General features: G+C 51.8%; 1 protein-coding gene across 2 annotated transcripts; it reads left to right on the top strand.

Annotated features, from left to right (window-relative positions):
* Positions 1-220: 220 nt before the first annotated feature.
* On the top strand, positions 221-55811 carry FERMT2 (FERM domain containing kindlin 2). Of its 2 annotated transcripts, XM_075712026.1 has the most exons (15): positions 221-377; positions 20724-20957; positions 34540-34674; positions 39334-39559; positions 39707-39809; positions 40152-40259; positions 42181-42315; positions 44391-44440; positions 48009-48133; positions 49405-49511; positions 49859-50080; positions 52343-52363; positions 52883-53007; positions 53235-53376; positions 55614-55811. In XM_075712026.1, the coding sequence occupies exons 1-15, from the start codon at positions 221-223 to the stop codon at positions 55785-55787; spliced, it is 2064 nt and encodes a 687-aa protein (XP_075568141.1). In that variant the 3' UTR covers positions 55788-55811. The 2 variants fall into 2 exon arrangements, with proteins under 2 accessions (XP_075568141.1, XP_075568140.1); XM_075712025.1 differs by lacking the exon at positions 52343-52363.
* The last annotated feature ends 14256 nt before the right edge of the window (positions 55812-70067 follow it).

A 70067-nucleotide genomic window follows, 5' to 3' on the forward strand; every position in this document is an offset into this window, starting at 1 on the left:
CCGCGGCGGCCCCGCAGGCAGCGGCTCGGGGGCTGCGGGGCAGCGCTGCACCCCTCGATCCCGCCCCACCGCGCCCCCATCCCACCCCCCGGGGCGCGGAGGCGGGCCGAGCCGAGCCGAGCCGTGCCGTACCGAGCCCAGCCGAGCCGTACCGAGCCGTACCGAGCCGTGCCGGCGGGCGGGCGGTGAGGCGCGGCTGGCGGCGCAGGAGGCCGGGGCCATGGCGCTGGACGGGATCCGCATGCCGGACGGCTGCTACGCCGACGGGACGTGGGAGCTGAGCGTCCATGTCACCGACCTGGGCCGCGACGTCACCCTGCGGGTCACCGGCGAGATCCACATCGGCGGCGTCATGCTGCGCCTCGTCGAGAAGCTCGGTGAGTCCGCCGGCACCCCCCCGGCCAGCCCAGCGCCCTGCCCCTGCCCCCTGCCCCAGCACCCTGCCCCAGTGCTGTGCTTCAGCACCCAGCACCCAGCACCCTGCCCCCTGCCCCAGCACCCAGCACCCTGCCCCAGTGCTGTGCTTCAGCACCCAGCACCCAGCACTCTGCCCCGGCATCCTCCCAGCACCCGGCACCCTCCCCAGCACCCGGCACCCTGCCCCAGTGCTGTGCTTCAGCACCCAGCACCCTGCCCCGGCATCCTCCCAGCACCCTGCCCCAGCACCCTGCCCCAGCACCCAGCACCCTGCCCCAGTGCTGTGCTTTAGCTCCCAGCACCCTGCACCCTGCCCCCTGCCCCAGCACCCAGCACCCGGCCCCAGTGCTGTGCTTCAGCACCCAGCACCCTGCCCCGGCATCCTCCCAGCACCCGGCACCCTCCCCAGCACCCGGCACCCTGCCCCAGTGCTGTGCTTCAGCACCCAGCACCCTGCCCCGGCATCCTCCCAGCACCCTGCCCCAGCACCCTGCCCCAGCACCCAGCACCCTGCCCCAGTGCTGTGCTTTAGCTCCCAGCACCCTGCACCCTGCCCCCTGCCCCAGCACCCAGCACCCGGCCCCAGTGCTGTGCTTCAGCACCCAGCACCCTGCCCCGGCATCCTCCCAGCACCCGGCACCCTCCCCAGCACCCGGCACCCTGCCCCAGTGCTGTGCTTCAGCACCCAGCACCCTGCCCCAGTGCTGTGCTTTAGCTCCCAGCACCCTGCACCCTGCCCCAGCACCCAGCACCCGCCCCTAGTGCTGTGCTTCAGCACCCAGCACCCTGCCCCAGCACCCAGCACCCTGCCCCAGTGCTGGGCTTCAGCACCCAGCACCCTACCCCGGTGCTCTGTTTCAGCACCCTGCCCCAGCACCCTGCCACAGTGCTCTGCTTCAGCACCCTGTCCCAGCACCCAGCGAGCGCCCTGCCGCAGTGCTGTGCTTGAGCACCCAGCACCCTGCCCCAGCTCCCAGCACCCTGCCCCAGTGCTCTGCTTTAGCTCCCCGCACCCTGCCCCAGCTCCCAGCACCCTGCCCCAGTGCTCTGCTTTAGCACCCAGCACCCTGCCCCAGTGCTCTGCTTTAGCACCCAGCACCCTGCCCCAGTGCTCTGCTTTAGCACCCAGCACCCTGCCCCAGTGCTGTGCTTTAGCTCCCAGCACCCTGCCCCAGTGCTCTGCTTTAGCTCCCAGCACCCTGCCCCAGTGCTGTGCTTTAGCTCCCAGCATCCTGCCCTAGGACCCTGCCCTAGCACCCTGCCCCAGCGCTCAGCACCCTGCCTGCCCTAGGACCCTGCCCCAGCACCCTGCCCCAGCACTCAGCACCCTGCCTGCCCCAGCACCCTGCCCCAGGTCCCAGCACCCTTCCTGCCCTAGCACCCTGCCTTAGCAGCCCAGCCCAGCCCCGGGCTGCCCCTCTCGCCCGTGCACCCTTCGGCGCTCCAGCCAGCAGCCCCCGCTCCCCGGCAGCACCCATGCTCCCAGCCCGCCGCCCGGCCAGCCCCCTGCGCTGCCGCCTCCTGACCGCCTCGGGCCAAACCCAGCCAAACTCTTGCCCCCCGGCGCTGGTTCGCCCGCGGCGGGGCCTCAGCCCACCGCCGCCGGCTGCTGTGCGCGCCGGATTTTACGCAGAGCCGGGAAACGTCTTCATTTATGGGGCGGTGGGTGGGGGGGTGGGTGATGGGTGCTCTCCGGTTGACAGAACCATTTTCGTTCTGAAGCTGTAGCCGGCTCCGCGCCGCTTTGGAGGAGGACGGCGCCTCCGAGGGCCCTTTGCGAGCGCGGGGTGATCGGCGGGGCGGCGTGGGCGAGGCGGGGGGTTTGGGCTTGGCACCGGGGCCGCCGCCGCGTCCGGCGGCTTCGGGCGCGTACCTGGACAAGGAGCCCGTCCGGCTGCGACGCGTGGCAACGCGCGGCCGAAGCCGCCGGGACGCCTTGGCGGCCGAGGGAGCCAGCTTGGGCGCGCTCCCCGCCGAAAGCGGGGAGCTTTGCCCCGCCGAACCTCCTCCCTCTTGTCTTTTTATCAGCGCTTCGTGGCTCGGGCGGGTTTACTCAACGGTACAGGCCGGGCTGACGACTGTAATTGCGCAAATAAAATCTTAATTGCGAGGTCCCCGCGCGTGCCTGCGGCTGGGGGAGTAGCGGAGCTGTCAGCTGCGCCTGCAGGTCCCGGTTCAACGCAAAGCCCTCGCGCGGCTTTAAAAATACCATCTTCTGCCATGCTTCGGTTTTGATTTATTAATTATCTGAAGGTAAAGGAAGGAAGGGACGGATATAAATACGCTTGTTTCAAAAGGAAGCAAGCGCTCGCATCAAAGGGTCTCGTGCTGGAGATAGCCTTGACTCTCCAAAAACAACTTTTTTTTTTTTTTTATGTTGTTATTTTTATGCTGGAGCTGCAGAAAGATTTGCTGAAGTTGAGCGCTCGGTGGCTAGGGAGAAAAAAGAACAGCTTTCTGGAAATGGTAAAAAAAAAAAAAAAAAAAAAAAATCATCCCGTTGATCGCGAATGAATAAGCGACGCTCCCCTCGGATGCTCCCCTTGGGTGCCGGGGCTGGGAGATGCCGAAGCGGAGCCGGGGCCGAGTCGTGTGCCGAAAGCCGGGCGCGTGCACGGGGACGAAGCCCAGCGAGGACCTAAATTAGCGCCTGACGTAACGCATCCCCCCCCCGCTTAAACGTCTTTGCCCGGATCCTCTCCCCTTGTTAAATTAGGGATTGTATTAGAGGGAAGGAATGCGGCGGCCGCAGCGCCGGCGGCGGGGCCGGCGTTCCCTGGGGGTTCAGCCCCAATGCCCCCCTCCCCGGGACGGTCAAGACCCGCAGATTTCTCCGGCTGCTGCCTTCCCTTTCCCCTCGGCTTCTGTCTCCGAGCCAAGCGATACGTATTTAGTTCCTTTTAATCTCCCTGCGTGCCAGCTCTTCCAGCCCTCTCATTATTTTTATGGCTCTTCTCTGAGCTCCTGCCAGTTTATCAGGGAAGGGTTTAGCAGAGCGGGGTGGGACGGGGCTCGTTCCTCGCCCTCAATGCCCTCCTTCATCCAGCCTCCGCCGCTGCTTCGTCTCCAGATAGGTTAATTTTGCGATTTTTCCGCGTTGAAACCCTTTCCCTGCGTTTTTAACCTGTCCCTCCCCGGCGTTCCTCTGTCCCTGCCGGCGTTCGTTCCCCTTTTTTAACAACTCCCGGCATTATCGAAGAAAAATTGGGGGAAAATGCAAAAAACCAATGAAGAAAAAACCAAAATACTCCTCTTCCGCAAAGCCGCTTTTTGCTGGGAGTTTGAAGGAGACCTCTTAAAAATAAAGTTTCCCTGCAGCTCTGGGGTCCCCTGCGGACGGCTCCGCTTGCGTGTCATGGGGGGAGGCGGGAAGGGGGGGCTGTGCCTTGGGCTTTGCCGGCTCCGTCCTTTGGGACTAAACCTCCCGTAGGCTTCGCGCTGCCGGCGGGCAGGGAAAGCAGATTTTTGTGGCCTGCCCAGAATTTCACTGCAGTTCAGGGCATCGCTGTGAATTTGCAGCGGACCGGCCCCGCTCCGGTTGTGGGATGCTGGTAGGAGCTCTTCAAGCGTTAGCGAGCAGAGGGGGGAAAAAACGCCTTCCCTCCTCCCAGCAGCGAGGGGAGCTCGGGAAAGGGGAAAAAAAATCTGGATGTACATTAGTATTTTCTGATGTTTGTAGGAGAAAACGACGGCAGCGAATGGCCCTTTGCCCTGGAGAGGGCTGGGGTGCACGGGGGACGCGTGTTGGGGTGCCCTGCTCCGAGCAGGAGCGCGGGAAAGCCTCTCCTCCCTCATCTGCTGCGGGTATCGGTAAATCCCGTCGACTCGGTCCTTGCCTGCGCCGAGCGGCTGCGGTCGGACTATTTGGGAATAGGCAATTAAAATCTGTCACTAATGCAGGCAGGGATTGGAAGAAACCCAAGCGGCTGATAGGGATTCTGGTTACTCAAGTGAATTGCAATGACCTGTTCGCTCCCCTGTTATTTATCACCCGGCTGGATTAAGCCACTTCGTTAATTGAGCCGTGCCCTGTGCTTGGCAGAGTCATCTCTGAAATATAGGCAAAAAAAAAAAAAACCAACCCTGCTGAGGTTTTTCATAGCAGTCGTATTTAGTTGGTCTGTGCGGGTTGGGGTCTGTGCTGGAAACTCCTGGTGCTCACCCAGGGGTTTTTAGGAATTCTGCCACTATTGACTTGTAAACAAACAAAAAAAAAAAAACCCGAGGCTTAAAATCACTGGGAGGAGAGGAAGGAAGGAAGTGAACGCAAGTTATTGTTGTTGTCAACTTAAGGCTGTTTTAAAGACATGCAAGGGAAAAAAAAAAAAACCTGCTTTTTTGAAATGCAACACATGCAAGGGAAAAAAAACCCTGCTTTTTTGAAATGCACTTGGGAGGAGCTTTGGGGATATACGTTAAACGCAGGATTGCGGTTGGGGGATGCTCTGTCCGGTAGCGGGAATAAAAGAAGAGCTGACAGAAACAGGGAAGCGGGGACAAATAGTGGCTGGCAGACGAATGGCTCAAGACAGATGACCTAAATGTGCGCTGAGCGGGTTCAGAAAGTCCATGGGTAGAAGTTTTGCAGTGGAACCGCAGGTTTCTCTCTAGGTTTCTTTTACAGGGTGCGTGGCAGCCGGCTCCAGCCACGGGGGCTCGCTGGGAGCACTGGGGCAGGGCTGAGCGCCTTTAGGGGTTTGTCCCTGGAGAAAATAGTTAAATAAATGGGGGGGAAAAAAAAAAAAAAAAAAAGAAAACCCAGCTGGGTTTGGGATGACGATAGTCCTTCTGGACCGAAAGGCGTTATCGCGTGCCGCATCGCCCGGCCGAGGCGGGAGGGCGGCTCGAGGTGCTGCCCCGCGGCGCGGTGCCCACCCCCATTTTCTGGAGCCGGGGTGGGCGCGCGGGCTGAACGCCAAAGCCAGCCCCCTGCCCGCGCCCGGAGCGGCTGGTAGTGGCAGGCGCTGATGACATCTTCTAAGGCCTTGGGTTTTTTTTTTTTGTGAATCGCATTCTTCGATAAGGGTTTGGGCAGCTGATTGGAACTCCATTGTCCCCGTCCGCTATCTCCTGTCCGTCCCTTGGGAGAGGGTGGGATGTCACCTGGGGACTGGCACAGGAGTTGTCACGTGCGAGGTGTTTTGGTTGAGGTGAGGTAGCACATCCAGCTGGCTCTTTTCGCTGGTTTTCGCCTGCAGATGCGTCTGGGCTTCACCCGAGGGGCTCTGTTCGTCGTTGAATGCACTCTGCCCGTGTTATCTTGCCAGCTCCAGCTGTACTCTTTACAAGATCAATTGAAAATATTAGTGTTCTCCCTGTAAAGTCTTCTTCTTGATGGACCCCTCGAAGGGTTATGAATAAAACACCAAGAAAAGTGCGGCGTCATTGATTTCCTCAGGTTGGTGTTTGAGGTTTTGCAGTGCCTCTGAGTGCTTCGAGCCGTCCTCAGACTTGCTGGGGAAATGCTTTGCCTTGAAACTGGAGTGAACGGTTTGAGGCAGGCTAAGGCTGTGTAAAAGAAATGCAGAGTCCTTGCGCCAGCCCGTTGCTAGCGCAAATGCAAGGCAGGATGTCTGCAGTGCTGTCTTGCAGGCGACCGGCTCCTTTTGCCTTGGACTTCTCCAAGGAGACTTGGGTAGGGGAGACTTGGCTGGGTGACTGCGTGTGCTTTGCTGTTAGAGGAGGCAAGAGAAACGGCTGGAGGCTAAAGAGAAATAAAGGAAGGGGTTTTATTGTAGCCACGCTTTCCAAAAATCTGAGCATCAGCGCTTGGTGCCTGGAGTATGGTCGGAGCATTTCTCCGGTCCACGCCGCCGGGGCGACAGCGGAGCGCCTTCATTTGCAAGATCTGCAGATGCTCATCGGCCGTCAGTTGTCGGTCGAGACGAGAAGGATGTTTTGCCTCAAAATCAGCGCTCGGTCACTCCTCAGTATTGCTTTTCAAGTACGTGGCATTCACGAGAGGACTCCGAGTGCCATTTAATACGGCGGGAGGCTCGCGAGAAGCTGTTCGTATTCCCTGCGAGGCGGGGTGGTGAGCGGTTGTCTCAAATAACGGGATAAATGGTGGCGGTGTTTGCTGCTGAGGGCAGCTGGGGCTGCTGCGGTGTGGGCAGGCGGGGCTCCGCCGATGCTCCGCGCTGACCCCGCTCCCAATTTCCCCGGGAAGCCTCATCCCAGGCTTTTAAACAGCAAAACTTGCACGGCCAGCGGGAGGTGGGATGGTGAGCGCAGAGGCTGGGGGCGGATCTGGGGTGCTGCCGAGCACAAAAGTCTTCCTGCTGCAGAAAGGGGCAGGATTTGGGGCCATTTGGAGGTGGAATTGGTACCCTGGAAGCTGCCGGACGCTGCCGAGCAGGGATGCTCCCAGCGGAGATGCTCCCGCTTCAGCAGCACCTTCCAGGAGACCGACGGAGCTGCTAACGCACCCTGCTTTTGCCAATTACCGCCCGATTCATATCTCTGCCAGCGACCTGTGCTGAGTCCTTCTCCCCCAAATAACACGTTTTTAATGACATTTAAGTGAAAATACGCAAGAGCCTGTTAACGCAGATGCTCTCTGGCCACGCACGTTGATCTGTGTGGGGCTGGCTCTTTACATCCAGCTTTCGACTCCGGGAAGCTTCCACGTAGGCCCACACTAAAGTACGGGATCGTGGCTCAAATAATGTCCTCTTTGTTAGCCTAAGTGGAATATTCATCTGAACTGCCAATGACCAGAGGAATTTGGGGCGGGGGTAGGTAAAAGCTGTACGCAGGCAGCTCTGAGCTGCGGTCACGGCAATTAATATTTCAGCCCAGAGTGGCGATGACTCTTTGGGAGGAAAAAAAAAAAAAAATTAAAATTTTCAAATTGACTTTAATTTTTTTTTTTAATTTTATTTTTAATTTTTTCACTGCGAGCCATCCGCTTTGGCTTGAAAGAGCCCGGCCGATGCCACAGATCCCGGTCGGAGGGGGAAGAGAGCGGGGCGGGAGGCGGCAGCGGCGTTCCCGCGAATACCAGAGCCGGGGTTTGTCGTACCACAGACAGGAAATTGTTGGGTTTGCTGCTCCCACCCAGCCCAAATCAGTAGTTTCCTCTTCCAGCTCCCTCAGGTTTCGATTTGACGTAAGGCGCGCGGGGAAGCCGGCGTGGGGAGCTGCGCGCGCCACGTTCGTGTCACTCTGAGGGAGCTAAAATGATAGAAATCATCATATTTGCACACTTTCCCCCCTTTTTTTTTTTCCTTTCTTCCCCCCGCCCCCTAGCCATCCTTTCCTTTTCCCCACCCATCTCCATCAGGGCTTGCATTTTGCCCAGGCATCTGGCTGAGTCTCTCAACCGTATAAAAACCCAAACAAATTGTACTCAAAATAGTTTAATATTTCTATATGGAAGCCAAATGTGTGCCTGGCAGGAATTTCTGAACCCTCTTTCTGCGCTGTTACATGTCCGATGGTTGCATTCGTAGCAGGCACCATCCTCCTCTGGGTACCGGGGCAAAATCATGCCCCGCTTTGGATTTTTGGTTTAGAAAATTGGCATTTGGTAGGCGTCAGCCTGCAGCTTGCAGACCGCTGCGGGTTTATGAGCAACTTCTTGCAAACCCGCTATGAGACATCATAAAAAAGCAAACGAGGAACCTGGATTTTAACCCTTGGTCTCTGATGATGGGAGGGGGGGAAGAATTGTGGATAACTGCACGAAATTGTGGATGTGGGGAGTGTTTACCGAGTTGGGAAAGAGCAGAGGGAGTATTTGCACTGCAAACTTGAGTCGTTTCAACGTCATCCGTGGCACCGCCACTGTGAGCTCCTGGTTTGGGTGTTTTGGGGGATTTTTTCTTTTTTTTTTTTTTCTTTTTTTTTTTAGTGGTTTTTCTTACAGGCAAGGGGAAGGAAGGAGATTTACAGTGCTCGTGGAGCTCGTGGCATGCCGACTTCAGCCCGGCATCCAGCCCTGGGCGTGCTTGGGGGAAAAAGCCTCGTACTGTTAAAACATCCTGAAGAAGACGCATTGCTTCGCTCTCGTTCTGAAATGTGAATTCACTGATAGTTTAGAAAGGGGCAGAGAAACAAAACCTGCGCGTAACTTCTCAGCTGGTGCGGTTTGGTTCTGAACGTTCTTGGTGGCTTGCAGGGTTTTTCAGGTGTTATAATTTGGAAGAATACTGAGAACCCCAAATTCCAGCTGGCTGGAGAAACGAGTTTCAGCAGCGTTGCAGTGACTTAGTTTTCTTGGCCAGGTTTGCTTTTTGCATGTTGCTCCGGTTTCGGTTGTCCAGGCTGGAGCTTCCGCTGGGTAGAACTGATGGGGCAGGAGAAGAAAAGTGCTCAGCAAACCAGAGGAAAGCTTTTTGATTTTCTTTCGTATTTTTGAAGAACTGTGCTCTTCGGCTTTTCTTGCGCTCGCCTGTTTTCCGTTGAGTTTGCAGCAGCTCTGGGCGCAGCTCGCATCCAAATATGAACCTCGGTCAGGAGCTGTGTGCACGGCATGTCCATGAGCCAGCGTTGGTCCCGCTCCTGCAGACTGGGCGGGATCTTGGAGACCTCCAATTTTCGGTAAAACGTGGCTGAATTTGGACAACAGGTTGAGAACAGCGTTGGGAGCGGGGGAGTGCGGGCAAACAGGCGCACCAGCAGTTGCATAAACCTTCCCCTTTATAACCTCGGGTGGTTTTTAGCTTGCAAAACAGCTAGACAGCAATCAAAAATTCATCCTGCCAATTATTACATTTTGAATCTCTTACCAGCTGATTATACATGTTTGTTTGGTGGTGGTTTTCTTTTTTTTTTTTTTTTTTTCCCCCGCTTCCTCCCTGCAGGCATATGTACTTTTGGAAGAGTTAATTGCCAAAACTCCAAATTCAATTAGAAAGTCTGTATTTGATGAAATTGCCTGGAAAGAGCTATAGCGCTGTCTTGCTGAGCTTCCCTTCCTCGCTGATAATACACAGAGCTTTGCTTGACATGACGTCCGGCTCGAGAGCCGTCTGCAGCAGAAATTGTCTTCTCCGCCACCCCACGTGTCCCTCAGCTGGGTTGTGGCACGGGTGAGGTGGACCCAAGCTCAAGGTTAGAGGACTTCAAGCCCTTTAAAAGTGCGTTGAGCGCGTCAATGGGCTTGGGCTAACGTACACAGGAATAAATAAGAATAACGGGAGGGTTTCATCTCCTCCCCATGGCATCTCCCCACAGCTCTGCGAAGGACCTCGGGCAGCGGCTTCGCCCCAAACCTCGCGTCGCCCCAGGAGCTCGTTCCGCGACCCGCGCGAGGCTGCTGTCGCTGCCGGGGAAGGATGAGGCTCCTTCCCCGTGGCTTACGCTCCGCCCCAGGGGATGCATTTTGGGTGCCACCTGGAAGGTTTGGTGTCCCTCTCTTGCAGACCGGGATCCCACCTGGTTCTGCGGGAAAGGGACCGACGCTGGCTCACAGGTTTGCTGGGGGGTGAGGCTGCCCCGGGCATCGCGACGGTTGCAAACCTGGCTTTCCAGAGGGCTCAGTGTTTATCGGGGAATAATGCATCATTAAGGTGCGCTTGGGGAATTGCCTGGCGAGAGCGAAGCTTCGGATGAGAAGTTGGGAATTCAGGTCGCGCGTTCGGTCCTCCTTTATCCGCCGTACGCCTCTGTCCCGCCAAACGTCCTCTGGCTCCATTGTTGGGCATGATGCCTTTTTGGCAGGGACCGGCTCCCTTATGCCTCGCACGTTCGTTGGGGATGAGTCAGGATTGCAGAGCGCTGGCACGGTCACCCTGGGGCACTTTTCCTTTTTGGTGAGGGAAGGGAAGTGTGAGACATGGCTGGAGGGCGAGGGAGCGCCCGGGCTGGTAGTCAAGGCAGTTGAGTGCTCCCCGGAGAAGTGGTTTTCCTTCCTTCCTTCCTTCCTCTGCTGCTGGGTTTCTGTCCGATCCTTCCTATTTTGTGCTGGATGAATCATGGAAACCGCGCTCCGTAATTGAGTTTTCTGGCATGTCTCGTGATTCCATGGGAGGTGGGGAGCAGCCAGTGAAAGCCTCCTCTGGAGGGGTGCTTGATGAGTGTGGAGGGGGAACGCTTAGCAAAATCAGGTTGTAAAGGTCCTGGTTTTATAAAAAATATTAATTAATACTACTAATAAACCACCTTTGCTTTCCTTTATTCCCTCCTGCAGAAAAATGAGCAAGCCAAATTGCTCTGGGGTGCTGGTGCAAGGATTTAAGGCAAGTCTGCGCAGCGCTTGCAAAGACCGTCCTGAGCCCATGGGTGCTTGGTAGCGTGGGGGTGCTGGGGAGCCGAGGTGGCCCCGGCTTTCGGCTCCTCCGGAGGGTTTCCTGACGTTTCAGCTGGGTTCAGCATCGCTGCAAAACTGCTCCCCCTGCTCAGGGCTTTAAACAGGGTTGGGTATGGCTGCACGGAGCAGGTGAGCAGCTCGGAGAAACCCACAGACCTCCTGCTGCGATAGATGCCGAGAAATAAAATCGATTTTATTTTATGTTTTCATATATATATTTAAAAAAACCCAAAAAGCATGCATTTGTACATAAAAGTACGTAGGTACCTCTAGGGCAAACACCATATGCTCGGTTTGCAGCTTGCAGTACAGCTCACCCCTGCCTTTTGCGTTTGTGGGGTAGCGTCAGAGGTGTAAAGCAAATTTCAAGGGGGTTTTGCTGGTCTTCCCACGGGTTGGTGGTGTCCGTTCAGGGCAAAGGTGCTTGGCGGTGTGGCTGGCACGAGATAAATCATTTCAGCCCTAGGAGGAAGGGGGTATTTGCGTTTCAGTACTAGCGGTGCAAGGAGATGCTGCTTGAGGCATCTTAATGAATTAAATTTCCAAGTGCTGGTTGAGTAATCCTATTAACACTGAAAAGAGCTTCCTTCCTAGAGCTGACTTTAGGAAAAAAAAAGTAACTTTCAGGCTTGTCGGGATTTGCTCATCTCCTCAAAGCCTGCGTGCGGACCTGGCTCCGGCGGAGATGCCCGAAGGCTCAGCATCCCGCGGGTGCAGCGGCTCAAGCGTGGAGGAGCAAAGCCCCGCGCTGCCGGGAGCAGCGTTTCGGGGGCACTTGGCTCCCACGTCCCCGCCTTGCGCTTTTGCAAAGACGCTCGTCGACGGCGCCGGCTCGTACGGCGTCCCCGCTCCGCTCGCGGGTTGTGGGACAGTAGCGATGGTCGAGGAACCGAGCGGCGAAATTTCATGGGGGCTTTTGCCGCGCCCCGTCGCTGCCGACACGGTGGGCTCTGCAGCTTTTGAGCGACACAAAGGTTGACCGCTGCGGGTTTTTGTCACCTCTTGCTTCAGTTACCGTCCCTGCCCTGTCGAGACGTGGGCTTGCCCTTCTACACCTCGCTTATAAACCAAATACAAGGACACTTCTTTTGCCAGCAGCGCAGCAGCACGTTCCCTCATTAGCAGAAGACGCTCCACAATTTTTCTAAGCGAGGACACATTCCATCTGCACTGAGAGTTGTGTCCTGATGTGCTCAGTGTCCTCCATGGTTGGGTTTTTTTTCTTTTTTTTTTTTTTTTTCCCCTCCTCCTTTTTTTAATTGCCCTCAAATAGCTCTCTGCGACTACGCGGCGTGCTTTGACGTCAGGGTTTTGCAGCGGTGAACCATGCGTGTCCCCTGGCACGCCGGGGCGAGGGGGAGGTCTCCTGCGCTGGGTCGCATTCATGGGAATCACAGCGTTGGGAACAAGGCTGCTTTTGTCCATAATTTTTTTTTTTTTTTTTAATAAGTAAGACTATTTTTCATGCAAGAAATGTTCTTAGATTGAAACTCCAGCACAGGTCCGCCCTGTTTTGGACACCTCCATGGGTGTGTGTAGATGTTCTTCTGAACATTTGCTCTCCTGAAGGTGAAGTAGGATAAAACAGTGGCGATAGTTGCCCGTGGTGGTAGGTACAGGAAAATTCAAGGTACTGCTTTGCATTCACCAGCAAGTGAAAGCCCTTCCACCGGAGGTTGCTGCTGATGTACAGCGTGTTTTTCATAGCCTGTGTCAAACGCGTAGAGGGCACGTGGTTAAAACCCTCTGTTAAATCTTAGTAGTACCAAGAGCATCAGATTGTCGTGGCTACAGCTTTCTTCCAGCAGTCTGATAACAATTTCATAGGATATTTATCTCTGTGTCTCAAAGTATAATTTTTCAAGTGTCGTGACCGGAGGCTGGAAGCATTTTTGTTCTATTTTGAACTTTGCTCTTCAATTCAATCCCCGTTGAGGGGTGGAGGGGAGGTCTGCTCCAGTGCACACCATACCGCCAAAGGCTCAAATCCGCGCTAAAAAACAGATTCTGCCCCAAGACAGCGACCGTGTCACCCAGCAAAACGCATCAGCGTTTCTGTTGGACTCAAGATAAATGAAAACAGGTCTGGTTTTAATTTTTTTTTTTCTGTAATTGTCCTGGAAGGAGTGGCTTTGGCATGTTTGAAGGAATCTGGGTTTAAAGAGGTCGGCGCAAGCGGCGAGGCGGCAGCGTCCCATCCCTCCCCGTAGGGAGCAACGGGTTCAGATCTATACATATATATGTATGTGTATATACGTACCCATAAAATATGGGTACGGCTTTGTGCGTGTATGTGTGCACACACAAAGCTGTACCCGTATTTATATAGATAAAAATAAATAAATATATAGAAAAAGATATTTGTGTCTATATTTTAAAAAATTCTGACTTAGGGGTTTTTTGGGGTTTTTTTGCCTTACTGTTGACTGTGACGATGTTAAGCTTAAAATGAGCGGGTCAGCTCTGGCGTTGCAGGGTGGCAGGGGGTCCGGGAGCCAGCGTTGCAGCCCGGGCGCGTCTATCCCGTGAAATCCCGTGGGAAGACTTTTCAAAAAGCAAGCGATGATCTTGCAGCCGTCCCCAGCAAACCGCGTGGGTCCGGATCTGATCCACTGAGACGCAGAAGGCGATCCTTGCCCCAGCGTCCCGCCGGTGGGGGAAGGAAACGCAGCGGTATTCAAGGGTTGTAGCGGTAGTTTCTGAAAAGTAAATAATATTAACGACCACGAGAGCAGGCGCTGGCTGGAGCGGGACCTTCAGCAGCGCTCTTGGCGGTAAAACGCTTCTTTATTCTTGCTCCAGGCCTTACCGCAGCGCCTCTGTCCTGCTCCATGCACCGGATTAGCCGTTTTTTGGTAGTTCTGAATGTTTCCGGAACGTTTGCAACATTCCCTGATTTTTTTTTTTTTTTTAGTGATGTGAAGACATGCTTTCAGACCTCATTGACACACACCGTACGTGGAAAAGGAAAACCCACCAAAGGAAAACCCACCAAAGCAACCACACGAGGTTATGTCCAACAATTTTTGGTGGTGGTGGTTCTTTTTTTTTTTTCCCCCCCTCTTTTTTAAGTCTTAAATTGCTCTCCTTTTCAAGTTTTTAGATACTTCTGCCTTGCTTTCCATGCACGGTGGCCACGCGCTGCATCCCGAGGGGACGGGAGGGCGGAAGGGAGGGTGCATCCCCTCCCAGCGAGCTCGCCCAGGACACACGAGGCACACCCCAGTTATTTATTTCTGGAGGTCTCTTTTTTTCCTTTGAAGGAGTTTTTCTTCCCCGCCGCCTTCCCGAGAGGGGTGTGTAACCAGCCAACACCCAGCCTCGGGCTTGGAGAGCCCCTGGCCGCTCCTTGGGGCTTGCGAGCGCTGGATTAACGTGTTATCAGCAGGTATTTGAGCTTAAAGGTGCTTTAATCTCCCAGCCGCCTCTCGAGCTGCCTGCAGTCAGGGTTTTAAATGTGCTGCCCACATCTGTAATTTTTTTTTTTTTTCAATCAAATGTATATTGCATATTAATTTAAAAAAAAGAAATGCAACCCAGTTGTTTTTTTTTTTTTTTTTTTCTTCCATCCTTATAAAAACCCTCGACCAATTTCAACCCGTCCGCCCCAAACTCATTGGAAAGCTGGGAAGTTTGGTGGTTTTTTTTTTTTTTTTTCCTTCTTCTCAGTAGATTACCAAGTACAAACCCCACTTTTTGCAAGAAGAAATGCTTGGCTTATGAGCTGGTTGCAGCCCTTGCACCGTATCTTGTGTATATAGCATTCATATATATATGTGTGTGTCTGTATAAATGTGTGTGTGTATATATGACATATGTGTGTATATTTTATATATGCATATATTTAATATGCATATGTATTATATATGCATGTATTTTATGTGTGTGTGTACATATGATGTAAGTGTGTACATATGTACCTTTATATGCATAATTTTTATATATGTATATGGAGCAATATATATATATATGGAGCAATTTTGAGGGTATTGTGTGCATAATGGAGAAGCATTTTGCTACCTCGACTTCCCAAGCGTGGCTGGACCGGAGCAGAATAATCATGGTTAAAGACACCCCTGGTGCACGCTCACCGCTGGGGAAGAGCCGGGAGCGGGGAGGGTGGGCTGCTGTGCTCATTCTGCTCCGGTGGAAAAACAGCCCGTGGGGTGGATGGGCTTTGGTTCTGCCGTGTTTTGTACCAGAGGGGGATGGTCCTTCCGTATTGCTCCCCCGGGAGGGCTGAAAGCTTGAATCCGTTGCTCTAAAAGCCATCGCTTGTAATTAAGAAATGATCTGAACCCTCTGCTTTGGCTGCATCCGCCGCCCCTCCTAAGGTGGAGAGCGTCGCAGGGAAACCGGCTTCAGCCGCAAATCCTCGTGTCCAAAAATGAAACAAAACCCATGATGCAAACCAGGCAGGCTTGCGGAAGTTCCCTACGTACCTGCTCACGCTTATGCAGGAGCTGTCTAATAATCTGCCTCCGACGTTCAGGTGATGGAGGCGTTCGTCGGCTCTTTGCCGTCGGGCGGATTTAGCCAGGGATGTGTGCGGGTGCCGTGGCTCATTCCCAGGCAGCGGCTCAGCACCGCGCAGCCATCGCTCACTGCCCCTGCCCCGCTGGGGTGGGGGAGAATCGGGGGAGTGAGAGTGAGAAACACTCCTGGGCTGAGATGAGAACAGTTTAAGAATTGAAATAAAGTAAAATAATAATAATAACAATATAGTAATAATAGTAATAATAATATACAAAGCAAGTGCTGCCCAATGCAATTGCTCACCGCCCGCCGACCGATGCCCAGCCAGTTCCCAGCAGCGATCGCTGCTCCCCGGCCAACCCCCCCAGTTTCCATACTGCCCATGACACCGTATGGTATGGAATGGCCCTTGGGGCAGTTGGGATCAACTCTTCTGGCTGTGCCCCCTCCCAGCTTCTTGTGCCCCTGGCAGAGCAGGGGAAGCTGAAAAGCCCTTGACTGGCATAAGCAGCACTGAGCAACAACTAAACATCAGTGTGTTATCAGCATTCTTCTACTAAATCCAAAACAGCACTGTGCCTGCTACTGGGAAGAAAATTAACTCTATCCCAGCCGAAACCAGGACAGTGTGTGAAAGGGGAGCGGGTGCTACCCCGCGGGAGCCTTTCCCAGAGGTGGAGACCACCGCTGCCGGAGATTCCTGCTCTCCAAATACCAACCTGGTGGGGTTTAACCGTGTGCAAGGGAGGGGGAGGAGAAAAAAAAAAAAAAAAAGAAAGAAAAAAAAGAGGTTTATTCATTTACTCGGTCGTATTGGGGCTCTTTTGTTCTGAGCGGTGCGCGGAAGGAGGGCCCATCTGCAATAAGGGATATCCCGAAATAACAAGGCAAATACAGCGTTTATGTAACGCCGGAGACTTGTATGGGGTTGCTGGTAAGTCATAAGCTCGCACAGAGAGCCTGCCAAGTGACGGTAACGCTTCTGAAGAAGGGAGGTTCAACAGCTGCTGCAGAAGCAGAGCAGAAAAGGGCCATTTTTTATAAATCCCCAGATCGGCAGAGGGAGAGCGTTTGGAGCAGCCGGCTCCTGGGGTGAATGGGATAAGCGGGCCATCGGGCAGAGCGGATGGGGCTGCCTCCGTCGTCTTTGCACTTCACCAAAATTGGGCTTTGTTGCTTAAATGGTAGTGGCGTACGTGTGTGTCTGCGCGGTAGCAAGCCCAGAATTAAACCACACTTCGTATGCATCGCGATTAAGACTTATTTTCTGTTACTTGAATTCTAGATGTGAATTTAGCCATAGCTGTGGGAATAACAATCTGCAGTTGCAATTATGCTGGACAAGCTGGTGCGATGTGACTGCGGCGAGGCACCGGCATGACATGAAAGCTAAGGATGCTTAAGGTTTAAACCACTTTATTGAGCAGCTCTTCATCGCTTCTCGTAATGTTCTGTCCTCACAGAGGTCTCTGCAGCCGTCTGGGTGATTTAAGATGCCTCTTGCATTTGCAGGACTGTCTGAACAGCTTTTCAAGGCGGACAGCGAGTTTGCTCCGTGGGTTTTGCTGTACCAAGCGTCCTCAGCGTCACCCGTGCCGCGTCTCTTCCTCTTGGCATGGTCTTGGGAGGCAAATGGAAAATCAGGTTCTTCCTCAAAAAAAATCACAGCCGGGTCCCCCAGCCCTCCCGGGCTCCCAGCAGCCAAGGTTTCGGTTCCGGCTGCGCGGGGAGGTGGAGGAAGCAGGGAGCGGGGATTATTTTTGATGCTGGGAAGGAAGCGCCGTGCTTCCCTTTCCCGCTGCTGCTGGGGTTGGGCTCTTGGAGCTCCTTGTCCCCAACCCGTGCTCCAGCTGATGCCAACAGCTCCAGCCTCCGCATCATAGAATCATAGAATTGTTTAGGTTGGAAAAGACCTTTAAGATCATCCAGTCCAAACATTAACCTAACATGACCAACTTCACCACTAAACCAATTAAGGGTAGAATAATAATTAATTTCATGTTTCCTGGCTTGGTGGCTGGATTATTCTTTAATGCAGGTAAAACTAGAATCGTTAGGGCAACGGAGCTGGGGCAGGGTCTGGAGCACAGGGCTGGTGGGGAGCGGCTGAGGGAGCTGGGGGTGTTCAGCCTGGAGAAGAGGAGGCTGAGGGGAGACCTCATCGCTCTGCAGCTCCTGGCAGGAGGGGGCAGGGAGGGGGGGTCGGGCTCTTCTCCCAAGTGACAAGCGATAGGTCCAGTGGAAATGGGCTCAAGCTGCATCAGGGGAGGTTTAGATTGGATATTAGGAGGAATTTCTTCATGGAAAGAGTGGTCAAGCATTGGACCAGGCTGCCCAGAGAGGTGGTGGGGTCCCCATCCCTGGAGGGGTTCAAAAAACGGGCAGAGGTGGCACTTTGGGACATGGTTTAGTGGGCATGGGGGTGTTGGGTTGATGGTTGGACTGATGATCTTAGAGATCCTTTCCAACCTTAGTGATTCCTAGTTTTTACTTTCATTAAAAAATAATGCAGCCACCAAGCCAGGAAACATGAAATTAATTATTTCTGTCCCCTTAATTGGTTTAGTGTGGACTTGGCAATGTTAGGTTAATGGTTGGACTGGATGATCTTAAAGGTCTTTTCCAACCTAAACCATTCTATGATTCCATGATTCTGTGATCTCCGCAGCCTTCACCTGGCAGGTTCCTTGCCTGGAAGGGGAGCGTCGGCGGCAAGGATTTGCTGTGACCCTAGCAAATGTGTGCAGCTCATTGCCAGGGATCCCTCTGTGCTCTCCTTGCCCAAGATGACCGTGGGAGGATGTTTTTTTTTATTGCCCTGAGGACTCCTAAATCCTGGTGGCTCTGGTGTTCCTCTCCCCCTGCCATGCCGTAAGCAGGGAGCAGCCTGATTTAGACCAATATGGGTGGATTTTCCCATCCCACTGAGCAAGCCTGTTTCTCTTCCTATTTGCTTTGATGGAGACGCTGATGAACGCTTGCCGGCTCTGACCATTTCTGCTTCTTTGCGTGACAGCGTCGCCGTAAGGCTGGTATACGTTTTGTGGCTGGAAATAGCAGCTCGGGGATGTGCAGGTAGCATTTAGCAGCTCAGAGGAGCTTCTGGCTCTGCAAACACCCCCGCCAAGATTTGCAGCAGGGTTTTGGACCTGTAGTAACCTTTTGAATTTAAGGTCTGGGATCTCTAAAACGAGTTTGCAGCGCTCGGAGACTTACCCAGGCTCTCAGCTTGCTTTCCATAAATACAAAGGGTCCGATCCTGCGACTGACAGCGGTAAATGGGAAAAGACTGAGCTGAAATAATAAGCCTTATCGTAAAGCTGTAACCCCGACAAATCAGTAACTCGTGAATTGGGACCCTGGTGAAGATTTATAAACCTTTGATCAGATTTAACCAGGCGGTTGGCATTCCCCGGTGTGCGAGGATTGCTCCGAGCCCTGGGTCACGCCAGCTGCCTTGCAAAGCACCGAAGTTTTCTTGTCAGCGTGTTAAACTCAACGCAAGTCAGCTGCTAAACATTTGCCAAGCTCTTTTATATATAACTACCCCGTGGGGCAGCCACAGACCTTTACCTTTCTGGCCGTAGCCAACATCTCACTGTTAATTCAAAGCGTTAATTGCTCTCAGGCCGAAAGACGATGCGGTGCATATTTGTGCCATGGCCAGAAAGGTTAATCTGCAGCGTAAACCCAAATCCCCTTCTGTTAGGCATAAATGTAGCGTTTCAAAATGCCTTTTTTTTTTTTTTTTTTTTTTTTGTCCTCCCCCTGGACTTTCAGTGCCAATTTGTTCAGCTTTCAGTAGGGCAGAAGTTGGACTTCATTACCAAAGTCCATTGTAATGATTTCTCAGATTTTTTTGAGAATAGCCAAGGCTTGTGCAAGTTTGCATGCTTTTCTATATTTGGTTTTGTTTAATTTGATTGTACAAAGCTGTTGAAAAGGCTAGCTGAACATTTCCACTTTCTGGCTGCATGATTATGCCATTATACCAGGAGTTCAAAGAAAAAAAAAAACAAAAAAAAACTCCTGCTGGCTTTTCTCAGTAACTCTGAGATCGAGATCCCATTTTCAGATAGGGACAGAAAAAAGTTCGTTTGTCGCAGTGTTCTCATCTTGATGAAGTTCAGACGTGGCTCGTGGGGATAATCTTTGTGATGTCTTTCCTGGAGCGTGCCCCTCGGTACCTTCAGCCTGTTTGGTGGTGTCTGCTGAGGCTTCGCCCCGGCTCGCTGCTGGGTTTGCCCCGGCTTTCTGGCTCCTGCCCCACCGTGCACGAGCATCGAGGACGGAGGAAGGAGCTGTTGCAATAAACGTCAGCTGGCAGTTTTAATTGGGGTTAAACTCATGTTTCATGTTGGGAATCCAGGATCTGAGGAGGATCTGGAGCTGAAAACTGAATTATTTACGACCTGTGCCTTAACCTGGAAAGTGCCTTGCTTTCCAGGTGGGTTTTTTTTATTATGAAAATTAAAATAATCCTCATACAAAGTCCATAAGCTCAAAACTTACTGGTGACTCTGTCATTACAAGTGTCCCTGTAACTTGTCCTGCAGCCTCTTGAAGTTCTCATGTGCTTGCCCAGATGACACCCTGCGGAAACATTTGGTTTTTCCTTTGAAATGAAAGCTTTGGCTGTCGCCGTCGATGCTGACACGCCGCCTGGTCAGTAGTTGTGGAGATGGAGGGTTTAGGCTAATCGGAGCTTTGCAAAATGCAGCTGCAGTGCCTGGATCGTTCCCTCCCCCTCTCCTCCCCTTTCTCCTGCGTGGTGGGGGGACATTGCACCGTTAACGCCGGTCGGTGGTTGTCGGACTGGAAGATGCTCTGCAGGAATGGCAGGGGGCTGCGAGGAGAACAGGGCGAAAAGTATTCCAGGTGTTAGGGAAAATATTGCACAGTGGCTGTCTTTTGGAGTTATCACCATGCTTTGGTTCCCCAAATGCTTTCCAACTTGGACGTCACCTTCAAAACCCCCATGGTTACGTCCCTGCCGGAAGGAGACATGGCTGTAGGGTTTTGCGCTGTTGTTCCTTTGGGAAGTAACTTTTAGTTTCGTTTGGGAATTTTCCAGTTTTGTTTCTAGAAACCGAAAGATCTGGAGAAGACACGGTGTTGAATTCTTCTTGCAGACCTCCTCCTAGTTCTGCTTTCCGTGTTTGCCCAGGTGGCGGGACTCACCTTCCAGTAGCGCAGGTGTCCTACGTGGTGGGGATGGGGAAACCCAAGAATTGATAGTTAAGCTAAAAAGCTGTGCAAAATCCCTCCCGGGGAAGGTGACAGGTCGTTCATGAGCCCCTTGGCTTCATGCTCCACCCTCATCGCTGCCGGGCTTTGTGATCCATGGACACGTTGTGTCTCACCCTTATTCCTCTTGGGTTCTTTCCTACTTTCATCTCCAAGGTGGCTTCTAGATGCTATTGAGTACAAGCAATTATTTGTATCTGAAAAGGGCTGCCGGCGTTTTTGGATCGATAGTCGTTTCTCGGTTGAACGCATTTAAACTTTTGCTTTTGTCTTTTGAAGGCTAATTCTGGTCCCGGTTTTAACTGGTAAAATGGTTTCTTTGTTGTAGATGTCAAGAAAGACTGGTCGGATCATGCGCTGTGGTGGGAAAAGAAGAAAACTTGGCTCCTTAAAACGCACTGGACGTTGGACAAATACGGGATACAGGCCGATGCCAAGCTCCAGTTCACACCTCAGCACAAGCTGCTTCGCCTTCAGCTGCCCAACATGAAGTACGTCAAGGTGAAAGTCAACTTCTCGGACAGGGTCTTCAAGGCCGTTTCTGACATCTGCAAAACGTTCAGTAAGTAACGAGTGCCGAAAGCCACCAGTTCCCAGCCGCCGGTGGGGAGGTCGTCATTTGGTTTGGCTCCTGCCTGTCCTTCGGCATGCGTGTTCATCTCATAAACTTATTAAATTAATGTTATTTTCCAGCTTCAAACACCCAACCGTCACCTGGGCACCAAGCAGCCGGGGGATCCACTGCTTTTCCCTTGCAAATCTAACCTTTTGTGTGTAAATACTTAAATAACGGGACCGATCGTACCGCAAACGTAAGAAGAAATACGGTTTTTGTACTGAATTCTGTTTCGTAGCAAGGCTGTTCTCGGTTTTGTCTTAGGCGAGGCGAAGCTGCTGGTGTTGGGTCGTAATTTTTTTTTTTTCTGAACATTTATGTGCTAGATGAAAAACAAACCCTGAAATAGGAAACCTGCCAGCTCCGTGGGTTCTCTTCCAGTGGAAAATCATATTAGAGATTAAGTGATGATGCTTTACTGTAAAATTGTCTGGTGGAGGGAAGGAACTGAGTCTCCCACTCTCCTCCCCAGCTCCTCTTCACGCTCCTTTCCCTTGTTGAGAAGAAGCCCCAGAAGAAAGGGTGGATCGTTTCCTACCGGGCGCACAGGGCTTGTCCCCCGCTGCTGCTTTTGTGCATCGCTTTTTACCCATCTTCACAAATTTCTTATCCCAGAAGCCGGCGCTTCTTTCTCCCCCGCAAAAAAAAAAAAAACCCTAGGAGATGGTAACTCTGCTCCGAGGAACTCAAACGCTCGGTGTGGGCTCCGTACCAGTGTCCTTCCCGGTTGCTCCCCTCCGAAAGGAGCCTGCAACCCGACCTCGGCCGTAGTAAATCTATTTCTGCTCTCAAAAAGCAGCTAGGGTTACTCTTGGCTGACCCAGTTATTTCATGAGGCAGGAAGAGCTCAGCCGTACGTGCGGTGTTACGGCACGGCCTCCGGCGCATCTGTGGTTAGGTCAGTATATATAGCTGATTATGAATCTTTGCTATTTCTTTCCTGGGCGGGTTTTTTTTTTTTTTTTAAAAATATAAATATTGGGCAATTCCTCCTTAAAATAGAAAAGGCTTAGCCAGCATCATTTCCCAGTCGATTTTGCTTCCCCCCTGTCTCCCATTGCCGTTTTTAGTGCCATGCTAGACAGAAGATCACAGGCGTCTGCTCGGTTGCTGGTGAATCTTTCTAGCAGTGAGTCACGTCAGGAAATTCTGATACAGTTAATCACGTAACGGGATCTTTCACTGACGCCGCCGAGCAGTCAGACCCTTACATGGGCCTGAAGCAACTATTTATTCAACCCCGGGCCTCTCAGCGTATTTATGAACAAGCCAGCGGAATAATGTTAATATTTAAAGATGGGGAAGGGGAAAAAGCCACTCGGATAGCTGCAGGCCAGCTGTGGTAGGAGTTCTCTGCAGCAGGCAGGGGTGACACATCTGTCGAGGGTGGTTCCCATCTCGCGAATCCGACGTGTGAAATAAATGTTCCCCATCTGGGGGAAAGCAGGATTTTTTTGCTGGAACCTTCGCTCTCCTTTTAGTGACTCTTACCAGCCTGCGCTGTTTGAGGACGGACGGAAACTACGAGGCTGAACACAGCCACTGAATTTTGTTCAGCCCTTGCCTTTGCGGCGAGCCGGAGCTGCGGGGAAGACGGCCACGTCGCCTCAACGTCGGCTCGAGGGAAGGCGGGACTGGGATGCAGGGAGGTGCCGAGGCTGGAGCTGGAGGGGCTGGGAAGCTCTTCCCTGGACCGCAGAGGTATTTGGACACCTTTGTGATATGGATAGCATAGGTGTATTTGGACACCTATTATATATAGGTGTATTTGGACACCTATTATACCTAGGTGTATGTATAATAGGTGTATTTGGACACCTATTATATATAGGTGTATTTGGACACCTATTATACCTAGGTGTATGTATAATAGGTGTATTTGGACACCTATTATATATAGGTGTATTTGGACACCTACTATATATAGGTGTATTTGGACACCTATTATACCTAGGTGTATGTATAATAGGTGTATTTGGACACCTATTATATATAGGTGTATTTGGACACCTATTATACCTAGGTGTATGTATAATAGGTATATTTGGACACCTACTATATATAGGTGTATTTGGACACCTACTATATATAGGTGTATTTGGACACCTATTATACCTAGGTGTATGTATAATAGGTGTATTTGGACACCTATTATATATAGGTGTATTTGGACACCTATTATACCTAGGTGTATGTATAATAGGTATATTTGGACACCTACTATATATAGGTGTATTTGGACACCTACTATATATAGGTGTATTTGGACACCTATTATACCTAGGTGTATGTATAATAGGTATATTTGGACACCTACTATATATAGGTGTATTTGGACACCTACTATATATAGGTGTATTTGGACACCTATTATACCTAGGTGTATGTATAATAGGTATATTTGGACACCTCTAAAATATATAGCTATAATAGCTGTATTTGGACACCTATTGTATATAAATCTATATATAATAAGTGTCCAAATACAGCTATTATAGCTGTATATAATAGGTGTCCAAATACCTTGTGGTCCAGGGAAGAGCTTCGCAGTAGCGTGACTTTTTTTTTAATTATTATTATTTATATATGTATTTTTTATATATATATATATATGAGACATAGGAACTAAGAGCTATCTGGGGCAAACACCAAACCACTCCATGCAAATCCCGGTCACCGCCTGTCCTTTCTTCCTCTGCGTGCGTGACCTTGGTGCCGTGCCGTGGGTCAGACGCGTCCTCAAGCGCAGGGTCCCGGAGCCGAGCGCCGACGGAGGCAGGAGCTAATCTCGGCCGGGAGGTCACGCGCTCGCCGGCCGAGAGGGACCGCTGCTTTCTGGCGTACAAAATCATCCTGGGGTGTCACGCTGAATTCGCACGGGGTGTTTTTGTTCCTGGAAGGCGTGGGGGATATCTGCCCGCACCTCGGTGCCCGCCGCGGCTTGCCAAAAATTAGAGGGGCTGTAGGGTGGTGGGGTCGTCCCGGCTCCCTGTGGCAGCCCGGGGAGCTTGCATTTTCCATTTCTTCCAACGCAACCCTCTCTCGGGGTCTCGCAGACCATGCTATAACACTTTCCCAACCCGTTTCCCTCATTATTTTTTTTCCCCCCAGGTTGGTGTTTAAGCTGCCTCATTTTTCTCCATTACCTTTTCCTGCCCTTCGCGGCATCTCTGCGCACGTCGGCTGCAGAGAGCTCTCATACCCCGTATTAATCACGCTAATTGTCTCCCCAGGGAAAACTGAGTAGGTATTTCAAGGTAGAAGGGGAAAGAAGCAGTCCCTGCTGTAACAGCGTAGCTCTTGTCTCTGCAAATCCCTTGGTTTCTAAAGTTAGGGTCCAGCGTGGCCTGGACCAATGTCCAGCCGACAGAACTGTGCTTGTGAGTTGCTCATATTTGGGCTGTAACTGTTTGCTGTCTTTGCCCCCGGAGCATTTAATTACACACTTCAGTAATTTCAGCATACGGCATGATTAATGAGTAATTTAAGTAATTCCTCGTGTTGCCGGGACTCTGGCTGGTTGCATGTATAAAATCCTCTATACGCAAGCAGGAACACACTTGGGTGAATTATTTAGGGTTGTGCCTTTTCTTATATTCCCTTTACATTGTACCCAGAGGTGTCACCGCTGCAGCGTGCGGTTGCTTTTTAAAGAAAAATCTCTGTTCTTCTGCAGAGTGAAGCTATTGCAAAGGGCAGCTGCCGCCGCCGGCCGGGCTGCGGCTCCCCGGGGGCAGCCCGGAGGTGGCTGTGGGAAGATGCTGGAGCCGCTCGCGCATCCCTCGCTTTCTCGGAGGTCGTGCGAAGGCGGGGAAAAAAAAAAAAAAACCCATCTCATTCCCAGTCGCCAGCTTGCAGCCCCTCCATTCCCACAGCAACCGGTCGGGAGGGGTTAACGGCACGGATTGACCCTGCCTGCGGCAGGAGCAGCAGGAGGAGAGGAGCAGTGGATGGCCTGGAAGGGTGGCCTGGAAGCCTGCCCAGGAGCAGCTGCTGGCAGGCAGCGCCGGCCTGAAGGGCCAGCTTTGATCTGCAATTAAAGACCAGAGAAAGAGAAAGTAAAACTTCGCTTTTTTTTTTTTTTTTGGAGAGGCAGGGGTTTGTGCTGCCCGGCCTGACGGGCAGCGGGGCGCGGAGGTTGGGATGGGGTGCTGCCTGCGGAGCTCCCGCGTGCCCCCCTCCGCTCGGCATCCCGCTGGGGAGGTATTTCTGCCCAGCAGACGACCCGTGGAATACACAAATGCAATTTGCTGTGGCCGCAATCAACACTTTAGTGGTGCGGGTGGGAATAGCCTCACTGGAAAGGGGGATTTGGGGAGCTAGGAGATGTGGCTGCCTTGCAAAGCTCCCGCTACCCCATCGTCCTACGTAACAGCAAGCAGAAAAATCCTCTTTTCCTCCACAACGGTTGCATTGCAGAGCTCCCATCGTCCTACGAGCGGAAAAATCCTCTTTTCCTCCACAACGGCTTCATTTGATTCCAGGACAGCGGACGCCTTGCATCTGCTCATGCCCTTAAGCTGCTGCTTTACAGCATCCCCTTTCTCCTGCTGCTGCCTCTATTTTTTTTCCCCGTGTCCTGGGAGCAGTAAGGGACTCCAGGCAGGAGCCGCCGCTGCTGTGTGGGCACGTGGGAGAGGAAAAGCAAACAGCGAGATGCAAGGGTGAAGGTTTTTTCCCATACCTCAGCATTTCCTGCCCCGCCGATGCTGCTTCTCCGGCGGGAAACGGAGCCCGCTGCAGAGCCGCAGGGCCAGGGGAGATGTTGTGATGGGGTAAAAGCTTGCGTCCTTCTCCTCTGCTTCTGGCTGTGAAGATTTGGGGTCTGCGCTGCCCCGGGCAGAGGAGCAGAGATCGTCGCGGTCGGTGCTGCTGGGAGCACCGGGAGGAGGACGTGGTGCCGGAGCTGGGAGGAAGCAGCTCTGGGAGGAAGCGCTCCAAAATTCATGCCTGCTCCCTCCCTTACCCACCCTGAGGCTGTGCAAGATGAAGAAATTCCCTTCAGGTCTTTTTTTTTTTTTTTTTCTTTTCCCTCAGAGGCTGGTAGGACATCACACCCAGCTCCTGCCTCGTAACCCTGGAAAAGCTTCGCATGAATTAATCACCTGTTTTGGAAAACGAAGTCTGCGGAGCATCCTGTGCCGAGCAGCGGCGCTTTCCATGCCCGCATCCTGTCTCGCTCCGGTCCCCAGCTCCCCGGGGGCGAGGGATGCCGGGAAATGGGGACCCCTCTTGCATAGGGTAAGGGTGGTCCCATCCCGGGGAGCTGGTGGGACCGGGGCAGGAGGGATGGGATGCGGAGAGTCCCGCAAAGGTGACGGGCTGCTTTCCCTGTCCCTAAATCAGAAGGTGCCCGCGGCTGTGTGACGGATGGGACGGCGATAGCCAGTCTTCCTCGCGTCCTCCAGCCACCGAATGCAACCCGAGACGAGGTGACGGTGGCGTTCGGGGGCGGCGTGATGCAAGCCCAGCCCGAGCCAGGCAGCACCGTCCAGCAGTCTAGACGCCGAATATGACCCTACCTTTTTTTTTTTTTTCTTTATAAATGGTCTCCGCTCCAGTACAGAACGTCCTCTGACTTCTGAAGTATTTGTAATATTTCCACACCCTCAGTTGCCAAAAAAACTTCTATTAAAAGCTGCTGGGTTGTTTCTTTTTTTTTTTTTTTTTTTTTTTTTTTTTTTTTGGTGCAAAACTGAAACCCTTTGGTACTGCAAGATGCGCAGCGTTCCCAGGGCTCTGCCTGTGCCCGTTAGCACGTGGAGCCCGGCCCCGGCACGGTTGCTTTCCAGCAGGCAAAGCTGTCTGGAGTTCCTCCTCCCCATTGCAAACGCCCATTGCAAATCTCTTTAAACCTTTTCTTTTTCTTCCTTCACACCCGGCTGGAAAATACAGTAGCATTTTTCTTAAAATAGCGGGGCTGAAACGGAGTCCTGGTAGATAGGTGTGAGCATCTCGGGGGGCGTTTGGGGGGTGACAGCAGCGTCTCGTGCTGCGGCCTCCGGGTGCTCGGTCGCACCGTGAAGATGCTCGGAGGCGGCGTTCCGTAGCGGCGCGGCGACAGCCATGGTGGAATGCTGCGGAAGGGTTTGCTGCCTTCTGCTGCCACAGGCAGAGGGGTTTGGCAGTAGCGCAGCTATTTCTAAATATGTCTAGGGGATGGGTGTGGAAGGAAATCTTACCATTTAGAGAGTCGGCCAAATTGCAATGTACTCAGCTTTTTAAATTGCAAGGCCCAAGTGTACTGCTGCCAACTTCTTCATTTCGCTATTTTCCTCTTTTATTGCTTGCCTATATTCAGCTGCAGCTGTTGTGTAGGCTCCAGATGAACACCAGAAACTGGACTGTAAGGGAAATAACGAGATTTAATTGCAAAGTGACTGAAATGGAAAAAAATATTCCCCTTCTCCTCCCCACCCCGGTCTCTGTTCTGCCTGTCAAGTAGCATCAGGTTGTATGTCGCTGCGTGAGTCAGTGAATTTTTTCGTCCTTACTCTGCTGTTGACAGAGACCCTTTAAATAGACTTCCATCCTGAAGACATTAGGAGGTGCTGGCAAAGCCAATGCCACCGCCTTCCTTAAGATTATTCCCATTGCTCTTTATGGTCTGATGCAGAGAGTGTAAGTGGATTTTTTTCTCTTGTTTGTGGTGCTTAGTTTAATTGAGTTTAATGTGACTTTAGCTGCAGTTCAGACACTTCAGAGGCAAGGCTCAGAGTGCTGTCTGTGCTCTGAGAGGCATCGGGATAACTGGAGTTTGGGGATTTCGTCCCACTCGCGGAAAAAACCATCCAAACCTTCAGCGTTTCTTGACTCTGTCTCTTCAATGGCCCTTTTAATTAGCCTTGCAATAACGCTTGGCTCCATCACCGCTGGCTGCCTCCTCCTCCTCCTCTTCCTGGGTCCCTCCTGGCCGATGGTTTCGGCTCTGGGTACCACTCCTGCAGACGGCATTTGCAAGCAGCGGTCGCGCCGCCGCAGAGCCCACTGACCTCATTTTTCGGGTGGTTTTGCAGATGATTGCTTCAGCGGCGCGTCAGTAAGTCAACAGGCGCTTGGGTTTTCCACACTGAGTTTAGGAATGCTCTGGGAAAGCCTCTGCCAGGGTCAGCCCCAGTTTGGTCTGCGCCCATGGCGCTCGTTGGGCATCTCAGGAGGCTTTGCGGGATGTCCTGACATAGCTGGATGGCCCGGGGCAGCAAGTGGAGAACTTGGCTTTTACCCAAAGAAATATTTAAGCAACCAGGCAGGTGAAGAACCCATAATAAAATGTTCTGAATGTAGGCGGGTGTACAAACCTAGTAAACTGTGCTAAGGGGGTGAGGATCTGCTCCGCCATCAGATGCTGCCCAGCGTCCGGTACAACCACGGTCTTATCTCCAGGCACTTCAAAAGTTATATAAGCCTTTTTTCTTCTTTTTTTTTTTTTTCTTTTTTTTTGGCTCTGGTCCGTGTTGCGAAACTTTCTCTCAAGTGAATTTATGTTGAAGATAAGTTAGATACTTAATGCCGTAAACTCAGGAATTCTGTAAATTCAGGAAACACGATCTATAGAATTCAGTCATTCCAAAGAAAAATACATTTGTTTTTTTTTTTTAAAGTCTGAAGTGGGAGAGAAATGGGGTTTGAGGTCTCATTTTTCTACGAATTGTCATGTTGATACGCTAAGGCTGTAATTTTTATGAGTCATTGCTTTGAGACAGCAGTGATCCACTGCAGAAATATCCCACTTCAAAACACATTTCCTAACAGAGGGTAACTGGATCAGCATTAAAGAGAGGATTTCTCCTAAGTGCTGTCTGTGCTACAAGTAAAATTATGGAGTTTTTTATGCTTCAAGAGCTAACCAGGCGAACCAGCTCTCTGGCCTTTTAAGGGAGCCAGAAATCAGGTGGGAAAATGGATGCTAAGAGCTTCTTTGGAGGATTAATTTTTCTTACACATCAAAACTGAATATTGAAACTAGTGTGATTTCCCATCATTTTAAATTTTGGGGAAGTCAGTACACACTTAGACGGCATTTTCAGTCGATGATGCCGTGTTGCTTGTGTAGGCGATGCAAGAAAATCTGATTTCTCGTGGGAGCGAGAGCCCATGCCTCAGAGCAGCGAAATGGTCACTGTGTGTCCCCCGACCCCTTGGGGTGCTGCTTGGTGGGGTTTGGGGACCCTGCATCTTGGATGGGGACAAAGCAGCAAAATCACCCCTTCTTCCACACCAAGACACGTGGATTTCGGTCCCGTCTCGGACCACAACTGCTTTCCCATCGCAATACACCTTGGTGGTTAAAGGTGCAACGGCTGCAAGATTTACTTGGTGGATTCGATGCAAAAGAGCATAAATTGTGAATTTTACACCCTGCAAGGTGGATATTTTTCTTTCAAGCCAGTTTTCTGGGTGCAGTTGATGCGGTGTCCTGTGAAGAAGGAGGGTTTCGTCCCAGCTCTGCTCTTCGTCTCTGGGTGGGAGATCTGGGCTGGGTGAGCTCTGCAGGGGCTGGATGAGAAATTAGGGATTACACAGGGAAAAAAAGGCCATGGATTTGTCTTCAGCGGGACACAGCACAGGCACAAGTAGGCTCTTGCAGGCAGATGGAAAAGAAGATGCTATAGGGAGTAAAATAGCTTCATCCAACAGTTGGAAATTCTTTTTCTTGGAGGTTGAAAGCCGCCGTCCCACTGGCATTTTTGTAATGAAATATATATGAAATACATATATTTGTGCTCTTCTCACCGAAGGGTATTTCCCTCACTTGATAAAATCATAGAATCACAGAATGAATCATAGAATCATAGAATCGTTTAGGTTGGAAAAGACCTTTAAGATCATCCAGTCCAACCATTAACCTAACACTGCCAAGTCTACTATAAACCAGTCAAGGGTAGACTAGACTAAACCATGTCCCGAAGTGCCACATCTACCCGTTTTTTGAACACTTCCAGGGATGGTGACTCCACCACCTCTCTGGGCAGCCTGTTCCAATTCTTGACCACCCTTTCCGTAAAGAAATTTTTCCTAATTTCCAACCTAAACCTCCCCTGGTGCAGCTTAAGCCCATTTCCTCTCGTCCTGTCGCTAACTACATGGGAGAAGAAATGGTTTGGGTTGGAAGGGTCCTTTCAAGGCCATCCAGCCCAACCCCCTGCAGTGAGCAGGGACATCTCCAACCAGACCAGGGTGCTCAGAGCCCTATCCAACCTGACCAGGAATGTTTCCAGGGATGGGGCATCGACCATCTCTCTGGGCAGCAAATCCCCTAAGTTCGGTGAAGCCCTTCTGCTGGGACGTGGACATGGAGCTGCAGCAGCGTTAGGGCTCAAGCCGCGGCTGCAGCTGGTCCAGTGTGGGCTGGAGGAGATCTCAAAAGACGGAACAGTGCCCGGTTGGATCCAGCTGAAAAATGGTTTTGGACCAAATTTTGGTTGGCGCTCTCCCCTCCGTATGGAGCATGCCACGTGTCATCGCAGATGGTTTCTGCTGGCGGCTGCCACCAGCAATGCCAGGGACGCTCGGGAAGAGGCTGGATAGCTGGGTTTTCACATGCTTACACAATAAATAGAAATAAAATGCTAAAAGGCTCATTTACAGTAAATTCTAGTAGATGTTGCCAGTGCCATCTGTCTTGTGTGTGCAGACAAGGAGTCTCTTAAAGCAAACACAGCCTCCACCAAGGCATCAGTTGAAGAGTCAACACCTCAGCCTTGTTCAGAAGGTCCCTCCTCCTGGTCCACCCGCATTTCACTGACCCCATTTTCCTACAAGGTGACCTTCGGCAGGAGCAGTTTGGCTTCAGCTGGAAAACGTGGATGAAATAGTTAACCGAGGGTTTCGGGTGGGAATTTGAGGCTGAAATCAAACCCTGGGGAGATGTTTTACCCCGGCTGAGCCACCTCAGCAAATGGGCTCCTCCGGGTGCAGTGGGACTTAGTAAAAAGCCCAAACCTATATAAAGGACTTGAATTTTTTTGCACCACTTGGATCCTGTAAGGATCTTTCTCTTGCTCTTACGGCCAGAAAACAGGGGCTGGGGGTCTAGAGCAGTTCCTTGTCCTGGTTTCCAGTTGACTGGAGTCCTCCCATCTGCAAGCCCTTACACCCTGGGATAGGCTCTGCTTTAGCTACAGTAACTAAACACCATGTTTGCCAAGCCCAGTTCTGGTCAAAACATGCTTTAAGACCCTTTGTATGCTTCTTAATCATAAGCGGCGGTAAAACATGTTTTTCACCAGCAGTTTACCGAAAGATCGAAGCATGCAGCCAGAAAATGTGCAAAGTTGCTTTTCACCTTTTTCCTAATTCTGGGGTGGGAAATAAAACCAACGTCGCGCTCTCGCTGCTTTTCTGCTCTCTGCTTTTTAGCATGGTGGGCTTTATTTTATTTCCCCTGCAACCCTCAGTTGGCGTCAGTGGGTTTGGAAAGTCTCGGAGATGACGGTATGTCCAGCGGACACCGCCGTTCGGGAGAGATTTGCAGCTTATCAATGGGAAACGTGCTCGGCTGCGGGGATGCTGCGGCATCGCGAGGATGCCGCTGCTTTTGCCGTGCCCAGCGGCCGTGCGCCGTTTCGAAGCAGCTGCCGAAAACTTGCCCGTACCCTTTGTAATCCGACGATAGCGTCACGAACGACTGAGGGACTATAAAAAGTCGCGTTGAAATCAGATGGTCAAGCTTTGGGCCGTCTCCAGTAGATTGCTTTCAGGAGCCGAGCTTGGCCCGGAGCCCTTCTCTTGGCCTCTCTGAATGGTTTCAGCTGAGAGGTTGTATCAGTTCCTAATGCACCATAAATAAACATCAGAGTATAAACCTTGCTAGCAAAATACCCGGGGAACTCCTCATTTTAGGCTGTGCTGCGTCTTGTCCCTTGCGCATGACCCTGGTTGTCCCAGCAGATTTTTTCTCCATGAGGTAAGCTGGCTGTGATAAACGGGAATGCGAAGAGCCGTCAGGGTTCATGCGCTAGGTATTTATTGCTAGAAATGGTCAAAAAGTTGCGCGGTGAAACTCACTGTTGGTTAGTGGGTGCAGGGATGGCGTTTGGCACGGTAATGTGTGCGTCATCATAATAAATCAGGGTTAAACTAAAGCTTGAATAAAGCTTATATATAAAAATAAATAAAATATATGAATATTATATAAATAAATATCTATAAATAGAGAAATAAAAAAAGACTAAATTCAAGCTGTGCCGGATGATGGTTTGGGATGCGAGACATGCGATACGAGAATTAAATCCAGAGGTGCCCAACCTCTGGATTCGGGAACACCGAGGCTAGCGGGATCCATCCCTGGGGGTCACCTAAAATCAGAACACCCAAACGTGACAGGCACAGCGGGGTTGGTGGTGGTGCACAGGCTGTTATTTAAAATAGCAGGATACAAAAAAAAAAAGGGAAAAGCACAGGTTGTTATTTAAAATAGAATCGCAGGGAGGCCGTCGGGGTGTCCTCCCCAGGAGGGGACAGGCCACGCGCCGGTCCCGTGATGCTCACCGTGTCTGCAAACAGGGAAATAAACCCAGGGATGTGACCTGTCAGGGAAGTTGTGCTTTAATAAATTTAAAAAAAAAAAAAAAAAAAAAAGTAATTTTTGGAATGCACCGTCTGTAATGGCAGCCATCCCTTGACAAATGTGGAAAAACGCTTCTGGTTAATCGGCTCATGGTGTGGCCCTGGATGGGGCGAGGGGGGAGCAGAGCCTGACGTTTCCCCGCGTATTTGCAGTCAGGAAAGGTGCTGGCACGGGCGTGGGGATGCAGCTCGTTCAGCTCACGTGCTGGGGACCAAATTCCAGGTTTTAATTATATTCATTATATTCTCGCAGCTGGGAGCGTAGAGCAAACTCCCACTGCTGCCGGCACAGCCGCTGCGCGGGGGGCCAGGGTGAGATACGAACCCTGTAACCTCTCCTCGTTAGGATAATGACTGACTGTCTTGTTCAGCGTTCCTCTTGGTGGGAAAATACAGCCTGGCTGCAACGCGGCCAGCTCCCGCTCCGTCTCCTGGCCTCCCTTGCGGCTACAGCTGGAGGCTTCGACGTGCAGCGGCGCTGGGACCGGGGGCTGCTTTCCTCAGGGCATCCCGAAGACGAAGCTTTGCACATCTCCGTGCTGAGCATTTTCGGGCGATAACATGCAAAAAACAGAGCTGGAAACAACACAGGGGCTTGGGCATGGACAACCGGCTGCAGAGGAGAGCTCCGAAACTCTTTCTTCCAAGCTCAAGCATGACCCATAATCTCCTTTTTTTTCCAACCCAAGCTGTATTTCAGAGCTCCCCAACCTTTTTGCAGCCTTTCATCATTGCAGTAGGATGGCTTCATGCCCAGGTGAATGCTTTTCCAGGTCAGTTCCCGCATAGAATCATAGAATGGTTTAGGTTGGAAAAGACCTTTAAGATCATCCAGTCCAACCATTAACCTAACACTGCCAACTCCACCACTAAACCAGTTAAGGGGAGAGGAGCAATTTCATGCTTCCTGGCTTGGTGGCTGGAGTATTTTTTAATGGAAGTAAAACCAGGAATCACTAAGGTTGGAACGGACCTCTAAGATCATCAGCCCAACCATCAACCCAACACCCCCATGCCCACTAAACCTTGTCCCAAAGTGCCACCTCTGCCCGTTTTTTGAACTCTTTTTTTAACATAATCGACTCAGGACAGTTTAGAGTAGATGGAGGGGTTGGGGTTTTTTTCTCCCCTCTTGTTTTTTGCAGCACCGGCGAGGGACTCTGGGCATCCCTCCGGTCCCTCGGTAGTTTCAGTGGTACGACGGATGGTGGGCTTCACTTTCCTGGAAAGCTCCTTCCCGCTTGGAAGTGACTGCAGCAGGCAGAAGCAATCCCAAAGTACCCCCTTAGTGGGATACGGCCCTAAAATTCTCTTTTTCATTAGCACCCCCCATACTCCCATGGCTTAAAACACAAACATGATGTGATGCTCTTCGTTTTAAATAACATGGTTGCAAAATTATTCAGGATGGTTCTGGGCAGGGAAATGGGAGAGATTTGCTGTGAAAAGGAAACACTTTGGCCAAGATCTCTTTGAAAAGCGCGTGCCTTAAATAATAGGCTCTAAAATTTCCAGTCTGATCTGTAAATAAATGGCTTGACTCTGGGATTGCTCCTATGGAAGTGAGAGTACCTGGCCTGTTAGGTGCCTAAATAGGGGTTTACATGCTGATTAAAATACATAATTTTTTTGTCTTTGTATTTAAGATAATGGGTGGGAATGGTACTTGGCTCTGTCGCGGGGTCTAGCAGTGCTTGTATTTGCATTTGAGTGGCTGAGCCTGGGAAATTCTGCATTTTACCCAAATGCTTTGTTAGCTCTCCAGCCAAGGACGGTGCTTGTTTCTGACAGGCTTGCAGAGAAAATGTTCTCAACTTGATTTTTAACCATTGCAAAGCAGGAAAATCAATGGAGGGGGATACTGCCATGTTGCGGGATTTTGTTCTTAACGGAAGGATATTCTTTTTTTCCCCTTTTTTTCCCATCCTGCCTTTGTGAAAGCGGTGCGTTTTCTCCCCAGATATCAGGCATCCAGAAGAGCTCTCCCTTTTGAGGAAACCCAGAGATCCGTCAAAGAAAAAAAAGAAGAAGTTGGATGAGCAATGTGAAGACGACGCCTTCGAGCTGGAGGGTCCACTGATCACGCCGGGGTCCGGTGAGCTGGGGCTTGCTTTGTGAGGATGGGCTTGCAGGGAGGGGGTTGGCCGGAGGCAAACAGAAAATAAAATGGGGGGGCACACGACATAGTGGTATCGGCCGGACCTCATTCTTGAAGGTCCGCGCAAGAAACGGACCTCAGATAAATTCCATAAATCATCCAGGGCTGCAGCACTCGGGTCACGGTCGCACAGATGCATGCCTGAAGCTGTCACGCATAGAGGGGAGGAGAACAAACCAGACTTTGTAAAATAAAACAGAAACCAAGTGTGACCACTTTAACACTCAGATTGTGTTACTGAAAGGTTTTCTTACCCTATTAAGAAAGGAGTTAAATGGAAAATCGTTCCTAATGTCAAATTCCAGGTGTGTTTTAGGCAGCACCACCATTCTACTCCTTATTTATAGCCCAGCAAAACCAGTATTTTATTAATTGCATTAGCGTTCCCTTATGTTAAGGGCATAGCTATAGATCGTAATGCTAAAAGAAAACCCTTTTATTGCTGGAGGGGGGTAGCTGGCCAGTCCGGCTTACAGAACCCGAGCAGAGCTACGAAGAGAATTGCTAACGGAGTAACGTCGCTGATGGTGGAACGTCTCTTGCCGCAGGCAGCAAATTGATGCGGGGTGGTGTTTGCAAGCGGAGGGGTGTTTCGGCTCTGCTCCGCGGCTGCCGGAGGTCTGGTGTTTGAAGGCAAATGGCAGGAACTTAAACCATAAAGTCGGTCAAGTGGGAGCACTTTAGCCCAAATGGACTTGCGGAGAAAGCCGCAGCGATGCGCGCTGCCGGGCGAGCGAGACGTGTCTGGCTGCCAAAGCTCTTGGGTTTAAATCCAGCGACGAGAGGGAAGCAGGGCAGCTTTAGTTCAAAAAAAATATCGTGGAGTTCACTAAACCTCTATTAATTGGTCTTAAATTAACTGAAGCACAAGTGAAGGTGATGCAGTGTGGTTAATGCCGCTGGTGGCTCTGGGCTTGCGAGCGGAAAGGTTTTGGCCGCGCAGGGCACGGGTGAGGGCGATGATGCCCTGGAGCTGGCATGCCAAAGTGATGCGCACCACAGGCTCCGCAGCAGACCGTCAGCATGGGTCTGTAGCAAGGGGAAAATGATCCTCCTTTGGCTCCCGTCTCACTCTTTCTCCTCTCAGTTACTTAAAAAATACTTCTGGGCTAGTCCTCTCCCACTCCTGGCTCAGGGAGTTTTCCCTGCATCGGGCAAGCCTCCAGTCAATTTTCATTTTCATTTGGCATTTTCATCTTGAAGAGCAGCAATTAGCCTTTCCAAAAGTCAGCGTTCACAGAGAGCATCTCCGTTAGATCAATAGGAAATACTTGGCCTGCTTTGGGGGAAACGTACGCAAAAAATATTTTTAAATTTTATTTATTGGTCTTTCAGCAAGTCACTCTGAATCAATGTGCTGGTTTTTCTTTCCTTGTGAATGAAATTACTTTTGCTGCAGCTTTAACTACTGCAGCTACCTGTGAAGTTTAGGTCCCATTAGTTAAAAGTCATCTTTTTAAGCTGAATAAACTGTTTCTAGCATGGTTCCAACATTAGTTTGTGCACTGAATGCTTCTGTAAAATGAGTTAATATTTCAGGATCCGCTTATTTTATATTTAATGGACATGTTTTGTCACTGAGCACCCCGTACCTGGCAGTGAAACCCATTTAAATCACTGTAGGCAGAGCTGTCAATACACCCACAGTACGCGTTGCCCAACACTTTCCATTAGAAGACCTGTATTCACTTGCTTATAATTTAGCCAAACTTACAGCTATTTCAACTGGAACATTCCATGACATTGCTTGCCTCGGGCAAATTTTTTCAGAGAAGCTTCTTCTGAGACATTTCAGACATTCGGAGAAGGTGATGAGGAGAACATCCGAGGGGGAGCTTTGCTCCCCTGGAGCAGGTGCTGGAGCGGAGGGATGTTGGGGAAAGTCCATGGGAAAACCTGCCCGATTTGGGGCAAGAAGTGGGTTTTGCTGTTGTTGGTCCACTTCATGCTCAGCCCTGTCTGCTTGAGCCACGTGAAGGTTGAGGCTGGCACACTGCAAGGGCGGATGGGGAGGAGGCAAGAGCATCTTTCGGGATGCGGTTTATGGGTGGTGGTGGTGGTTTATTGCCGGTTCTTGTTGGACGGCTCTGCTCCAGCATTATAACGGTCTGTGAGGAGAGAATGTTTCTGCTGCTTTTATAATCATTGAATCCAAGAATATCTCAAGTTGGAAGGGACGACAAGGATCATTGAGTCCAACTCCCAAAGTATAGGTACCTGCTATAAGTACCTGGCAAGTCACTCCCGGCCTTCTCCTTGCAAGTGTGAAGCTTGAAGGTGAATATCTCCATCCATTCATCTTTTCTGCAGCTTTTTTGCTCCTACCCAATTTGCTGGGTCTGTCTCAGTGACGGGTTCCCATGGTGCTTACTGGTCCCCAGGCTTTTTGTCAAAACGTTAGTCCAGACCAGGATGCTGGCAAAACTAGCAGGAGCATTAAAAGCATCCCGTTTTCTCTTATATCTTCCATCCTGTCAGGCAGTTTGGAATCACGTTTCTGTATTATTTAAGTTTCCTAATGAAGATGTTGGCTGTCATTGGTATGATGCTGTTGATTCAAACCGTTCGTACGTCTCCTTGAGATACTTCTTGGAGAAGAGAAGGGTGAGGGGAGACCTCATCGCTCTCTGCAGCTCCTGACAGGAGGGGGCAGGGAGGGGGGGTCGGGCTCTTCTCCCAAGTAACAACCGATAGGACCAGAGGAAATGGCCTCAAGCTGCATCAGGGGAGGTTTAGATTGGATATTAGGAGAAATTTCCTCAGGGAAGGGGTAGTCAAGCATTGGACCAGGCTGCCCAGAGAGGTGGTGGGGTCCCCATCCCTGGAGGGGTTCAAAAAACAGGCGGAGGTGGCACTTTGGGACATGGTTTAGTGGGCATGGGGGTGTTGGGTTGATGGTTGGGCTGATGATCTTAGAGGCCCTTTCCAATCTTCATGATTCCCAGTTTTACTTTCATTAAAAATAATGCAGCCACCAAGGCAGGAAACATGAAATTATGACTCTCCCCTTAATCGGTTTAGTGGTGGAGTTGGCAGTGTTAGGTTACTTGTTGGACTGGATGATCTTAAAGGTCTTTTCCAACCTTAACCATTCTATGATTCTGTACCCATGGCAAAAAAAATGAGAGTTTGGAAAGATTTTTCTGTTGTTTTGGTCTTAGATTTTTCCAGATGTCTAGCTCAGCTTTCTGTCATTTCTTGGGCATTCCAGGAGGAGGGATTGTTTGGAGTGAGGAGCTGGAGGGTGGCCCGAGGTGGTGGTTCAGGGCAGCAGCAGGAGGTGGCACAGAAGACCTCGCTTGTGGCATCTCAACCCTGCCACACACACCTTCAACACCCTTAGTAGTGCTCTCGGAGGTAGAGTTTGGGTGCATTGAATTGCACGGCTGAACAGGTTCGTGATTTAAAAAGGACACAGCTCTTTCCCAAAAAGCCAGTTGTTGGTCCTTCTTGGTACTGGTGCACAGATTTATGCCCAGCAAATGATGCTGAGCTCATTGCCCAATGTACATACGCAGTGGAATTACTGACATTAGGATACGGTCGTTGAACCTCCCTTATTTTGAAAAATCCTTATTTTATATTCTTAACGTAAAAATCAATGCTCCCATGAAATGAATAGGGACTATTTAGCTCTCAGCTATTTTGGGATATGAGATACCAAGCTGGGTCCACTTTCTTCTCTTCAAATTTGTAATTATAAAAGGGTTTTTTTGGTCTGCTTTGAGTCTGTACAAGCTGTAAAGCTTTAAAAGGCCTGGGAGTAATGCGTGCTTCGGGATCGGTTTTGCACCAAATCGCACCATTTGCTCAGCGCATTAATACCAAATTTGTTTGGCTGTCTCAGCAAGCTTTTCCGTCCGTGAAATGCCGCATTTCCGTGCCCGGCTGTTTCTTGTAACGTGAATAAAATAACCGTGGAGTCACTTTGGGTGCTTTGCCTGCCGAGTCCACCAGCGCTGCTGCAAACACTCCGTTTGGGTGGTTAAACCTCACCTGTGCTGTTCTGCCCTCATCCGAAAATGCCCATTTTCGGCTTCTGTCCTTTCCTACTCTCCCGGTGACTTTCCTTCTCACTTCCCTCCTTTCTTTCCCTCTCTATAGGCAACGATATTCTTTACATCGGCCCCGTCAAAGGTGAGCTCCACCTCAGTAGGACTTTTGCGCTCTGCCTCTGGTCTCTTTGGCCGCGCCCTTAGTTTATTTTCCTGCTCCTCTAAAACCTTTGACTTCCAAAATCTTTAAGCAACAGGTAATACCGGTAAGTCGGGGGCTGTTGGTGTCCCAGGTGCCGCAGAAACGCAGGGGGCAGGAGTTTCCCGGCGTGGGAGACCTGCGCCTTTTCCCATGGCTTTGGGCTAGAATGAGTTTTCCATCAGTTTTGTTCTAGGAGAAGAGTTGAGAGAGAGGGGCAGCTTTTCATGGGAAAACAAGCAGCGCAGTGTTTTCCCATTGCGGGGAAAAAAAAAAAAAATGGTAAAAAAAGGGAAGGTTTTTCATCCGCTGGCTTCGGGTTTGTGTCTGAGTTGGCTTGGTTGGGAGCAGGCAGGGCTTGGCCGTGAGCTAACTCCCAGCTTTTATTCCTCCTACCGGTAGGAAACATATATTCGAGCCCAGGACTTTATAGCAAAACGATGACACCGACCTACGACGCTCACGACGGCAGTCCCCTGTCACCCACTTCAGCCTGGTTCGGTGACAGCGCCTTGTCGGAGGGGAACCCGGGCATCCTGGCCGTGAGCCAGCCCGTCACCTCCCCAGAGTCCTTAGCTAAAATGTACAAGCCACAGGCGCTGCTCGATAAAGCCAAAATCAACCAAGGGTAAGTTAAGGATTTGTTTCTCTGCTTTTTTCTTCTTTTCCCCCCCTCCCCGCCCCCAATATGCAGTTTTAAATTGCATTCTTGAAAGTGTCATCACAACTTCGCCGGAGCTTTTTGTGTGTGTTATCCCGTGTTGACAATTTACAGATGGCTGGATTCGTCCCGATCCCTTATGGAGCAGGAGGTGAAAGAAAATGAAGCTTTGCTGCTCCGGTTCAAGTACTACAGCTTTTTTGACCTGAATCCAAAGGTACAGAGCTATAGATTTTACTTGCATCTTGCAGGCAAAGGCTTTGAGCAAAGGATGCCTCTATCTCTAATGTGCTTTTGTGTTGGTAAACCTTCCACCGCCTTGGAAATGGGTCTTGCAGGCATCAAACCGGGCTTTGCGTGCTCCCACGTACCGGTTTGCTAATGCTTAGGTGTTGCTAGAGGTGCTCAAAGGGTTGCTTAGAGCCACTCCGCTTCGGTGGCGGAGGCTCTTCCGGAGTCTCGGGTTGAAGGGTTGCGTTGAAATGAAAGATGAAGTGGTTTGTCTTGAAGCGCGCTCGTACATTTTACAACCGATCTGTGTTTTTGCGTTGTGCCGTAGTACGATGCGATCAGGATCAACCAGCTGTACGAGCAGTCCAAATGGGCTATTCTGCTGGAGGAGATCGAGTGCACGGAGGAAGAAATGATGATGTTTGCGGCACTGCAGGTAGGAGACAGCCCGATACGCTTACCTTTGTTGTTAAACTTGATTCTGTGGCTTTGCAGACTTCTCTGTTGATGAATATTGATTAACACGATCAGTGAAGTCTGCTGTAACTGGTGTTTTAACCCTCACCTTGTCTTTGGTGGGAGCTTGGACTTATGCTGGTAGAAGTCAGATCATTTCCCGTCTCCTAATCCTCCCTTAAGCTTATTAGGTAATTTAAATATTTGCTGCTGATTACTTCTCATGAAAAGGAACTTGGCCTTCTTTTACCAAATGTGTTTATGTCTATCTTAACTTTTAGTCTTGCCCTTTTCAAAAAACCCTAGTAAGTATACTAGGTTACTGAACTGTGTGTTTCTGGCACGCTGCCCCCCAAACAGCTGGTGATAATCTGTGGGTTTCCCAGAACTATTTATTTATCTGTTTTATGAAATACTGGGCGTGATTTGGCATAAATACTACACCTGCTATTGACTTCTGTAAGATGGATGGCAGGCCATTTACTACGTGTGGTCTGGCGCGCCTTGTCGCTGTAGGATGCAGAAAGAGCATCCCCGGCAAGAGCAGGGCTGTCTGCTCCTAGAATCCTAGAATCATAGAATCGTTTAGGTTGGAAAAGACCTTTAAGATCATCCAGTCCAACCATTCCTAGGGCCCCTCCTAGGAAACAAAGAGTGCAAACAGAACTATAAAGACTCGGTTTACCTCTGCGGGCAGTCCAGAGTGGGTTGGGCGGGGTCCTTCGTGTAGGATTTTATGGATGTTTTGGTTTTCTGGGGTAAAAACAGATGCAATGCGTCTTCCCAGACTGGGAGGAGTGGCTGATAGGCCAGAGGGTCATGCTGCCGGCCAGAGGGACCTTGGCAGGCTGGAGAAATTGGCCGACATGAACCTCATGAAGTTCAGGAAGGGGAAGTGCAAAGTCCTGTCCCTGGGGAGGAACAACCCCAGGCACCAGTGTGTGCTGGGGGCCACCCAGCTGGGAAGCAGAAAAGGAGCTGGGGATGCTCGTGGGCACCAGATTGACCATAAGCCAGCAATGTGCCCTTGGGGCAAAGAAGGCGAATGGTGTCCTGGGCTGTATTGGGCAAAGCATTGCCAGCAGGTCAAGGGAGGTGATCCTTCCCCTCTGCTCAGCACTGGTGAGGCCACACCTGGAGTACTGGGTCCAGTTCTAGGCTCCTCAGTGCAAGAGAGATGTGGAGATACTGGAGAGAGTCCAAGGAAGGGCCACGAGGATGATGAAGGTCCTGGAGCATCTCTCCTTTGAGGAAAGGCTGAGGGAGCTGGGACTTCAGCCTGGAGAGGAGGAGGCTCAGGGGGATCTTATCGATGTATATAAATACCTGATGGGAGGCTATAAGGAGATGGAGCCAGGCTCTTCTCAGTGGTGCCCTGTGGCAGGACCAGAGGCCGTGGGCACAGACTGAAACACGGGAGGGTCGCTCTGCACACCAGGAAACACTTTTTTACTGTGAGGGTGACCGAGCACTGGCACAGGTTGTCCAGGGAGGTTGTGGAGTCTCCATCCTTGGAGATACTCAACAGCCATCTGGACGTAGTCCTGGGCAAGGGCTGTAGGTGGCCCTGCTTGAGCAGGGGGTAGGACCAGATGACCTTCAGAGGTCCCCTCCAACCTCAACCAGTCTGTGATGCTATGGAAAGAGTAGCTCTGCCCTGCGGGGTCCAGAGTGATCCTTCAGGGTTCGGACCACCGACTCCTTGCACTGCAAACAGCCAAGCCGGTCATTCCTGGCTCAACCGCACTCAGGTCGCAGCGTTCGCCAGGCTCTGCTCCCGCAGAGGGTACGGCCCGGTTTTCCACTCCGCTTCCCAAGCACGGCGGCTGCGTTGTGACGAGCCGGCGGCATCCAGCAGATCGCAGGAGCGTCCTGGTGAAACGTTGTGCCTTGCCTTTCAGTACCACATCAATAAGCTGTCCATCATGTCCTCGGAAAACCACCTGAACAACAGCGACAAGGAGGTGGATGAGGTGGATGCTGCGCTCTCGGATCTGGAAATTACTTTGGAGGGTGGCAAAACATCGACGATCCTGGTAAGGGTTGCAGGAACGCGGCGGCAGGGTGGCTTGCGCATCCCCTCCTCACCTCGCACGAGGCAGCAATAACCATCCTGAGCTGGGAATTTTTCCAGGCATCCAACATTTTCTATTTCCCTCCTCTACATTTTTTTCTATTCCTGCTCTTCCAGCATGAGAAAGTTGCCCACAGCCCAGTGGAGCAATGCAGAACACAGACCCCAATAATATTTTCTTAAAAATAATATTTTTTTAAATCCTGAGGAGTAATTCTGGTGGGAGGGGGACCCCAGGCAGTGTCCGGCGTGGGGCCAGTGCCGAGCTCTGCTCTGAGCCCAACGCGGCGTAAAAACCTCTTTGAGCACGTGCACGTATTGAACCAAAAGCTTCATTTAAGCTCTAAGACTGCCTTCTGGTTTTGGGGTGTTTGCAGTTAATTTAGCAGGGAGATCTCAGCCCTTCCCGCGTGCCCAGCTCTGCATTGCTGCAGAAGTCAAGTGCAATATTGTGTTTTTCCTGCTGGGACCATAAGACCAAATGGTGTTGGAGAAGTCCCAGAGGAGCTGGGATCTCACTGAATCTCCCCGCTGCACCAAGCCTGGTGAAATAATGGAAAATTAAATTAAAATTAATTTGGTTTCTGTGCTCTCGCTACCGACTTTCCAAAATACTGAATTCTTCATGCTGAGGTTTCTCCTCCACCATTTCTAATTCATGGCAAAGTTTTACGGTACCTAAAAACAGCTGCCGTGATTTTCAGAAATAACTTACACTTATGAAACCCTGTTTCTGTTTTTATTATACTGGATTTTAGCCTGGAGTGTGCTATGACTGTATTTCAGAGGATTTCATTTTTGTTCTGATATGCTGTTTTAACACTGGGTTTCCACCTTTAAAAATCGTAAAGCCCAAAAACTAAACTGCAGAAAAAGGAGTAGGTCTGGTCAGACTTGGCACAGCACAGCTTTTCCAGGCACTTTGCACATTTATACCATCTCTGAGTTTCATTTTAAGTTCTTTCAAACCCTAAAACCCCTGAAATTTTCCAGTCTTACCCTTCATATAATTTTTTTAAGTGTTTCCAAAGGGTCCTTTTGAAGTTAACATACATACTTAGCCTGTTTTACTAGCATTAATAACGGCAGAGGTTTACAATGTTAACCAGTTGCCGCGGGGAGAGCAGCGCTGCTTCGGTGCGATAGAAATAATGACGAGGTTTTATTGCCGAGAGATCTTTTCTATAAAATTTCTTCGCAAAACCAGATTTGAAGCACGGGACTAAGGAACAATCCCTGCCAGATAGGAGTGAAGACGACAATGATTCATCAAAAAAACTCCATCCCTTTCCGTCGGGGTTGCTAGCAGTAGCCATTTCCAGATGCGTTCGAGAATTGAATACGGATAATGGGCAATTACTGGATTGTTTGTTTAGATTCTGCATTTTTTTCCCCCCCGCGGTATCTATAAACAGCATTGCTCATTGCAGATGGAAAGTAAACTGTCTTGCTGCTGGAAGCTGTTGGAGCAGTCCTTGCTTTTTCTGTCCTTCGAAAACCCTTTAGTTTGAGCTTGTGGGAATTGCAAGTGCCACCCTGTATATTTGGCGCATGCAGAATGTGAAGATAAACTCAATATTAAAAAAGCTGGGGGGAAAAAAACCCTTTCTAAACTGCCAGAAAGCCCTTCCCCAGTCCTCCGTGGAGGTGCAGAGCAGCATCTTTTTCCTTTTGTTCGGAGCATAAGGAAATAACTAAGGGAGGAGAAAAATGCCTGCGCAAACACGAGCCGGTGTGACCGCCGGTGACCTCGCGGGTGGGAATTGGCTCCAGCAGCAGCAGGAATTCCTCAAAACAAAATAAAACCTCGTCCTCTGGTTTCCAAACGGCGCTTCTGTACGATGACTTCTTTCTCCGCTTGCTTTTCCCATGAAATGGATGAGGCTTTCTCAGGAGCGTTTTCATGCCCCGAGCCCCGATGTTGGCCGGTGAAGCTGCCACCGGCGTCCTCCCCCGTGCAGCATCCCTTCCCTCCCGGACCCACCACCCCGGCTCCGCTCGGGCAGGCGGGTGAACGGGATCATCTTTTATTTTCAGGGTGACATCACTTCCATCCCGGAGCTCGCCGACTACATTAAAGTCTTCAAGTAAGTGCTGATGGGAAGAGGTGCTTGTGAAACTGGTAATGTCTATGAATAATTAATGGTCCTACCGCCTAATATCCATTTTATCCATTTTTTTTTTTATCTCCTGGCCTTAAGATCTCGCTGCGCGCCACTGCGTTACCTCGTGTGAAACGCCACCGAGCAATCGCTGTGCAATACCGCAGCTCAGAGCATCTGCGTGCTCTTGCTGTTGAAACATTTTACTTCTTTATCCTGTAGCGCAGTCGCTAAGTATTTCACGCTATGCGAAATATTCGATACTGAAGTTAATCAGTTCTTAAATATAAACCCCGGGGTGTTTTCCCACTATCACTGCCCCGGCGGGCAAGCATCCCTCCGGGATAGTTTGCTGCATCCCGTAGCCAGCAGCACGTGCCGGGATATTTCTGTAACACAATTAATGCCCGTGAAGTAATCAAGTCATCCTAAAATTGGGAGTGAAAGCTAGAAAACTTGCTCCGATACTTCTCCTGGTTTGCAAGAGGCTGGATGAATTACAAACAGCCGGGATCCCGGTCCGTCTGCCCTCTGCTTGCCAAAGGGAGCAGGTTAAGCTGACTCCTCTTCCAGCTCACTCAGGATTTAGGGTTTTTTTTTTTTTATTCTGTTTTGACTTGGATGGTGGTATGTGGAAACCGGGAACGGCAGCGTCTGGACTTTGAGTAACATTTTGGCAGCCGCGACCGTCTTTTTGCAATTTACTGCCTGCTGCGGCGAGTGTTACGGTGAAAGTTCTGGAAACTGGAAGTAACGATGAGATTTCACAGCATAGCTATAGGATATAGAAGAAAAGCAGTAGGCAGCGAAATAGCTCTGGAACAAGCCTTTATTTTATTAATTGATTGGTTCTGGAGCCAGAACCTACCACTTCTGTTCTGAAAAACTCTGGAACAAGCCTTTATTGTATTAATTGATTGGTTCTGGAGCCAGAACCTACCACTTCTGTTCTGAAAAACTCTTTTCTCCCTCTCCGAAGGTGAATTAATAAGGTCTTCACGTCCATCTGAGCTTGCAGTCTGTCTTAATAGGGACAAAGTTTCAGGGCTGCAGCCTGTGCCCTGCATCTGAGTGGGTGTTTTTCCCCCCCCTTGAACAAAGAAAAAACTTGTTCTTTCCTTTGATGTGCTTGTTTGCCAATAAAATTAGGCACGACTTGGGGAGCTAATTGCTTGCAAATTGGAGTGCCAGTTGGTGGGGCAGGAGATGGAGCAGCAAGAAGCTGCCGGTTCCTCGCCCAGTGCAAGCCCAAACCCTGAGGTTGGGATTTGAGGCTGTCCTGCCACGGCGGGGAAGCACAGAATTCCCATTTGCGGCTAAAAATGAGGGCCAGGCGGTATTTTACTGCCAGAAACCCAACATAAATGGAGCTGGCCCAGCTTTGGATGTGCCTCTTGTCACGCTTCATTGGGGAGGAGCTGCAATGTACGTCCCTAGTATGCCTTATCTGTAAGTCCTATATATATGTCCCGGTACGTGCCTGGTGTTGCTGCAGAGACTGGGGATGTTTCTTTCTCCCCTGCCAGCTGGGTTGCTGCCCGTGCCAGCCAAAATGCCCTGCCTGCCATTTAAAGGAGCCCCCCAAAAAGCTCAAGACCGTAAAGATGCATTAAAGCATCTTTAGCGAAGGGTGCAAAGCAAAGGATGGAAAAACCTGCACGTGCAGGATGGCTTGGCTGGAGCTTGGTGACTTCTTCTGTAGCGGGAGGCAGCTTTCAAAGGAAATTGCGGCCGTAAAGTTTGCCCGGGGCAGGGCTGTATGTGCCAGGGCTTTAGGAGCAGGCAAACCAGCAAAGGCAGGAGGAGGCAGCAGATGCCCCGAGCTCAGATGTCCATCAGAGGTGTGGGAGCAGCGGGGTTCCAGCAGACGCCGTGTTTCTCCCCCATCTCCCTAATTTCCCCGAGAAGCCCTGTCGTGGTTTAACCCCAGTTGGCAGCTAAGCACCACAACCACCACCAACTAAGCATTCCAGTTAATCACCACCATTTTCCCTGTCTTGATATATACACACAGATATCATTCCCTTCGCCTACGGGCCATCCCTCTAAAATGTCCGTTGAGTTCGTTTAGTCCATGACTTTGGGTTCCACCTGTCATCACAGCCTTTCAGGGCAGGAGAGATGGTGTGTGGTGTTGGCTTGTTGCATGCTGAAGCCAGTTCTGGTTCCAACTCTGCTGCACTTTGCTCGGTTTCGTCAAAGTTCATACTTCGTTAATCTGGGCGATTCTTACTGTAATCACACTGAAGTGGCATACAGCAACCGTAAAAGAGATGACATAATTAACATCATACAATTCGGTTCATTAGCTATTTTCACCCAAAATCAAATTCCCTTGAGGTACACATTGGACTTCCCCATCCTTCCGCATCACCCACCAAGTGCACCCAGATCCGTGAGCAAAAGCAATCCAGTTTGCAAAAGCAAATTAACTCTATCCCAGCCAAAACCAGGACAAGCCCCCAGCACGCTTTTGCTTGGAAATTAAAGTGCAGAGCCCTGAGGACGAGCAACTGGGGCCACCGCATATTGTAGAATCATAGAATTGTTTAGGTTGGAAAAGACCTTTAAGATCATCCAGTCCAACCATACCTAACACTGCCAAGTCCACCACTAAACCAGTTAAGAGGAGAGGGATAATTTCGTGTTTCCTGGCTTGGTGGCTGGATCATTTTTAATGAAACTAGGAATCACTAAGGTTGGAAAGGATCTCTAAGATCATCAGTCCAACCATCAACCCAACATCCCCATGCCCACTAAACCATGTCCCAGAGTGCTACGTCTGCCCATTTTTTGAACACTTCCAGGGATGGGGACTCCACCACCTCTCTGGCAGCCTATTTGATCCCTACAGATGAGGGTTGAGCAGCTATTTCTGGGATGGAGATGTGAGAAATGCATTGCAGTGAGAAACTGCAGATACAACCTTTGAAAAAGGTTTAGAAATTAAGGGGGTTGAAGAAAATCAGAAACTTGTAGCTCTACAAAGGTCCTGGGCTCGTGGTGGGATGAGCAGGCTCAGGGTACCGCCATGCCAGGTGGGGCTTGCAGGGCCATCGCTGCTTCTGCAGAGTCAGGCAAAATCCGTGTTTTCCATGGGAAGGAATCAAATGTTTTCTGGAGTATTTAAAAAGAAAAAAAATGAGCATACTCGTGCATGTGCTCGACTGACAAGTCTTTTAGAAGTACCGCTTCCTTTCAGAGCTCGAGCAAAGGGGTTCCAGTTTAATGTGGCAGGTGAAGAGGAATACTTTGCAGCAGTTCATGAACACATCCATTTTTATAGTACAGCTCCCCCCACCTTACCCCAAATTAGGGGGACCTCCGTGGGGTTTAAGAGTCCAAATTTGCAATTGCAGCTCAATGTCTTGACCCAGCGTTGTAGTGAAGGGATGGTGGGTGGTGGCTGAGCTCCCGGGCAGGGACTGTCCCGGGGGTGGGCATACCCCAGGCTGCCGACACCAGGTTTTCAAGGGTAAAACCGAGTTTCCCATTGCAGCAGCTTGGTTTAGGAGCTTAAACCAAACGTAATGTCCCTCAACCTGTCTGGCAGGCCCAAGAAGCTGACGTTGAAAGGCTACAAGCCATATTGGTGCACCTTCAAAGATACCTCTATCTCCTGCTACAAAAGCAAAGAGGAATCCAACGGGACTCCTGCACACCAGATGAACCTGAGAGGTAAGAGAAGCATGAGCGCATTTTATTTTTTTATTATTTTATTTGCATTTTAGTCCAGTTATAGGCTGCTCCCCTTGCATCTTGTTTTCCCACTGATTCATCTTCTTGGCATGCCATCCTAGGGTTGAGTAAATATGTTTAAAGGGTTGAGGGTGACCGGGTTTGATAGCGTGGCATATACTTAGACTTCTAGAAAGCGAATACGTGGTACGTGTGACCCCAAGGGGAAGCGCCGCCAGCTCCCTAATACTCATGGGGAGACAACTTGGCGTTCTCCTTTTTGTCACGGCTATCCAAAAGAATTGAACGACCTCCCGCAGCGGAGAATAAGTTTGAGCACACGCTGCGCTGGAGAGAACAGACCGTTCTCTTCCTGCGCTGCCTTGAAATTTTTTTCCTCCTCTCCCTGGTGCTGGTTGCGAGCAGCCTCGCTCAAGCGCTCCCTGCGAGCCTTGCACAGTTTTTAAATTCCTACGGCTGCTGGTGTTTCTTATGTCAAGTTAAACATTCCTGTCCTTCAGCCACCAAACTGCAGAAAGCTCTTTTTTTTTTTTTTCCCCCCACGGAGGCAGGAGCAGATGCGGTGCCAAGCGACCTCAGGCTGCAGTCAGAGCAAAGCCCGGCCCGCAGGACCTTTTTGGGAGCTTTTGACATATCTGCTGTGACGGCACTTTTAAAAAATCTCAGAGGCGGCGCTGAAGCGGGGCCCGGGCTAACTTGCCTGGTTCAGTTCATCCCCCCCGGTGTTCATACAGCCGCTCGTAGTTCTCTCCAGACACCAAAAGCGGGATGCTCACACCTTGCCACTGACTACAGCAGCGATGCGCCCAGCCAAAATAATGTTTGGGGGTTTCAGGGTGAGCAGCAGCACCCATCCAGCCACCTTTTCCTACACTTTCAGGAAAATTTCAGGGTCATGGAGTAGCTGCCAGCCACCAGGTCCATTCTCGAGGCCAGGCAGGACCTATGAGATGGATCCTGCGGGCGCGTGTTAGCTGTGGCTGCATTGCTTTCGGATCAGGTCTTGCTTTTTTCCTCCTCTTTTCCTGTCACTTGGAAAAAGAGACATCTGACGCGGTTTTTGTCCCTGCTACGTAGAGTGTTTATCCCATCGGAGATGTGGTGTAAGATCTTTGCAGCACTGAGATGCTGCTGGACACCCTTCAGTTGGAGTGCTTTGCTTTTTCTTTTCCTTTTTTTGATTTTTTTTTCCCCCCTTTTTAAAGCGTTGTCCTTCACACCCCTGTTAAACATTGACTCCCTTATCGCAGGATGTGAAGTTACCCCTGATGTGAACATCTCTGGTCAGAAGTTTAACATCAAACTTCTGATTCCGGTGGCGGAGGGAATGAATGAAATCTGGCTTCGCTGCGATAACGTAAGTTTGGACCGGCCCTTGCTTCGTCCTTCACCATCAGCTCACGCTCGGATGTGCCGTGTAGCTGGTGTTAATGAAAAAAAATTACAAAACGCACCCACGTGCATCTGTTCTCAACGTTCAGCGTTGCACGTGAGCACGCGCGCGAATTTGGAGTAGAAAATCAGCCCGTGCTCTTCCTTGGCTTTGTCCCGTGGTTGTAGTCTGCGCCTTGGCTGGGTTTCTGCCCGTCTCTGTGTGTGGTTGAGTCTCCTGGGGCTGGAAGGAAAATAAAGGTTCCCCGGAGTTTTATTTTTTTGGGGGAGGGGGCACCCCCACCGCTCTGACGGTCTCTCTTTGGGGGGCAGGAGACGCAGTACGCCAGCTGGATGGCCGCCTGCCGCCTGGCCTCCAAGGGCAAGACGATGGCCGACAGCTCCTACGGCATGGAAGTACAGAACATCCTCTCCTTCCTGAAAATGCAGCATTTGAATCCAGACCCACAGCTGATCCCGGAACAAATCAACACCGACATTAACCCCGAGTGTCTGGTTTCTCCTCGCTACCTGAAAAAGTACAAGAACAAGCAGGTACGTGCTCGCCCGCTCTCCCGGGATGGTGTCGGTGTTGGTGTGGACTGACCGTGCACCCGTGTCGGCGGTAGCTGGTGTTTAACACTGCGTGGTTTGGGTGTTGTCACTTATCGGATGCACGCGGTTACTAAAATGAAATGCCACCTGAAGCGTGTGGTTTCGATCCAGCACCTGGGGACGGCACCCACCACCTCAGTTGTGCCGTTTATTATGCGACGGTGCACGTATACAGCCTCGGCAGCAGGGAACCATTTATTTTAAATACATTTTAAATTTATTTGCATTTATTTTAAATGCCTTTTGGGAATGGTGCTTGCCCCTGCTGATACCGAGCGACGGTGCAGCAGAGCATCGGCCAGCCGCCCCCGTCTCTCCCCGCGCAGATGTAGCAGCGATGAGACGAAATCAGTCCCCGGTGCTGGGATTAAAACCCCTTCCCTTGCACAGAGTCCCTGCAGAAATCCTCAGGATCAGTGGAGTTGCAGTTGCTTGTGGTGCTTTATCCAGACTTGGCTGTAATGCAGTTTGCAGATTTCTCTCTTTGCTTTTCCACTACTTCCAAATGCCAGCCCTTGAAACATTGCTTCATTTTGAGTTGCTGTGACTTGTGCTTGAACTCCGCGCTGCATTTGGTCCGTGCATGACAGGGCTGAACTGTTCTGCGCTGGAAATCAATGCATGACTTTCTGAAAGACATTATATGTCAGGACAGTGGCAAAAATAAGTAAGGCATTGCTCCGTGGCCTTTCGGTGACTCAATCGTTCAGCTGGAGCTTCGCAGCCTGTGTGCTTCAGGCTGGCTGTGGCTAGATACGGTTTCTCCAAACCCAGAAGAAGGCTGCAAGTCAGAGAAGCAGGAAAAATATAACTTTTTATTGGCACAGCACGATGATTTCCTGGCAGTGGAGTTATATTTTATATAGCCCTTATTATTCTTTTGAATAAGCCTTTATATCCACTTGGATGGAGGAGAGGCTGCATAAATATACCATTTTAACATATATAATACCTCCTTGGCTTGAAGTCAGTAAAATGGAGGCACCTGGAAAAATATTAGCTCGCAGAACTTGCTTACCGTGCAGGTATCCTCGTTATAAAAATAACCTCCATTGAACTGTGGGGACGGGCATGAGCCCTCGCCCTGCTCCAAGCCAGGCCGGCGGCCGCGACGCAAACTCCGGGTCCCCTGTAGACATCGCCTAAACAGCGGATTTAGGCTTTTCCTTTACGGCCAGAGGCAGAGCTTGCAGCAGCGGAGGATGTTTGCCGGCAGCACGCATTGGCTGGGAGGGACGGAGGGATGGAGGCTGCGGGAATGCAAGGAATTCGGCTGCGAGGGTCCCTCCGCGCCCCGGCACGGGGTAAGGAGGAGGAGGAGGTCGCGCAGCCCACAAACGGTGTCGAAATGGGAGCTGGCAGTGGGCCTTGCGGAGGATTTATAGAGGTGCTCAGTCCCACACCAGCCCCAGAGCCGCTCGGGGGGTGTTTGTCTCCACGTGCCCTTGCCGCAGCGTAGGGTGGGCAGGTTGGGTTTGGGAAGCACCAAATCCTAAATGCAAAAAAAAAAAAAAGAAAAAAAAAAACCCAACCCCAAAATAAACGTCTTCACAGCGCTCAGGTGCCTTGCTGGGGTTCGGTGCCGGAGCGGCGTTCAGCCGGCTCGCAAGGGCAGATGCATCCCCAGAAATCTCCCGGCGTTGTCGATCCTCAGGGCAAGGCCACCTCGCTCCGCAGCCCTGCGCGCTCCGGCTGACCTTGCCCTCCAGCCGCCCGTTACCCCGGGCAGCGTCCCTGTCCTTTCTCTGCGTATCTCAAATAAAAGGAGCTACTGAGCTAACGGCCCGCGGTGAGCTGTTGAGCTTCCTCTGCGAGTAAGTGGGTTTGAGTCTGTGCAGAGGCACGGAGAGGAGCGCGAGGACGCGAATTCTCCTCTGAGCCGGCAGCTTCCCCCTCCCCTTCACCCACCGGCAGGACCAAAACCATCCCGACACGATGCCCAGTGCTCAGGCAGGGCCGGCACGAGGGGCGAATCTCTGCTCGCTTGGCCCCTCTCCGTCCTTACGTTCACTTTGGCTGCTTTTCTGCCTAAGAAATTGTGCATGTGGTTTTTGGTTTTTTTTTTTTTTGCTTGAACTTTGGTTTGCAGTTGATTTACACTTTTCCTTTGCTTTGTTGCCATATTTCTGATTGCTTTTTTTTCTTTCTGCCTCCTTTTCTTTTTTTTTTTTTTTTTTTTTTTTTCCGCCTTGCCATCTACAGCCAGGCTATGTAAGAGACTTGGTAAGTGACAGCAACAATAAAATTAAGATAAATTTACGATAAAATAGTCTAGAACCCCCTTTGGTTTGGAGAGCAGCGATGAAAAAACTAACAATACCCACCCCCACCCCCCCCCGGAGAAACTTGGGCCCTGTTTGGTTTTTATAATGGTCCCCAGTGATTTACGCTGCGAAACTGGAAACCCTACACCAGAAACTTGCCCCGCCGTTTGCTCACATCCTGCGTCTTAAACTGAACGAGCCTGAGCGGCTCTTTGCCTCCAGACAGCTCCGATCTATATTGGCTTTTATACGTCTGGAGATAGGAAGCAAAAGCAGCTCCACGTTTATCAGCCGTGGTCGCAGGCTTTGAGCCGTCGTAGCTGAAATAAGACCTCCGGGTAGAAATTATCGATGATCGGCGTCGTTCGTAACCGCGCTGGCTCCCAAACGCCTCCCGAGCCGTTCCGCGTTCGCGTGGCTGTCGTGATGCCGCTAGCGAGCCCCCTCGCCTAAAGCCGGTGTGTCTCGCCACCCGCAGATCACGGCACGCATCCTGGAAGCCCACCAGAACGTTGCTCAGATGAGTCTCATCGAGGCGAAGATGCGGTTTATTCAAGCCTGGCAGTCGCTGCCGGAGTTCGGCATCACGCACTTCATCGCAAGGTCGGTGGGTCTGCTGGGCAGAGCAGGAGGAATTTCGTGAATAAATACGGGGGGGTACGTTAAATACGCAGCCCGTCCTTCGCTGTGGAAGTCGCACTGGAGCTGAAATTAGAAGCATTAATTGCATCGACTTACAAAACCGATTTTATGTTAGCTCAGCTGCTGACTTTAGCGTGCGTAGCCGCGTATCAGGGGCATGCATTTATTTATCCCTTGCCGTGTCGCAGGTTCCAGGGGGGCAAGAAGGAGGAGCTGATCGGCATCGCCTACAACCGGCTGATACGGATGGACGCGAGCACAGGCGACGCCGTCAAAACCTGGCGGTTCAGCAACATGAAGCAGTGGAACGTGAACTGGGAGATTAAAATGGTGAGCCGGTGTTTTACACCTCTTCCCCCGCTCCTGTTACGTGAGACGGACGCTGCCCTCGGGTATTTTTTAAGTTGACTTTGTAAGTCGGCTTTTTAAAAAGTCAGGTTTTCACATGGCTGTTTTCTAAAGTGTGTCCCATCCACCTGCGTTAACGTAATATAATTTCTCCTCCTCCCTTTTCCACCCTCCTTGGAGGTGTAGCGGAGCTTGTCCTAACTGCTGGTAGAGTTGAGTATGACCCTTAAAAAGAAAAAAAAAAAAAAAGAATCTTTCTTTAATGCAACCAGTTACACGCTTAATGCATAACGATTTTTTCCAGTCTCTGAACACCCACTCAAAGGCAACTAAAAAAAAAGATCCAACTTCAGAACTGATGCTCCGGCTTGATCCTAACCAGTAACGTAAATGTACTGGGCCTTATCCGTACCGAAATTCATTTTATTTGCAGTACAGCTCAGACTTTCATGCCAGTAATGAAAAGCAAAGCAACAGCAGACCCTTCGCTAGGCTCCGAGATGGGCTTTTACCCAACCGTTACGTTTGGATGCACAAACTTTTTGCGGTCCTTATTCAGCACAACACCCGAGGAAAATTGCCAGGGATACGTGAGGGCTGTTCTCCTGCGCTTTGCGGCTCGTTAAGGGTTGCTAGAGAAATTATTCAGCTTCCCCTCTGCCTCAGAGTCTTTGTTTTGACCCAGTTGCAAGCCCCGATATCCCAATTATTCGGCTCGGATACTCTGCTGGGAATCCCTCTCCCTCCCGCAGAGCTGTCAGTGATGGGGAGACAAAAAAAATAACGGGCATCAATAAACAGACCGGCTATTCAGTCACTCCAGAACGAGCTCCCCCCAGCCCCCATAAAGCATTTCTAACGCCAAACTTCAACTTACAAAACGAGAATACACTCACAGGGAAAACTGGAAAGAAATTCCAGCCCTGGACAGGTCTGTGCCCGATCTCTGTTTCACTTGAAGCAAAGAGGATGTCGCCACGTGCTCACCGCCGAGAGGTGCGAACACGCTGGGTAATTATCGCTGAGTCACGGGAGAATAAAGTAATTTTAAGAAGCAATAAAAGGTATTTCTGTATCTGAACGGTTTAACAATAAGCCTTGCGTCATCGAATCGTAGAATATCTCAAGTTGGAAGGGACCCATAAGGATCATCGCGTCCAAATATTCGTTTAGAATCATAGAATCGTTTCGGTTGGAAAAGACCTTTAAGATCATCCAGTCCAACCATTAACCTACACTGCCGACTCCACCACTAAACCAATTAACGGGAGAGTAGACTAAACCATGTCCCTAAGTGCCACGTCTGCCTGTTTTTTGAACTCCTCCAGGGATGGGGACCCCACCACCTCTCTGGGCAGCCTGGTCCAGTGCTTGACCACTCTTTCCATGAAGAAATTTTTCCTAATATCCAACCTAAACCTCCCCTGACGCAGCTTGAGGCCATATCCTCTGGTCCTATCTCTAACTACGTGGGAGAAGAGCCCGACCCCCCCTCCCTGCCCCCTCCTGCCAGGAGCTGCAGAGCGATGAGGTCTCCCCTCAGCCTCCTCTTCTCCAGGCTGAACACCCCCAGCTCCCTCAGCCGCTCCCCACCAGCCCTGTGCTCCAGACCCTGCCCCAGCTCCGCTGCCCTTCTCTGGACACGCTCCAGCACCCCAATGTCCTTCTTGTGCTGAGGGGCCCAAAATGGACACAGCATTCCAGGTGCGGCCTCCCCAGTGCCGAGCGCAGGGGGACGATCCCTGCCCTGCTCCTGCTGGCCACACTGTCCCTGACACAAGCCAGGATGCTGTTGGCCTTCTTGGCCACCTGGGCACAGGGCTGGCTCATGTCCAGCCGGCTGTTGACCAACACCCCCAGGTCCTTTTCGGCCAGGCAGCTTTCCAGCCACTCTTCCCCAGCTGCAGCGCTGCACGGGGTTGTTGTGACCCAAGTGCAGGACCCGGCACTTGGCCTTGCCGACCCTCACACCGCTGGCCCCGGCCCATCGGCCCAGCCTGTCCCGATCCCCCTGCAGAGCCTTCCTACCCTCCAGCAGAAAACGAAAGAGCCCCCCTCGGGTCTCGCCTCACCGGGTAAGTGAAAAAACGTCGCTGGTTTTTGCTTAGGCAACGGAAAAGGCATCTGGTTTCACAGAAAAGGAGAAGGCGGCCGAGCGTGCGTCGGCGTGGCTCCCCCGGGGGCGCGGGGAGGCTCACCCCTGCGGTTTTGCCCTCTAGGTGACGGTGGAGTTCGCGGACGACGTGCGGGTGTCCTTCATTTGCACGGAGGTGGATTGCAAAGTGGTTCACGAGTTCATCGGCGGCTACATCTTCTTGTCGACGCGAGCGAAAGATCAGAATGAGAGTTTAGACGAAGAGATGTTCTACAAACTGACCAGCGGCTGGGTGTGAGTCCCACGTACTGTGCGCCGAGAGGAAACCCCATGGCCATATTAATATTTAACTTTAAAAAGCTGTTCTTTGAAATATGCTGCTTAATAAAGTAAGCTTGAAATGTATCTTTTTTTTTTTTTTTTTTAATCATGAAAATTTTTGCATTACCAGACCAGTTAATCTGTGTGCACTAATGAGCACTTCTCTTAATTTGCTATAACAAAACCGTGTCTGGGCCGGGTGATGGTGCTGCTGGCCTTCAGATACAGAATCCGATGGGCAGATCAAGAAAAGATTTGACTGACTTAAAATAGCCAATTTTCGAAGAGAACTCTAAGCCATCTTCTTGTAAAGCCATCCAGGGCTTAACCTATATGAAGTCTATTTATCATGTTTAATGCATGAGTGTTTGCTTTTTCTTTTTTTTTTTTTTTTTTTTTTTGGTGTTTTTTTTTATTCTGTACATTTGACCTGTTTTTGAAGTCGTCCTACCCATAAGTAGAATTGCCATCTCTCCTTTTCACACTACATGCACCGGGACTGCTACAGGTGCCTGACATGACTTTGAAAATAGTTGCGTGTGGCCTCGAAGATGATCTTCTGTTAGTCTGTTATAGCTTGGTTTTTATCTGTTAACTTGCCTTTTGATAATCATTTATATTGTCTTTTTTTTTTTAATTTTATTTTATTTTTACACCATACTGTATTACGACACTTTTTAGTATTCACCAGCATAGTCACTGTTCTGCCTATGATATGCAAACTTTTTCATTACCATATGAAGTAAAGGTCTATGAAGTATAGGTTTTATGTAACTAATGTAAAAAACACGAATTTTATAAAATTGTACAGTTTTTTTAACTAGTCTCACAAGCCAGCTAGAATATTACATAGATCTGGTGTTAGCAGCATTAACTATCGTATGCCTGTACGGAGTAAGGGGAGTAACCAAGAAACAAAACAAAAAAAAAAATCAAAAAAAAAGAATTTCAGTCCAGTAAATTTATATCTAAGTTAAATAGGATTTCAGAGCTGTGCCACAACACCCTCGATACCATACCTGGGGCCAGGACCTCCCCGTTCGTTAAGCCGGCGCAGCGTTAACGCTAACGGGGAGCCCTCTCCTGCCCCGCCGAATGCCGAGGAATAACTAACGCTGCGTTCCTGTGGTTTCAAAACTATGTACAAATGCATTTTATTTTAAATAAAAGTCAAATCTTTTATTTAATATTCAGCTGCCGCTTCCTGGTTTTTTGTGGTTTACCCGTGCTACGGCAGGGCCGTAAGTAGCTCCCCTCTGATACAGCCACCCCCTGCCACCGCGCCAGCCCCGCGCTCCGTCCCACTGCCTTATCCCGAGCTTGCCAAAACAAAATAACCACCAAAAAAACCAAAATACAGGGATGGGGTAGGAGAGTTCGAGGCAGCAGCCTTGGCCCCCATCCCTGGCCAGGCAGGTTGTTGGGAAGCAGCCCCGGACTCCGGCACGCAGTACCCCGCCGTCGGCTAATTTGAAGGCTGCCGACGGAGCGCTGGGATGTAAAACAGCCTCGGCACGCCGGGCTCGATGACGCTAGTGAGAAGGAAAATGGATTTATTTGCAGGTTGGGCTTAAAGCGTTGTATTTCGACCTCTCAGTTGGCAGTGAAATGAAATCGGGTTCGTCTCCAGGGAAGCCCCTCGACCCGCTGCCCAACTCGGCAGCGTGGGAATAGGGATGCAGCCGGGGCAAAGGCGCCTGTGAGGGATTCACCGGCTCGGCACCAGCCCGCTGCCCACCCGGAGAGCTCCATGCCCAAAAACACCCCAAAAGAGGGGCCGGGGATGCTGCTTGGCCACATCTGCTCCAGCTCCCAGCTTCAGGTTGTCCCGTCCTGCCATGGCACAGCCGCAGCGGGGCCGGGGGGACGTGAGGAGGGGCGGGAAAGGGGTGCCAGCGGCAGGCGAGGACGGCTGCTCCGGGTCCGGGGGGACAGAGAGGAGCAGGCGACAGCAGCGCCTGCAGCATCTTCCCCGGGCGTGAGCCGAATGTGCTCCTCGCAGGCGGGTGCTCGGAGGATATCCTGCATTTCCCCAAGGCTGCATCATTTCTGCAGCCATCCTCTTATTTTTTTGCACCGCCTGCTCTTGGACAGCCCGCATCCTTGCTCCATAAAAGCAGAGGGAACGGGTGGCCCGGCTGTGCCGATTCTTCCCACCCCTTGGTCGCGCTGCAAATGGGACCGCAGCCGGGGCAGAGGTGTGCTCGGGACGTGCCGGGGATGCTCCCAGCCCTGCCCCACGCCCGCGGGCTTGTTCTTTTGGGTGTTGGCAGCTCCCGGCTGCCCGGCAAGCCCAGGCGATCCCGGGAGGCACGCGAACGGAGGAGCGGCGTGCACGCTCCTGGCAGGCGGCGCTGGGATTTTGGCTGGATGTGGGAACGGGTGAGGCACGGCAATAAAAACGTGCCTGGCCTGGAATAGCACCGAAGCTGGGTGTGTGTTGGGGATGGCTCGCTGAAAAATATTTACCTCCTATTTCACAGCCTTGACATTATGCGGGATGGGGAGGTGTAATGTGGAGAGGAAAGGGGGGGGAGAAGATGCGTCCTCCTGTCCGTCCATCCCCAATCGCCTCCACAGGGTTCTGCTTGCTACGCCGAATCAGGGGCCTGATTTTGTAGCTGGGGGAGGCAATAAGGCAGGAAATGCTGAGCAGAAAAGCAGAGGAGGTCGGGGAAGGGGCATGGGAAGGCAGAGAGTGCTTTCATATTGTGCCCAGTTACAATGCTGTGTCCAGTTCTGGGCCCCTCAGCACAAGAAGGACATTGGGGTGCTGGGGCGTGTCCAGAGAAGGGCAGCGGAGCTGGGGCAGGGTCTGGAGCACAGGGCTGGTGGGGAGCGGCTGAGGGAGCTGGGGGTGTTCAGCCTGGAGAAGAGGAGCCTGAGGGGAGACCTCATTGCTCTCTGCAGCTCCTGGCAGGAGGGGGCAGGGAGGGGGGGTCGGGCTCTTCTCCCACGTAGTTAGAGATAGGACCAGAGGATATGGCCTCAAGCTGCGTCAGGGGAGGTTTAGGTTGGATATTAGGAAAAATTTCTTCAGGGAAAGAGCGGTCAAGCATTGGAACAGGCTGCCCCGAGAGGTGGTGGAGTCCCCATCCCTGGAGGGGTTCAAGAAACGGGCAGAGGTGGCACTTTGGGACATGGTTTAGTGGGCATGGGGGTGTTGGGTTGATGGTTGGACTGATGGTCTTAGAGGTCCTTTCCAGCCTTAGTGATTCCTGGTTTTACTTTCATTAAAAAATAATCCAGCCACCAAGCCAGGAAAGATGACTCTTAATTGGTTTAGTGGTGGACTTGGCAGTGTTAGGTTAATGGTTGGACTGGATGATCTTAAAGGTCTTTTCCAACCTAAACGATTCCATGATTCTGTGAGTCAACCACAGCCCTTCCCTGCACGGCCCCCCAGGGATGGGAGCCGGGAGAAGCTGGGTGGGAAGTGGGGAGCGGTGCGGGTGCTTGCAGGAGGCTGGAAAGCAGTGAAGGGGCTTCGAGGTGATCCAAAGGAGGCTGCTGGGTTTTCTAGGATGTCTTTCCTTTCCCCTTGGATGAAAAGATGCAACTGAAAATGAGGTGTTGGACTGGAGGGGGCAGGGGGATTAAAAAAAAAAAAAATTCTGTGGCTTACCTAAAGTCTGGAGAAACACCAGATAAAATAGAGCATAAAGCTCATCGCAAGCGCTGGGCTGGCCGGCGCGGATGGGAACTGGCAGATGTCAAGGATGGATGGGTGGTGAGGAGGGAGCACGAGGAGCGTGTTGGAAGATGGCTTGGGGAGGGTGGTGGTGAGAGCTGGAGCCCACAGGAGGGGACGGGTGACCCCCCCCTGGGACGGGCAGCAGTGACAGCAAGCTGGCGGGAGGCCGAGGAGGACCGTAGCTGTTTGCTGCCCTCCCATAGTCATGAGATGGGGCTGGTGGGGAGGTGCTGAGCAAAAGGGAAAGCAGGACGTGGTGGGTGCGAGGGTTTCCAGCGATGGGCTGGGGAGAGGCGTTGGAGGCCGGGTGGGCTTGGGGGTGTACGGGTGTTAAAGCCAACAGTGGGGCATCATAGAATCATGGAATTGTTTAGGTTGGAAAAGACCTTTAAGATCATCCAGTCCAACCATTAACCTAACATTGCCAAGTCCACCACTAAACCAGTTAAGGGCAGAGTAATAATTAATTTCGTGTTTCCTGGCTTGGTGGCCGGATCATTTTTAATGAAAGTAAAAACTAGGAATCACTAAGGTTGGAAAGGACCTCTAAGATCATCAGTCCAACCATCAACCCAACACCACCATGCCCACTAAACCATGTCCCAAAGTGCCACATCTGCCCGTTTTTTGAACCCCTCCAGGGATGGGGACCCCACCACCTCTCTGGGCAGCCCGTTCCAATGCTTGACCGCTCTTTCCATGAAGAAATTTCTCCTAATATCCAATCTAAACCTCCCCTGGCGCAGCTTGAGCCCATTTCCTCTCGTCCTATCGCTAACTACATGGGAGAAGGATGAGGAGGGTGTCGGCAAGCCAAGGCATTGCAAATCCCAGTTCCCGCTGCAGGGAGATGCGGAGGTTTATTCTTGCTGATGCACTGCAATCAGGCTGTGGTTGACCCTTTTGGGTAAACAAAAAAGTCAACCAAATTCAAAACAAAAAACCCAAAGCAAAACCAGCCCGTGGGTGTCTGCAGCCCCCTGGGGTGACTCAGCCTCGGGGAGGAAGAGCAGTAATCGTCTGGCATCCACGAACCGGTGGCTGCCCTGGGCGGGGGGGGGGGCAGGAATTATCTCCAACTATTTTGATAAGCACATGATGAGGAGGGAGGTTCAGAGCCAACGGGGCTGCTTAAACCCCAGTTTAACCAAAACAAGGGGCAGAGGTGCCTGAAGACAGGGTTCCTCCAGCCCTACAACAGCGGGCAGGGCCAGGGGGATGGATGCTCCTCCCTTGCTGACCCCACTCCAGGACTTGAGGCAGAGGTGGGGGGTGGAAAGGAAAAAATAAATCACTTCACTGAAAGGTACTGATGCAAACCGGCTGCCAGGGTGAAAAAACCACTTCACTTAATGCACGCAGGGGATTTGCATGCCTGTCCGAGCAAGGTATTGGCTGGGGTGTCAGCTAGGATTCGTACAGATTTTTAAGCCCCAAGTAATATAATACCGTGCAGATGGGCAAGTCACATAGCGGTTTGAAAGCCGGAACGGCAGAATTTTGTACGGGGGAGAGATTCGCAGACCCACGGAGATTTTTAAAACCAAAGCAAAAAAGAAATATCTCCAAAACGGGGCTGTCGCCTGCAGCGGGGCGGGGTGAGCGCTGCACAGCCTGGGTACGGAGGCACATCCCGCTGCTGCAAATCGACGGAAAGAGGATATTTGGGGAAGCTGTTGGGTTTTCGGGGCTAATAAGACAAAAACGATGCCAAACAGGGTCGTTGTCTGTGATGGGGACACGCGGGAGCAACGGGGCTGGCTTCCAAGGGTGCAGGGGGGGAAAGCTGTCTCCCGTGGGACGGCCACCCGGGTCGCGGGGCTTTCCTGCGGCAGGCAGGGGCTGAAGAAACCTCATCAAATTAATCCGTAGTAAAACCAAACCGGATGAGTCATTTCAGCGTCTCAGCCCCGCAGGAAGCACGTTGGGGACTTTCCAACTTTCGGGCCGGGAAGGGGCTCCCGGGCAGCCGGCGCCAGCTCCCTGGGGCCGGCTGGGTGCAAAGGCACCTCCCGAATTCCTGGCACTCGCACCCCGGGGGGATGCGAGTGCCTTCCCCGGCCTCATCCTGCCCCTCCAAGCTCCTCGGTCGAGCATCGGGGACCGGGAGCCTGGCGGGGCTGGGATCAGCAGCACCTTTCACCCTGACCTGCCCCGCGCGCTGCGTGAGCCCGAGCAGACAGACCCTGGGCAACCTCGAGGGCACCCAGGGCCACCAAGGATTTACCCGGCGTTGACCAGGGATGTAGGAAACCCAGACCAGCCGTCGCCACCGCCAGCCAGAATCCGGCCCAGAGACGAAACCACACGCGGATGCGAGTTGCCTGCTTCGGTCCGGCTGCCGAGAAACCCTCGCTTCCCGGGTGCGTTCCCAAGGGGTGCGTTCACCCTCGTCTCCGATGCGGGAAGGGACAGTGAAGAGCCAAAGCCCTCGGCGGCGGCACCGACTCGGATGGCAGGAGCCGTTTCATCAGCTTAATTAAATTCAGGCTGATCAGTCACCACGCTCGCACGGCTCAAAACCTTTCTGGCAACCAGTGAGGTTTTTTTATTTGTTTGCTTTAAGTATCGTAAAAAGCACTGTACGCTTTTATTTGTGGCACCAAGGCACTAAAGAGATAAAAGAGCTATAAATATCTGCTGGATGTTATAGATTAAAAAAAAAAAAAAAAAAGTGCCTCCCCGCTTGCATCTTTTCCTGTAAGCACCAGTGCAATGCGGTCTGGGCAGCCCAGCCTCGCGTCTGCTCCCGTTTCGATTGGCATCCCAGCCTTTCCTTTGAAATCTCCTGCATCCCTCCAGCTGTTCGACATATTTCGGGCTTGAGGCTCTCCCCCCCTGCCCAAGAAACTGCTCCTTTGGTTTCTCTTAAGCTGCCCCGTCTGGTTTTCATAACCGCAGAACGCAAACGGGGACTTTTCCCAGGGTGTTATCAATCTGCGATGCCCCGGGGATGCAAACCCGGACCTTCCCCACGTGGGGAGCTGAAAATTCGCCTGGGGGAACTGTGCCGACGGGCTGGGGAGGGAGAGGATGGGAAACACCAGTTTAAGAGGAATTAAAAAAACCCAATGTGCCATATTCACCCCGAAAAAGCTGGTGGGAAGCTTACATCGGTTTGTTCACCATTTGATCTGATCCATGTAAGAGGCTGCAGCGTTTGCACTTTGAGGGGGGTGGGGGTCGTGTCTTTTTTTAGCTTGACACAAGAGCATCAAAATATTTTCCTAGAGCCCAAGTGACTCGGAAAGGCCAACCCCATATTTTAAAGTGATTCAAATAGGCAAGAACCTGTCAGATACCGAAATCATCCGGAAAGTTTTCCCTTTCATCCATAGTTAAGACAAAGACCTGGAAACAGAGCTCCCCTGCGCCGTCGGCTCCTGGCGAAGCCGCAGATCCCTGGCTGGTGGGAAGCCTCCGGCTGGAGGACTCCCACTCCCCCTCCTCTGAGAAAACAGCAGTTTGAGCAAATAAAACATTTGCTCTGGGGTTTTTTGGGGTTTTTTTTTTTTTTTTTTTTTTTTTGGCTTTTGGTCAGCAGCTGGTCAGCCCCTAATGAGCAAGCTGAGCTTTGATTTCCTGCCTGGGAAAGGGGACATAAAAGAAATGGCAGAGGATCTGGGTTAGAAATTTGACTCACGCCAGTGATCCCAGCTGGGAATTGTCCCTTGCCTGGGGACTCGTCCCAGAGGGAGGCACTGGATCAGCTCCGGGGCAAGCATAAGGGCCCACGGGGGAATTGCGGTGGTGCCTGGAGAAAGTGAAGCCCCTTGGCCCCAGCTTGGCTGGGGAGAGGCACCGCATGCCTCGTCGCCTTGCAGATGACACTGAGCTGAGGGGTGCGGTTGACACGCCAGAAGGACGAGATGTCACCCAAAGGGACCTGGCCAAGCTGGAGAGGTGGGGCTGTGTGAACCTCACAAGGTTCAACAAGGCCAAGTGCAAGGTCCTGCAGCTGGGACGGGGCAACCCCCGGTATCAACACAGGCTGGGGGTGAAGGGATGGAGAGCAGCCCTGCGGAGAAGGACTTGGGGGTACTGGGGGGTGAAAAGCTGAACACGAGCCGGCAATGTGCGCTGGCAGCCCAGAAAGCCAACCCCATCCTGGGCTGCACCCCCAGCAGCGTGGGCAGCGGGGCGAGGGAGGGGATTCTGCCCCTCTGCTCCGCTCCGGTGAGACCCCCCCTGCAGCCCTACGCCCAGCTCTGGGGCCCTCGGCACAAGGACATGGAGCTGCTGGAGTGGGGCCAGAGGAGGCCCCAAAAATGATCCGAGGGCTGGAGCCCCTCTGCTGCGGGGCCAGGCTGGGGGAGCTGGGGGTGCTCAGCCTGGAGAGGAGGGGGCTGCGGGGAGACCTGAGTGCGGCCTGGCAGTGCTGAGAGGGGCTGCAGGAAGGCGGGGGGCAAGCTTTTTAGCAGGGCCTGTTGTGACAGGACAAGGGGTGATGGTTTTAAGCTAAAGAAAAATAGATTTAGACTGGATACAAGGAAGAAATTTTTTACAGTGAGGGTGGTGAGGCACTGGCACAGGTTGCCCAGAGAGGCGGTCGATGCCCCATCCCTGGAAACATTCCCGGCCAGGTTGGACGGGGCTCTGAGCACCCTGGGCTGGTTGGAGATGTCCCTGCTCGCTGCAGGGGCTGGGCTGGGTGGCCTCTAAAGGTCCCTTCCCACCCAAACCATTCTGGGATTCTCTGATGCCCCTGTGCTGCCCTCCAAACCGGGCTTGCACCAGCCATGGCTTGCAGGACGGGACAACAGCAGCTCTGTTATTTTTCTTGTGCAATTCCTTAATCCCAGGGCAGAGCTCAGGTGTCAGCTTTGCCCCGCTGGCACACCGGTGGGAGAGGAGGTGCTGGTCCCCCGCAGAACAAGCCCCTCTAAGTCCTGCTCACACCTTGCACCGCCTCGTTTGCCCAGGGCAGAAAGCAGAGGAGCCAGCCCAGCGGCGGGGAGCCCGCAGCCAGCACCCACACATCTACACCTGCCTCTGGCCACCTCCTCACGCGGCTCCAATCCCCGCATGCTCCTCTCGGGGCTTTTGCATTCACAATGGCGAGCATCCCGAAGGCAATCCGCAGCGCCTTATCCCAGCCAGGCAAGGCTGGAGCTACCGGCAAGCCCCGGCTGTGCTCCCCGCATCCAGCCCCGGAGCAGGAGCCGGGGGCTCATCACCCCAGCTGTCCTACCTGTGTCATGCAATGCATTCGGGGGACTTTCTGTCTGTGTTTAGAGGCGGTGAAGCCTTCCCTTGCCCTCTCCCACAGTAACTGTGTGTATTTTCTCTCCCAGGTGGCAGGGACGGCCAGACGTCACCTGGGACACTTGGGAAAAATTGGGATCCTGGGTTCCCTAATGGCTCTCAGCGGGTTTAGACAGGAGGGCAAACAAAGAGCTGCTGTTCGCTATCGGTGACCTTGAGGAAAGAGTTTTGGGTGTTTTGCTTTTACCCTGACGAGGCAGCAAGGGCGAGGAAGGCTCTGGGGAATGCTAAGCCTGGAACGAAGCAGCCCAAAAAGTCTTGGAAAGGCTCTAGGTGTAACGCTGGGAGCTTGGGACGTGCACAGGCTCAAGCAAAGCAGGATGAGGGAGGACACTGCAACAGCTCTGACACCAAGCACAACCCAAACAGGAGATGTCTTTATCTAGAGCTCGGGTCCTGGCCCGGCGATCAGACCAGCCCCCCCCCGATGACAAACACCCCAAGATGCCCCCCCAAAGCGAACACACGGTAAAAACGCCCTTGGCCAGCCCAGACCCCAAGGTGCCCCCATCTCTGCCCGTCCTGCCAGGGGGACAGAGCTGCCCCAAAGCCACCTCCAGCCCCTGTCCGTGCTGTGCCCCGTCCCGGACGGCAGTCCGGAGGGACCACATCTGATTCACATCGTCTCGCAGCTGAAAATCATGTGTCAGGCGCTTCAAAGGACACGGCCTTACAGCCGAAGGGCTCCCCTTGAACTCCACAGCAAGCCGCCCCGCTGCAGGGTCCGGGTGATGGCCGGGGGCAGCTGTTTTATCTCCTGAATGGTTTTCCCTTCCCATAAACAGAAGGAGCGGATGGGAACGTGTCTGAGACCGACGAGGAAATGACAGGGGCAGGGAGAGGGTTGTTAAATCTTCAAAAGCACCGAAGTGCCGGATCCTGGAAGAGACGCTGAGGGCAGGGAACGTCATCGGTGGGGCAACAAGCCGAGTACCAGGGAGAGAGCTGGGCAAGCACTTCTAATATTTTTCTTTTATGCAAAGTTGTGAAAAACAACAAAAAAAAATACCTTCAATGACCTAAAAGATGAGTGGCTCGACTCTCCCAGCACCCGCAGCCAAGCCCCGCGCTATCTCAGCTGTCCACCTGGCCTGGAATAAGCACATCTGGAACCAACGCCTCCCAAATTGTCCTTCTGCGGCCAAGCCAATCCCAGCCCCTTAACTACACCGTTAATTAATCCAGAGGACACAAATAGCCCTGCAGGATTTCCTGCCTCCCCTCTGACAACACCACAAGGTAAGAGGAAGGAGGAGACGCTCGTAAAGCAGAATTAAGGGAAGGTGCTCCGCAGAGCCCACGGTATGTCCCCTCATTATCGCTCTCGCTTCATTTGGAGTGAGCCCCGTCCTTCCCACGCAAACCCAGAGCATGGCTCATCCTTCCCATCCCACGCACACAACACGCAGCCATAAGCCCTCCAAGACACACTGGGCTTTGTTAAATTCACATCATTAAATTCCGGGAAGCGCCCAGGCAATGAGGATGCAGGCAGGGTGGCAGGGACCTCGCCGCCCGCCCGGCTGCTCTGCGGGAGCGGGTCCGGACACGGAATGAGATGAAATCTGATGTGTAATAACTCCACCTAGAGGGAAAAGGGATGGCTGGGCGAGACGGGCCATGGGCAACCGTGGCAGGGCCGAGCACATTCCCCATCGCCTGCCGGCTGGGATGGAGGAAGGATCCTGGACACGGAGATGGCCCTGCCGCAGGTGGCCCCGGGACGGCAGAGCTGGCATGGTGGCACGATGCTCGGTCCCATGGGTGTATCAGCCACCGTCAGCGCTCAGGGAGCCTGCAGCCAGCTCAGATGCGAAAGCTCAGCTGCCCCTTTCCACCCCCAGGACCAATTGCCACTCACATGAGATTCGTGGCCACCCCACAGGAGAATCTCCAAGTCCTTCACTCAGGGTGTTTCCCTCTGTTGTTATTTCCTTGCTGGCACCTTGAGTTTCCCTCCTCCCCAGCACTTCCTAGGGCACGGACATCTCTGCAGACGGGCCACACAACAAGTTCAAAAGGGGTGGGGAAATCAGAGCGAACACACATCTTGTCATGGTCCCCCTCCCAGTGCTCCGATACACCCAGTGCTGAAATACCCCCAAATCTGTGAGTTTGTTCTCCGCACCCACATGCTCTGGCTTGCTTCCTCTTTTTTTTTTTTTTTTTGCAATAGCAGATCCATTTGCAGTTCGGTCAGAGATAATAAGAGCTGGGAAGTGCCTCCTGCCTCATCCAGACCCTCTGCCCATCTCCAGCCAGGACCGACTCCACCAGAGCTGGGGGTGGGTTCGCCACAGTCTCCCCACCCCGTGCAATGGGAGGGGTGTTCCTTTGGAGGGAAATTTGGGACTGGTCTCCCCGCTCCTGGCTGCATCTGGCTGAACCTCAGCATGAAGGGGTCAGGGATGGAGGGCATGAATACACCCAGGCATGGATGGGTGGATGGGGTGATGGATGGAGTGACAGATGGACGGACGGAGTGATAGATGGATGGATGGGGTGATGGATGGATGGAGTGGTAGATGGATGGATGGATGGATGGATGGATGGATGGATGGATGGATGGATGGATGGAAGGAAGGATGGATGGATGGATGGGATGATGGATGGCTGGATGGACGGATGGATGGGGTGATGGATGGATGGATGGGGTGACAGATGGATGGAAGGATGGATGGATGGGTGGATGGATGGATGGGGTGATGGGTGGATGGGGTGATGGATGGAAGGATAGCTGGAAGGATGGATGGATGGATGGACGGATGGATGGATGGACAGATGGATGGATGCATGGATGGGGTGATGGATGGATGGGGTGACAGGTGGACGGATGGGGTGATGGGTAGATGGATGGATGAGTGGATGGCAGGATGGCTGGAAGGATGGATGGATGGCTGGAAGGATGGAAGGATGGCTGGAAGAATGGATGTGTGGATTGAAGGATGGATGAGTGGATGGAAGGATGGCTGGCTGGCTGGAAGGATGGTTTATGGATGGAAGGATGGATGTGTGGATGGAAGGATGGCTGGCTGGCTGGAAAGATGGTTTATGGATGGAAGGATGGATGGATGGCTGTAAGGATATATGTATGGATGGAAGGATGGAAGGATGGATGGATGGCTGTAAGGATATATGTATGGATGGAAGGATGGATGGATGGCTGGAAGGATGGATGGAGCGAAGCCACTGGCACTAACTGTGGTACCTTTTCCCAGCGCTCACCGGCTGCCAGCAGGTCTGGTTGGTGTCCAGGAGGACCATGACCCCAGGCAGGGGAGGTGGGAGCAGCCCCCTCGGCACAGCCTGTGCAGAGCCCTTAGCAAACTATTGACATTTTCACGGCCTTGCTGATGCTCTCCAGGTGGGAGCAGGCAGCCAGCAGTCACCACCACACAATTCTGAGAAACCCACCATGTTTTGTCCTCCCGTCCCTCCCAGGCCCCCACCTTTGACCGGCTGCTCAGCCTCTTTCAGGCCCCACTCGCTTCAGCCCCAGTGCTCTTGCTGTGGGAGTCCTGCCCGCACCGTGCTGGCTCTGGGCACGGGAATCAGCCGCTGGGTTTTTTTTTTTCTTCTGTGTAACCTTGGAAATCGGAGACCAAGGGAACATCAGCTTCAGCTTCTGTTTAACAACCAGCTCTTATCACTGCTCGCACAGTGCAGCCCAGGCGGAAGATAAAGCATTTCCACCATGATGGATAAACAGAGATCAAGCCTGCCACGCAGCTTGCCTGGCAATATTGTCCTCTGCCTGCTCGGCTGCCCGAATTCGGGGTGTGCCTCTTCCCAGGCCCCACGTTCCCCAGCACGGTGCAGGGTCTGGCCGACCAGGCAGAGCCTCCCCTTGCTCCCAGCTCAGCCGGTTGTTAACCACTTACTTCCAAACTGGTGCACGCTTTGTCCCGGCAGCCGGCTGCCGACAGACATGCCAAGGCTTTTCTGCTGGGGCTGCCACCAAGCCTTCGGCCGGAACGGCCGCAGAGCTGCCGTGCTGGGACTCACGTATAGCCAGGGTGCGAGAGCTCCCTCCTGCCTACAGCTCCTCTCCAAAGCCCTTCCCGCTGCTCATCCGGCCAGGGCAGCAATTTTGTCTTCAGGTTTCAGATGACCTGACGGTGCAGGATGGACGCTCACCCGTGCCCAAACTTCGGCTGCCCCACAGCTGTACAGAGGCCAGTTTTGTCCCTTAAATGCATCCCCCAGCATCCATGGAAGGGGAGGATAAGAGATCAGGGCTGTATTTCCATTGAGGAAACTTTGATCCTGCATTTAATTGAGCTCATAGAAATGCAGCCTTTGGGAAATACAGGAAAGTCCTTGACTGGCCCCCTGATAAGACGTTGGGTGAGACAGCATGTTTGCAGAGACTGTCACTAGATAAATGCCATCTTGGTGCCACCAGCTTGTATTTGGTGGAGGAGAAACAGGTAAAAGCTGTTATTTACTGACTAATCCATCCAGAGAAAATGGCTTATCAAATCCACAGTGCGGTTGTTTTGTACGGGAAGGCTGGGGAGATCTGTCATCCGGAGTGCTCTGCCTGCCACTGATGAGAAAATGTCCTTTTACCTGCAGGGACCATAAATCTCTGGAGTTACCCAGAACACACGCGCCCTCGTACCCGCTGCACGCAGGCTCGCGACACTTTGGGATCAGAAGTACCATTCAGGTTGTGTTCCCCATTTCTCAGCTTGAGGCCAGATCCGTGCTTGATCCGATCCCAGCACCGATTTTGGTGGGGGGTGAGCTGATGCTATTTTAATTCTCATAAAATAGCCACATCCAAAGGAGGGCGACGGCAATAAATCGGTTTCTTGCTGGAGCTGCTTTCACGTGTTTTTTAAGCCCCGACTTGAACTCTGAGCCAGGATATTTGAGTATTAACGAGGCGCGACGCTGTTAACCTCAGGTGGGGATTTTCTCCATTAAAAAAAAAAAAAAGTGTTCCGGGGCCGCGGGCAGGAGAGATGAGAAAACCTGAAGCCACAAACGCACTTCTTCCAGCCTCCGCAGCCGCGGGCTGGGGCTGCCTCTGCAAGGGGCGGCTTTTGCTTCCCTCTGAAAGCGACGGCTGGGGCGGGGGGCTGCGACACACCTGCAGCTCCCAACGCTTCCCCTTCCCCTGCAGTTAAATTATTAGTTGACTTTTTGGCTAAAGATGGGATCATTATTTCCAGCGAGGCAGACACGGTCCAGATGCACTTTGCCTTTCATAACTGCACTAATGTTATCACAAACCCCATAAGTACCATTTCCCAGGTCCCAGGCAGCCATCTGGATGGCGGGCAGGGCTTT

Source organism: Pelecanus crispus, chromosome 6, assembly GCF_030463565.1.
Source record: "Pelecanus crispus isolate bPelCri1 chromosome 6, bPelCri1.pri, whole genome shotgun sequence".
Taxonomy (NCBI): Eukaryota; Metazoa; Chordata; class Aves; order Pelecaniformes; family Pelecanidae; genus Pelecanus; species Pelecanus crispus.

What these genes read in the sequence shown, in the direction of transcription:
- FERMT2 (XM_075712026.1), top strand. Translation starts at nt 221, where the DNA reads ATGGCGCTGGACGGGATCCGCATGCCGGACGGCTGCTACGCCGACGGG. An exon ending in TGATGTTTGCGGCACTGCAG is followed by an intron (nt 40,260 to 42,180) that starts GTAGGAGACAGC and finishes CTTGCCTTTCAG; the next exon opens with TACCACATCAATAAGCTGTC. An exon ending in TGAACTGGGAGATTAAAATG is followed by an intron (nt 53,377 to 55,613) that starts GTGAGCCGGTGT and finishes TTTGCCCTCTAG; the next exon opens with GTGACGGTGGAGTTCGCGGA.